Source organism: Triticum aestivum, chromosome 2B, assembly GCF_018294505.1.
Source record: "Triticum aestivum cultivar Chinese Spring chromosome 2B, IWGSC CS RefSeq v2.1, whole genome shotgun sequence".
Taxonomy (NCBI): Eukaryota; Viridiplantae; Streptophyta; class Magnoliopsida; order Poales; family Poaceae; genus Triticum; species Triticum aestivum.
Genome location: NC_057798.1, coordinates 110,558,950 through 110,631,038, shown reverse-complemented (window position 1 = coordinate 110,631,038; position 72,089 = coordinate 110,558,950). Strand labels below are relative to the sequence as shown.

General features: G+C 45.4%; 2 protein-coding genes across 3 annotated transcripts; both read right to left on the bottom strand.

Annotated features, from left to right (window-relative positions):
- Positions 1-35,176: 35,176 nt before the first annotated feature.
- LOC123043776 (nucleolar protein 56) lies at positions 35,177-37,961 on the bottom strand. Of its 2 annotated transcripts, XM_044466350.1 has the most exons (5): positions 37,770-37,961; positions 36,787-36,947; positions 36,080-36,219; positions 35,749-35,792; positions 35,177-35,587 (listed from the first exon to the last, which is right to left on the bottom strand). In XM_044466350.1, exons 1-4 carry the CDS (start codon positions 37,871-37,873, stop codon positions 35,766-35,768), a joined length of 432 nt encoding a protein of 143 aa, XP_044322285.1. In that variant the 5' UTR covers positions 37,874-37,961; the 3' UTR covers positions 35,177-35,587; positions 35,749-35,765. The 2 variants fall into 2 exon arrangements, with proteins under 2 accessions (XP_044322285.1, XP_044322284.1); XM_044466349.1 differs by lacking the exon at positions 35,749-35,792 and having other exon boundaries at positions 37,770-37,960.
- Positions 37,962-40,334: 2,373 nt separating this feature from the next.
- Positions 40,335-46,543, bottom strand: LOC123043775 (potassium transporter 7). The gene is made up of 9 exons (XM_044466348.1): positions 46,192-46,543; positions 45,302-45,539; positions 44,710-44,955; positions 44,551-44,604; positions 43,103-43,363; positions 42,962-43,014; positions 42,492-42,606; positions 42,147-42,401; positions 40,335-41,603 (listed from the first exon to the last, which is right to left on the bottom strand). Exons 1-9 carry the CDS (start codon positions 46,225-46,227, stop codon positions 40,525-40,527), a joined length of 2,337 nt encoding a protein of 778 aa, XP_044322283.1. The 5' UTR covers positions 46,228-46,543; the 3' UTR covers positions 40,335-40,524.
- Between the last annotated feature and the right edge of the window lie 25,546 nt (positions 46,544-72,089).

Below are 72,089 nucleotides of genomic sequence, written 5' to 3'. Positions count from 1 at the left end.
TTTCGGCTTTGAAGCCCTAGCAAATAGCCTTGCAGGAGATGAATGATACTCATGTGAATAAGCAGAAAAGTTCTTAGTTCTATGAACATAGCGGTTTGAAGACACATGCTCATATTCATGAGTCTGAGTATGATTTCCCTGCAAAACATTGGCGTTAGGGTGACTCAAGTGAGTCCTATGTTCGTATGAAGCCGTTGGACCATGTGACGCCTTTGGTCTGGGGTTTGTCTTCTTCCCTGGTGGTGTCATGACAACATTCACAGGAAGATTCTCAAGACAGCTTTTGGGAACCCAGATCTTCTTCATTGGCGGTCCATTCCTGCAGTTAGTACCAATATACCTGGCAAACACTTCACCATTCTGATTTTTGAACAGTTTATAGTTTGCATCAAAGGATTCATCAACGATAATAGGATTAGCATAGGTAAAGCCAGATAAAGTGGATGGATCCACTGAAGGTTCCTTTGCAGCAACCCATGTGGTTTTGGGATACTGCTCAGGCTTCCAGTAGGAACCATCAGCATTCATTTTCCTCTCGAACCCAACACCCTCTTTCCTAGGGTTTTAGTTCAGAATCTGCTTTTTGAGGACATCACAAAGTGTCTGATGCCCTTTCAGACTTTTATACATCCCTGTTTCAAGCAATGTCTTCAACCTAGCATTTTCATCAGCAATAGTAGTGGTATCCTCAGAAGAGGGGTTAGTTACCACATCAGTAGTTGAAGACAGAGCAACAGTAGCAGCAGTGGAACATTCAGCAACAAAGGCAGCGTTATCACGCTTAATGCATTTTAAGCATGGTGGTTCAAATCCATCCTGAGCGGGACTGATCTGTTGAGCGCGAAATGACTCATTCTCTTTTTGAAGATCTTCATGAGTCACTTTCAATTTCTCAAGCTCTTGCTTCCTTTGAAGATAATCATAGGAGAGCTTTTCATAAGTGGTTGAGAGCGTCTCATGAAGACTTTCAAGTTCTTGATACTTAGCATGAAGATTTTTTATGTCTTGAACTAAGGACTGTGAACGTGTCATTTCCGCGTCCAACGGGTCATTGCTTTTGTCTAGCAGTTTGTGAGTATGTTCCATAGCCCTTTGTTGTTCAGTAGCAACTTTAGCAAGTGTTTTGTAGCTGGGTTTAGATTCACAATCAGAGTCATCTTCACTTGATGTTTGAAAGTAAGCATCGCGCAATTTTACCTTGGCACCGCGTGCCATGAAGCAATAGGTGGGAGCAGGATCGTCCTTGTCATCGTCAGCATTGGTGTGGGAGTCATTGTCTTCAGTGTTGAAGATGGACTTTGCAACGTAGGCTGTGGCTAGAGCCAGACTTGCAACGCCAGAGTCGGACTTAGCTTCAGATTCCACCTCTGCCTCCTCAGACGCAGACTCCTCCTCTAAATCCATTTCCTTGCCAACAAAAGCATGAGCCTTGCCAGATGAGCTCTTCTTATGAGATGAAGACTTTGATGTGGACTTGGAAGAGGACTTTGATGATTTCTTCTTCTTCTTGTCATCAGAGTCATATTCCTTGCTCTTCTTCTTCTTCTCGTTGTCCCACTGAGGACACTCAGAGATGTAGTGCCTAGGCTTCTTACACTTGTGACATGTTCTCTTCTTGTTGTCTTGAGTGGAAGCTTCGTCATTTCTTGAACTGGATCGTGAAGACTTTCTGAAGCCCTTCTTCTTGGTGAATTTCTGGAACTTCTTCACAAGCATAGCAAGCTCCCTTCCAATGTCTTCAGGATCATCAGAACCGCAGTCAGATTCTTCTTCTTCAGATGAGGAAACAACTTTTGCCTTCAAAGCACGAGTTCGGCCATAGTTGGGGCCATAGATATCTCTTTTCTCAGAAAGTTGGAACTCATGTGTGTTGAGCCTCTCAAGTATATCACACGGATCGAGAGTCTTGAAGTCAGGACGTTCTTGTATCATGAGGGCAAGTGTGTCAAAGGAGCTGTCAAGGGATCTCAGCAGCTTCTTGACGATATCATGCTTGGTTACCTCAGTGGCGCCGAGAGCCTGAAGCTCATTTGTGATGTCAGTGAGGCAATCAAACGTGAGCTGGACATTTTCATTGTCGTTTCTCTTGAAGCGGTTGAAGAGATTGCGAAGAACACTGATCATCTGGTCTCTCTGTGTAGAGACGCATTCATTGACCTTGGATAGCCAGTCCCAGACTAGCTTTGACGTTTCCAGAGCACTCACATGGCCATACTGTCCTTTGGACAGATGACCACAGATGATGTTCTTTGCAGTAGAGTCCAGTTGAATGAACTTCTTGACATCAGTAGGGGTGACACCTTCACCAGTTTTGGGAACGCCATTCTTGACGACATACCAGAGATCGACATCAATGGCTTCAAGATGCATGTGCATCTTATTCTTCCAGTAGGGATATTCAGTTCCATCGAACACGGGGCAAGCAGCGGAGACTTTGATTATCCCTGCAGTCGGCATAGCTAAACTCTAGGTGGTTAAACCGAATCACACAAAACAAGGGAGTACCTTGCTCTGATACCAATTGAAAGTGCTAGTTATCGACTAGAGGGGGGGTGAATAGGCGATTTTTATCAAAGTCTTCAAAATGTGGAAGTTTCAAAGATAAACAATAGAAATGACCTAATTGATATGCAGCGGAAGACAAACTACACAAAGCAAGCCCTAGTCAAGTATGCAATAGTGGTAACATACGAAGACTAACAGCAGCTAGGTAGTAAGGATCAGGATGGAAGATAGTATGAAGCCAATCAACAATAGTAGTCAAGCAATGAAGTCAATCAGATAAGACAGATAAGCAATGACTTCACGAAGACAAACTCAAAGTAAAGGAGGGAAGAGATAGAACCAGTCACTTGTTGAAGACACAGGATTTGTTGGACCAGTTCCAGTTGCTGTGACAACTGTACGTCTGGTTAGGGAGGCTGACATTCAACTCAGAAGACCGTGTCTTCACCTTATTCCCCTTGAGCTAAGGACACTTAGTCCTCGCCCAATCACTCTGGTAAGTCTTCAAGGTAGACTTCCGAACCTTCACAGACTTTGTTCACCCGGCAATCCACAATGACTCTTGGATGCTTAGAACGCGACGCCTAACCGGCTGGAGGATACACAGTCCTCAAGTGTAATAAGTCTTCAGGTCACACAGACAGAAAGACTTAAGTGATGCCTAACACTCTTTGGCTCTGGGTGTTTCGGCTTTGTCCTTGCAAGGATTTCTCTCTCAAAGGCTTCGAGGTGGGTTGCTCTCAAACGACAAAAGCCGTGCACTAACTCTGAGCAGCCACCAATTTATGGTGTAGGGGGTGGGCTATTTATAGCCACAAGGCAACCCGACCTGATTTGTCCGAAATGACCCTGGGTTACTAAGGAACTGACACGTGTTCCAACGGTCAGATTTCAAACACACACGACAACTTTACTTGGGCTACAAGCAAAGCTGACTCATCCAGCTCTGGATAAGATTTGCTCACATTGTCTTCGCTCGAAGACATAGGATTTGGATGGAGCATCACTTCAGTCACTCTGACTTAGTTCACTTGGACCCCACTTAACAGTACGGGGGTTCCTATGACTCAACAAAGAAGAAAAGAAAACAACAAAACCACACAGTCTTCGCGCTCCATAGTCTTCACGCAATGTCTTCTCATGTCATAGTCTTCAATATGAATATCTTCTCATACCACCATTGTCTTCAATGTCTTCATAAGTTTTTAGGGGTCATCTCCGATAGGTAAACCGAATCAATGAGGGACACTACCTGCGTTATCCTGCAATTCTCACAAACACATTAGTCCCTCAACCAACTTTGTCGTCAATACTCCAAAACCAACTAGGGGTGGCACTAGATGCACTTACAACTACGAAATAAGAATTAATATAAATCTAACCATAGCATGAAACATATGGATCCAAATCAATCCCTTATGGAATGACGCATAAACTAGGGTTTAAGATTCTATCACTCTAGAAACCCATCATGTACTTATTAATCCACAATGCCTTCCCTTAGTCCCATGTATGGTGAAGTGTCATGTAGTCGACATTCACATGACACCACTAAAGGAAGCGACAACATACATATCATCAAAATATCGAACGAATATCAAATTCACATGATTACTTATAACAAGACTTCTCCCATGTCCTTAAGAACAAAAGTAATCTCACAAATGATATTCATGTTCAAGATCAGAAGGGTATTGAATATCATCAAGGATCTAAACATATAATCCTCCATCAAATAAACCAACTAGCATCAACTACGAGATGTAATCAACACTACTAGCAAACCACAGGTATCAATCTGAGGTTTTGAGACAAAGATTGAATACAAGAGATGAACTAGAGTTTGAGATGAGATGGTGTTGGTGAATATGTTGATGAACATTGGTCCTCCCACGATGAGAGGGTTGTTGGTGATGTCGATGGCTTCGATTCTCCCCTCCCGGAGGGAAGTATCCCCGGTGGAATCGCTCCGCCGGAGAGCTAAAGTGCTCTGGGATAGGTTCCACCTCAAGACGATGACGCTTCATCCCGAAAGTCCTCCCTTGATTCTTTTTCTAGGTCAAAACCCTTCACATAGGAGAAGATTGGGGCTAGAGGCCAGCTATGGGCCCCACAAGGCATCAGGGCGCGCCCAGGGGGTGGTTGCCCCTCTAGTACTTCTTTGCTCCAGTACTTTTTATATATTCCATAAAAATTCTCCATCAAATTTCAGGTCATTTGGAGTTTGCAGAATAGGTATCTTTGATGTAGCTTTTCCAGGTCCAGAATTCCAGCTGCAGGCAATTTCCCTCTCCATGTAAGTCATGCAAATTAAGAGAGACAAGGCATTAGAATTGCATCACAAAGTGTTATAATGATCAAAAACATAACAAATAATAGTAGGAAAACATGATGCAAAATTGGCGTATCAACTCCCCCAAGCTTAGACCTTGCTTGTCCTCAAGCGAAAGCCAAAATTGATAATCATGACAACATGTTTAGAGAGAGAGGTGTCGATAAAAACCAAATACAGACATAGTAGCATCATGATCATTGTCATAGCAGCAATGTATCATCATAAAACTTCTCATGAGCAAGTAACAAGTCATCAGAATAACAAAGTATAAAGCATAAACTTTCATGAAAACTAACAAATTATGTTCTTAGTCAAGGAAACAATTTCAATTCATCATATTCTCAGGAAGAATCTTATGTAAGAGCTTATGTTTAGCAAGTCCAGATACTCAACTATAATTTAGTCTTTTATGATTGTTGACACTCACAACATATATATGGAGCAAAAGTTTCAGCCGGACACAAAGAAAGATAGGGGCTTATAGTTTTGCCTCCCAACTTATTTACCTCAAGGGTAATGTCAACAATAATAACTCATGATTACTTATATCCAACTGGATTATGTGCCCAGATCTTTCCCCACCACATGATGCTTGAAAAGAGAAAAAATGAAACAGGAATAGAGAAGAACACTATTGACTCTTGCATAGAAAATAAATACAGAAAAAGTAAAAGATTGGCCCTTCGCAGAGGGAAGCAGAGGTTTTCATGCATGTTTTATTTTTGGAAGTGCAAGCTCTTAATGTAAAGGAACGTCACTTTATATTGCCCCTTGTGATAGCAACCTTTATTATGCAGTTAGTCGCTTTTATTTCTTTACCATCACAAGATCGTACAAAGCTTATTTTCCCTTACAATAAAATATCATACATATTTAGGAGCATTTTTTATTGGTTTATGCACAGATGACAACTTACTTAAAGGATCTTATTCAATCCATAGTTAGATATAGTGGACGCTCATGACACGAGACTAGGTTTAAGGGTTTTGGATGCACAAGTAGTATCTCTACTTCGTGCAGATTTTTGGCTAGCAAAGATATTGAGCAAGCACCACATGTTGGAGGATCCATGACAATATAACTTCTATGTGAATATGAGCAGATATAACTCATTACGTTGTCTTCCTTGTCCAACATCAACTAATTGATATAATGGGGTCTCACAATCATAAAAGAGTTCCAAGTATACCTATATGTGAATCTTCTCTTCCCTTATTAATCTTTCATGAACTGCATCACTAACCAATACTATGCTTATTAACTCCCAAAAAAATTTATCAATTATAGTTTTCTTTATGTAAAGTCATTAGTTTCCATGGGATTAGCATATGATCTTTTTATTATTTTCATTGCTAAGAGTGGAACATAAAAGCAAAGAGGCAAAATCCAAACTACTCTTTATTATATAACTCTCAACCTTGATTACATAGATAGATAGAGCACGGAACTAGCATTCAAAAATAGATCATACTAAGCTTTTATTCTTCTAAATGAAGAAATGATAACCCACAAGTATAGGGGATCGTTTGTAGCCCTTTTAGATAAATAAGAGTGTCAAACCCAATGAGGAACTAAAGGTAGAACAAATATTCCCTCAAGTTCTATCGACCACCAATACAACTCTACACACACTTAACATTTGCTTTACCTAGAACAAGTATGAAACTATTTTGCAAGAATAAAACTACGAATACTTTGCGATAATAAAACTATGAATAAAATACAAGACAATAAAAGTAGATAGCTTTTGTCAACAAGAAAGTCATTTTGTCCCTAGGCAATCGATAACTAGACCGGTAATCATTCTTGCAATTTTATATGAGGGAGAGGCATGAGCTAATATACTTTCTCAACTTGGACCATATGCACTTATGATTGGAACTCTATCAAGTATCCGCAACTACTAAAGATCATTAAGGTCGTAAAACCCAACCATAGCATTAGGTATCAAGTCCTCTTAACTCCCATACGCAACAACCCACTTATCTGTGTTTAGGCTTCTGTCACTCCCGCAACCGACAATAAGTGAATCATGAACATATTGCAACACCCTACAGCGAGGATCCCTCATGTTTGCGCGACACGGAGGGCACCGTAGGACAAGATCATAGATAAAATATACACTCATACCAACCAAGATCACGATTAGCCCACAAGAGAAAATGAATTTACTCAAACATCATAGGATAACCACATATCATTGGGAAATAATATATAGTGTTGAGCACCATGTTTAAGTAGACATTACAGCGGGGAAAAGAGGCGTTACACCGCTGTGTAGAGGGGGAGAAAATTGGTGTTGACAGTAGCAAGGTTGTTGTTGTAGATCACCGTCACGATCCTAGCCCCGGTGGCACTCCGATGCCACCGGGAGAGAGGGGGAGAGAGCCCCCCTCCTTCTTCTTCTTCCTTGGCCTCCACCTAGATGGGAGGAGAGTTCCCCCTCTGAGCCCCTCCAAGATTGGATCTGCCTCTTTGTTCTCTTATGTTTCGCGTTCCCCGGATCTAGCCAAAAAACGTTTCTTAAATATCTAGAGATCCGTAACTCTGATTGTGTTGAGATTTTAACACGATTTTTTCGGATATAAGCTTCCTTGCGCCCGAAGTAGAGCTCCAACCAACGTACGAGGTGATCACAACCCACCACCGTGCGCCTGGCCCCTGGGGCGCTCCCTGGTGTCTTGTGGGGTTGTCGGCCCCCATTTGCGTTGATTCCAAGTCCCAAAAATCACATATATTCCAAAATAATTCTCTGTAAATTTTTATCGTGTTTGAACTTCGTTTGATATCGGTATTCCGTGAAACAAAAAACATGCAAAAAAACATGAACTGGGACTAGGCAGTGGATCAATAGGTTAGTCCAATAAATCATATAAATTATTGCCAAAAGTATGTAAAAGTTGTATAATATTGGCATGGAACAATCAAAAATTATAGATACAACGGAGACGTATCACGAAATAACTAAGGATCGAACTAAGATAGGTAAAGATAACAAAAGTGATGGTGATACGATACCGTGGCACCTCCCCAAGCTTGGCACAAGCCTAGGGTGGTGCCCATACCCATGTACTCAAGTTTCTTTCTTCTGTGATGATGGTGATGATGGATTAGGCGTGTCCTTTAGCTTCATTAAGTACTCCAGATTTCTATTGATATACCAAAGGGCACGATTTTGTTCTTCCAAAAGAATAACTTCATGAGTGAGAGATGTATTATGAGCACAAATTGTTTCGAAAACCCTTAAGGTGTCAATTTTAAATGGAGAGAGATTATAATAAAGGGGGTGCAGTATATTACCCTTTTTCGTAGTCTCTCCCATAGACATGTCTTGATCTCCCTCTTGGATCTGGCTTCCCGTGGCCTCCCCAGCTTCATCCTTCTTGTTGGTATCCTCCTCTCCTGATGACCACTCGTAATAAACTTTGTTGTAAGGGCATTTTCCTGGCGAAGATTGCATGATCTGGTGCTTGGTATAGAGCCTTCGAGGAGCCATGGCGATCTAGATCTGTCAGAAAAACAGCACAAAACAAGAACAGAGGGGAATCTTATGATACGGTGGTCAAAACATCCGGGACTATATAAAAAGAATTTTTATCTTATGTAACCAGTATTCCAGAAGAAAATGGAGTCGGAAAGGCACATGAGGGGCCCACAAGGCAACTAGGTGCGCCCAAGGGGTAGGGCGCGCCCTGTTGCCAGGCAACCTCCTCGTGGGTCACCTTGAATGTTTTTTATTTTTTTTATTTTTTCTAATATTCCAAAATAGACAAAAAATATTTTTGTGGAATTTTTAGAGTCGATTTCCTTACCGTGTCACATACCTACTCTTTTTCAGGATTCTGGAGTGTTCCGGAAAGTCTCTCTTATGTGTTCCTCCGGTGTCATAGTTTGAAAAATATTAGTTTCAACATAAATAGGTGTACCTGAGATATAATGCTTAATTCTTTGTCCATTAACCACTCTCGAATTAGTGCCCTCTGTATTATTTATCTTGATAGCTCTAGAGCGATAAACTTCCTCGATCATATAGGGCCCTTCCCATTTGGAGAGAAGTTTCCCTACCAAAAACCTAAAACAAGAGTTTTACAATAGAACATGCTCACCCACCTTGAATTCCTGTTTTTAAATTCTTTTATCATGCTATCTTTTAACTTTTTCTTTAAACAACTTGGCATTTTCATAAGCTTGTGTTCCCCACTCATCCAGGGAGCTAATATCAAATAACCTCTTTTCAACGGCAAGTTTGAAATCATAATTAAGTTCTTTAATTGCCCAATTTGATTTATGTTCTAACTCAAGAGGCAAATGACATGCTTATACATAAACCATTTTATATGGAGACATACCCATAGGATTCTAATAAGCAGTTCTATAAGCCCGTAATGCATCATCAAATTTTTTAGACCAATTATTTCTAGATCTATTAATGGTCTTTTGAAAAATAATTTGATTTCTCTATTGCTCAATTCAACTTGACCAGTGGACTGAGGATGATAAGGAGATGAAATTATATGGTTAACATCATATTTAGCAAGAAGTTTATGGAAAGCACCACGAATAAAATGTGAACCACCATCAGTCATTAAATATCTAGGGACTCCAAACCTCGGGAAAATAATTTCTTTAAGCATTTTAATAGATGTGTTATGATCAGCGCTACTAGTTGGAATAGCTTCTACCCACTTAGTAATGTAATCAACAACAACTAGAATATGTGTATACCCATTAGAGGAAGGAAAAGGTCCCATATAATCAAATCCCCAAACATCAAATTCTTCAATAACAAGTGAATAATTCATAGGCATTTCCTGACATCTACCAATATTACCAACTCTTTGACATCCATCACAAGAAAGGACAAACTTATGTGCATCCTTCAAAAGGGTAGGCCGATAAAAACCAGAGTTTGTACCTTATGTGCAGTTCTATCTCCAGCATCGTATCCTCCATATGCCTTAGAGTGACAGTTCCGTAGGACAATTTGTTCCTGTTCATGCTCAGGTACACAACGTCTAATAACACCATCTACTCCTTTTTTATATAGATGTGGGATGTCCCAAAAGTAACATCTTAAATAAAAGAAAAACTTTTTCTTTTGTTCATATGTGAAACTAGGTGGTATATATTTAGCAACAATGTAATTAGCATAGTCTACATACCAAGGAATATTACGAGAAGTATTTATAAAAACTAATTGTTCATTAGGAAAACTATCGTCAATAGGTAGTGGGTCATCAAGAACATATTCCATTCTAGACAAATTATATGCTACGGGATTCTCAGCTCCCTTTCTATCAAGAATATGCAAGTCAAATTCTTGTAGCAAAAGGACCCACTTAATCAACCTAGGTTTAGTATATTTCTTTTCCATAAGATATTTAATAGCAACATGATCAGTGTGAAAAGTTACTTCAGAATCAACAATATAAGATCTGAATTTATCACATGCAAACAAAATTGCTAAAAATTCTTTCTCAGTAGTAGCATAATTTCTTTGAGCATTGTCTAGTGTTTTACTAGCATAATGGATAACATTCAATTTCTTATCAACTCTTTGTCCTTGAACAGCAGCAACAGCATAGTCACTAGCATCACACATAATTTCAAATGGTAAGTTCCAATCAGGTGGTTGAACAATTGGTACAGAGATTAAGGCTTTTTTAAGTATTTTAAAGGCTTATACGCAATCATCATCAAAAACAAATGGAACATCCGTTTGCAAAAGATTAGTATGTGGCCTAGAAATTTTAGAGAAGTCTTTAATGAATCTCCTATAAAACCAGCATGACCAAGGAAGCTTCTTATACCTTTAATATCTTTAGGACATGTCATTTTCTCAATTGCATCAACTTTAGCTTTATCTACCTCAGTATCTCTTTCAGAAATTTTATGCCCAAGTACTATACCTTCATTTACCATAGAGTGGCACTTCTCCCAATTAAAGACAAGATTAGTTTCTTCACATCTCTACAAAACTCGATCAAGATTGTTTAAGCTTAAGCAATCATCAAAATAAGCCCCGTAAATAAAAAAATCATCCACTCAACAATCTTTTCACAAAAATTAGAGAATATAGCAGTCATACATCTTTGAAAGGTAGCAGGTGCATTACATAAACCAAAAGGCATATGTCTATAAGCATAAGTTCCGAAAGGACAAGTAAAACTAGTTTTCTCTTAATCTTCTTTTGATACAGGTATTTGAGAGAAACCAAAGTATCCATCAAGGAAACAAAAGTGGGTATGCTTAGGCAATCTTTCTAATATTTGATCAGTAAAAGGCAAGGGGTAATGATCTTTTTTAGTAGTTTTGTTTAATTTCCTGAAATCAATTATCATCATACAACTAGTTAAAATTCTTTGTAGGATGAGTTCATTTTTATCATTAGGAACAACAATAATGCCTCCTTTCTTAGGAACACAATGAACAGGGCTTACCCATCTACTATCAGCTATGGGATAAATTATACATGCTTCCGGAAGCTTTAATATTTCAGTTCTTACCACATCCTTCATCTAGGATTTAATCGCCGTTGATGATCAACTGCTGGCTTAGCATCAGGCTCCATATTAATCTTGTGTTGACATAGAGTGGGACTAATGACCTTAAGATCATCAAGAGTATATCCAATAGCAGCACGGTGCATCCTCAGAGTTTTAAGTAATCTCTTTTCTTCATGCTCTGAAAGGTTAGCATTGATAATAACAGGATATATCTTATTTTCATCAAGATAAGCATATTTCATTATATTAGGTAATTTCTTTAGTCCAAGAGTTTCAACAGGCAAATTGTGTTTGAGGATAGGAGCTTGATTAAAGAATATCTCATCTATTTCATTTCTTTCTTTCATGTGCATATCATTTTCATGGTCTAGCAGATATTGTTCTAACGGACCAGTAGGAGGTATGGCAATAGAAGCAAGACCAATAATTTCATATTTGCTAGGCAATTCTTTATCATGAGGTTGTCTACAAAATTTAGAGAAATTAAACTCATGAGATACATTGCCAAAACTAAAACTGACGGTTTCCCTATTGCAATCAATCTTAGCATTAACTATATTCTAGAAAGGTCTACCAAATATAATGGGACAAAAATCATCTTCTGGACAACCAAGAACTGGAAAATCAGTAGGGTACTTGATTTTATCACACAAGACTTCAACATCTCTAACGATCCCAAGCAGTGAAATAGTATCTCTATTTGCATGTTTAATAATAACATCAATGTCCTCTATCTCAGCACGTGCAATATCATTCATAATATCTTGATATAAAGTAAAAGGAATAACACTCACACTAGCACGCAAATCACATAAACCATGATAACAATGATATCCTATTTTAACAGAAACAACGGACATGCCAACAATAGGTTTATTCTTATCTTTAGTATCAGGCTTAGCAATCCTAGTTGCTTCATCATAGAAGTAAATAACATGCCCTTCAATATTATCAACCAAGAGATCTTTAACCATAGCAATATTAGGTTCCACACTTATTTGTTCAGAGGGTCTAGGTGTTCTAATATTACTTTTATTAATCACAGTTGCAGCTTTAGCATGTTCCTTAATCCTAACCAGGAAAGGAGGTTTCTCAATATAAGAAATCGGTACAACTGGATAAACATTATAAATAATAGTTTCATCTTTAACTATAATAGGTTCCTTTAACAATTCTTTAATAGGTGGATGATATTTAAACCACTTCTCCTTAGGGAGATCAACATGAGAAGCAAATGATTCACAAACGTAGGCTACTATATCAGAGTCAAGTCCATATTTAGCACTAAACTTATGAAAAGCATCGATTTCCATAAAAGAGTTAACAATATCAAATTCAGGTTTTATACCTGACTCTTTACCTTTGTCGAGTCCCCAATCTTGGGAGTTACATTTAATTCTTTCCAGAAGACCCCATTTGAATTCAATAGTTTTCTTCATAAAGGAACAACAAAAGTAGAATCAACCATGGATTGATCATTATGAGAAAGCCGAGCATATATTTTTTGTATAATAATTTCTCTTGAGAGCTCATGATTGGGGCATGTGTACATCATGTAATTAGGCCTCCCCCGAGCTTGAGTGATACTTTCACCTTCATGAGGCCAAAAATTATATATATAATTCCGATCACGATGAACGAGATGCATAGGATAAAACTTCTGATGAAATTCCAATTTCAACCGGTTCCAATCCCATGTTCCAATATCATCCAATAGCCTATACCATGTCGATGTATTCCCTCCAAATATAAAGGGAATACCTTATTATTAATTCCATCCTCGGATAAACCTGCAAGCTTAAACAAATCCACAAATTTTTCCACATAGATTAAGTGCATATCAGGATGTACTATTCCATCTCCTGCATAAGGATTAGCTAGAAGTTTCTCTAACATACCTAAAGGAATCTCATAATAAACATTTTCAGTAGGTTCAGTAGGATGAGGGAAACTATTAGTGCTTCCGGTCGAGGTGATATACCCTGGACAAACCCCTCAAAGGATTGTTTTCCATAATGACAAGTGACAGTAAATTTTAGCACTCAATATAAATGTTTCCTTACCAAAGGCGCTTCACTCCCCGGCAATGGCACCAGAAAAGATTCTTGATGACCCACAAGTATAGGGGATCATCGTTGTCCTTTTGATAAGTAAGAGTGTTGAACCCAACGAGGAGCAGAAGGAAATGATAAGTGGTTTTCAGCAAGGTGTTCTCTGCAAGCACTAAAATTATCGGTAATAGATAGTTTCATAGCAAGGTAATTTGTAATGAGTGACAAGTAGCAATGATAACAAAGGTGCAGCAAGTGGCCAATCATTTTTATAGAAAAGCAAGCCTGAGTGGTCTCTTATAATAAGCAAAGCGTTCTCGAGGACACGTGGGTTATCATCTAGTTACTTTCATCATGTTTATTTGATTCATGTTTGCTACTTTGATAATTTGATATGTGGGTGGGACCTGTGCTTGGGTGATGTTCTTACTTGAACAAGACTCCCATTTATGATTACCCCCTCTCGCAAGCATCCACAACTACGAAAGAAGAATCTAAATCTAACCATAGCATGAAACATATGGATCCAAATCAACCCCTTATGGAATAACGCATAAATTAGGGTTTAAACTTCTGTCACTCTAGCAACCCATCATCTACTTATTACTCCACAATGCCTTCCCTTAGGCCCAAGCATTGTGAAGTTTCATGTAGTCAACGTTCACATGACACCACTAAAGGAAGCAACAACATGCATATCATCAAAATATCGAACAAATATCAAATTCACATGATTACTTATAACAAGACTTCTCCCATGTCCTCAAGAACAAAATTAACTACTCAAAAATCATATGCATGCTCAATATTAGGGGTGTATTGAATATCATCAAGGATCTGAACATATAATCTTCCACCAAATAAACCAACTAGCATCAACTATGAGATGTAATCAATAGTACTAGCCACCCACAGGTACCAATCTGAGGTTTTTAAACAAAGATTGAATACAAGAGATGAACCAGGGTTTGAGATGAGATGGTTCTGGTGAAGATGTTGATGAAGATTGGTCATCCCATGATGAGAGTGTTGTTGGTGATGTCGATGGCTTCGATTTCCCCCTCCCAAAGGGAAGTATCCCCGGCAGAATTGCTCCATCGGAGAGCTAAAGTGCTCCTGCCCAGGTTCTGTCTCGAGACGGTGGTGCTTCATCTCAAAAGTCCTCCCTTGATTTATTTTTTCTAGGCCAAAACCCTTCATATAACATAAGATGGGGAGCTAGAGGACAACTATGGGCCCCACAAGGCATCAGGGCGCGCCCAGGGGGTGGTCGCGCCTTGTTGCCTTGTGAGCAACTGGTGGGCCCCCTCTGGTACTTCATTGCTTCAATACTTTTTTTATATTCCATAAAATTTCTCTGTAAAATTTCAGGTCTTTTGGAGTTGTGCAAAATAGGTATCTCTGATGCAGCTTTTCCTGGTCCAGAATTCCAGCAGCCGTCAATTTCCCTCTCCATGTAAATCTTGCAAATTAAGAGAGAAAAAGCATTATAATTGCATCACAAAGTGTTATAATGATCAAAACATTATAAATAATAGTAGGAAAACATGATGCAAAATGGACGTATCATACTCATGGGGACCGATACGGACATCCACGATCCCGCTGCCAGTCATTGAACGAATAGTTTCATTCATGTCTATGAGTTACCGAACCTATGGGTCACAAGCTTAAGGCAATCAAGATCTACTGAGTGTTAGTAGGACAGGAGTCATGAGAATATATGTGTGGAATTGTGTTATGAATATTCAGAATAGTTCCAAGAGGATCCGGAAGCGTTTCGGGGTCACTAGAAGGGTTTCATAGAGTATCAGGTAACAACGGGTATTACCGATAAATTATATATAGGTGGAAAATATTTTTGAAGGTGTTAAAATATATATAATAGTCTAGAGGTATTTAGAACATTTTATATTTAATTCAAATATCAACGGGCCTAAAAGGGCCAAGAGGTGAAAGGCAACTTGGGCCACAAGGGCCCAGGTGGGAAGCCCCCCCCCCTTTCCTTGTGGGGGGCGAGGGCCAAAATGGACAAGGGGAGGGAGTCCAACTCCCTCTCCCATGGCCGGCGCCCCAAGGTGGACTTTCCCCCCTTGGTGGCTGCCCTCTCCTCCTCCTCCAACGTATATATACTAGGGGGTTTCGCTCTATTGTTTTATACAAGTTTTGGAGCCTCCTCTATTTCGTCTAGTTCTAGTTTGTCCTGGTTGACTAATTAAAGCTAGGCTAATCCTCTTGTCCTCATAATTAGAAGTCTAGTGTGGTTCTAATCGCCTCCCTCTAATTCTTTGGTGATTATTAGCTTTTTACGGTGAAGTGATGTTGGATCGTGAAGGCTGCACGATTGCAACCAAGTAGACAGGTTGTGATTTCGCTCTTTGGTTCGAGGGACTATTCGTGGGTGGTACACGGGATCGTTCATCGATGGTTCGAGGGACACCAAGTAAAATCTACACCTACACGTTCTTCTTCTGCTACAACTCGGTGACAGTAACAATCGTGATCCCAACCCGTTATGCATCTTCATATTGATCTTGGGTGATCGTAGGTGCAGATTTTTTTTTTGTTTTCTACTAGGTTTTGCAACACAAAAGAGGTTAGCTGAAATGTTCCCGCACGTCACATTGGGTCCTCCCTGGTAACATATGTCTAGTAGCAGCCAACATCCACGATCATCACAATTTACTTCATGGTAGTTGTTTGCCAATGTGGACAATGTGATGGCATCACTATTGCAGGATGCTGCTAACGCGACACTACGATCAAAGACCCTTTGACGAAACTGCGTGCGATGCATTAATCGCAAACGGTGATGTAAAAAACCACCAAAATAGATGCAAAATGTTTGCGATGGCGGAGCCATCAAACACGGTTCCGATTTTAGTTGCGTGTGCGATGCAGGGCATATGGTTCAGTTCAATTAACTGTTTGCGATGAGGAAGAGTAACAGAAACGGACAGCCAGATGAAGGTGTGTGCGATATACGGCATACAGTTCACTCAGATTAACTATTTGTGATGAGGTGGAGCAACAGAAACGGGCAGCTAGATAAAGGTGTGTGTGATTGAGGGCATACGCTTCAGAAGGATTAACTATTTCGATTAGGCAACAAAACAGAAATGGCCAGCCATATAAAACTGTCTACGATTGACGACATACACTTCACATGAATGAACTGTTTGCGATTAGCCACAACAAACAGAAACAGTTAGACAAATCAACGTGTGTGCGCTAGACAGGCACACATTCTAATTAAAAGAAGCGTGTGTGATGGTAATAACGAGCGTGCACGGTTGTTGGAACAAGATGTGTGCTGACATTGCCTATTGCGGTGCACCCTATGGTGCAAATGCCACGTACTCGGCCGAGAAAGTGTGCCCATGTTACACCGTCCAGGAATAGTGCCGCACTTAGAAGTTATAGAATCATCAATAAATTTTGAGGCTGCGTCCCGTCACATTCCAAATTACTACCATGCTATATTTAATTACAAACATGTTCACACCGATCAAAACCTAAACGGTTTCCCACTTAGGAGCGTATTAGTACTCGGTTATAAATACTACTACTCCAAGATGACTGCACATTCCTCCTCAACTCCTCATCCACAAAAACAAACAAGTCATTCATCATCCTTCCCCGGCGTTTGCCATGGCCAGCGTGAGTTCTGGGTCGAGAGATTACCACCAGGGAGAGGCGACCATGGAAGCGGAAGCACGAGAGATGTCCCGCCTCGCCGCAAAAGCAGCTGACATGTCCCGCCGCACGACCGTAGCAGCACAGAGGTCCCGCCGCGCCATCGATGCAGCAGACTGGTCGGGCCATGCCGCGGAAGCAACAGAGATGTTTTGCAGCATCGTGAATGCAGCAAAGATGTCCTCTCGCACCGTGGCAGCGTGGGAAAATGTCTCGCGGGCAGGCGAGGACTCTTACAGACGCATGCATGCGGTCTTCCATAGCCAGATGGATCAGATCTCCGGCTGGGCAAGGTTGCAGGAAGACATGAAATCCTCGTTTGAATAGGCTACCGGCATCATCCGGCAACTAAGTAAGGGCAATGAGAAGCTCCGGGCCAAGCGCGATCTACTAAGGGAGAAGATCGTTGGAAGTGTGGAGCAGCAGGAGGAGACCAGTGCCTTGTTTACTAGGACCGGCATCATCGTCAAGAAACTTGTGGACGAGAATGGCATGCTCCGCATCGAGCGCCAAAGGCTGGTGGAGGAATCCGCGGATGCTCTCAAGCAGCGTCTTGAGGACACGAAAGAGCTCATCACCTCTCACCGCGGACACTAGTTCCCGCGGCCTGCAGCAACGCATCAAGAAAGTAGAGATCAGCGAGCCAGATCATTGTCTTCCTTCTTCTTTTGCCCTTGTGTATTTCGGGCATTGCCGCATGTGGCTTTTTTACTTATCTTACTAAATATGTAAGACAATTGTTATCCACTGTCATCGTCCTTATATTCATCAGTCTTGCTATAAGTCGCAGTCGATGCTATATAGGTCCGTTGGATCTTACATCAAGATCCGTCCAAAACTTTATTTTCAGATTTTCTTTTTTCTCTCTTAAATCTTAGTCGAGTGAGACATGGCCACGCCGTGAAACAGGGGCTCGGGCGCCATTAATGGAGACATTGGGAGGGAGGTGGGCGGCTGATAGAAGTCAAAGGGCTCTCCTCCCAATGAGCACACGCAGGGTCTGATCGAACGCCTCCTGTACTCAAATAACTACCCCGCACGGCACCTCCTAGCCAATAAAAAAAGGGACGTGTGGCGGCACATAATTGGTAAGTAGAACGCCCATGGTTTCAATAAATACTTGTGTTTTCGATTTCTAATGTGACAACACTTGTTCCAAAATGACTTTGTTGATTGTTAATGTGTGCGCCTTTGCAAATCGGACAGAAAAATTACCATGGCGTGTTGGTGCCATGTCATGACACCATGCCAAGTTTCATGATTTTCAGGCGAGTTTTGGATGTACGGGAATTTTAAACCAAGTTTCTCGATGTTTCCGGCCGAGCCAAGACGCCCAGATGTTTGAATTCCATTCCCACATCTTCCATGGGACCTAGAAGTTTGCCCCAAGTACACATAACTGATTTTCCAACTAACTTTTGCACACTGGAGCATGCGCTTGTACTTCCAATTTGAATTATGTGCATTAAATGCCTGTAAAATCAATTAATGTATAAAAAGGCCAAACGAACCCGGAATAATTCCAAAATTTAGCACAAAACTCCTATTTGGTCTAAGCTTCCTGTGTAAAAAAATCAAGGCGGGAGAAGGCAGTGTATGTCGTTTCGCACATGGAGGTGACACATTCCCTCTCGGAACCATGAGCCTTCTTGATAGAAGCTCCGGTTTACAAGAAGCTTATATCAAAGTTTGTCCCAATTCAGCCAAAAAAATTACCATAGCATGTTGGTGCCATGTCAAGACACCATGCCAAGTTTCATGATTTTCAGGCGTGTTTTGGATTTACAGGAATTAAAAAATCAAGTTTCTCAATATTTCTAGCCAAGGCACGATGCCCAGATGTTTGAATTCCATTCCCATTTCTTGCATGGGACCTACAAATTCACCCAAGGACACACATGTGATTATTCAACCAACTTTGGTGCACTAGAGCATGTGCTTGTAGTTCAAATTTGAATTATGCACATTAAATGCCTAGAAATTCAATTAATGTATAAAAAAGGCCAAACGGACCCGGAATAATTCCAAAATTTAGCATGATACTTCTATTTGGTCTAATCAGCCTGTGTAAAAAAATTAAGGTGGGAGAAGGCATTGTATGTCGTTTCACACACGGAGGTGACATGTTCCCTCTCGGAACCACGAGCCTTCTTGAGAGAAGCTCCGGTTTGCAAGAAGCTTATACCAAAGCTTGTCCCAATTTGGCCAAAAAATTTACCACAACATGTTGGTGCCATGTCATGACACCATGCCAAGTTTCATGATTTTTAGGCGTGTTTTGGATTTACATGAATTAAAAAACCAAGTTTCTCAATCTTTCCGGCCGAGCCACGACGCCCAGATATTTGAATTCCATTCCCATTTCTTGCATGGGACCTAAAATTCACACAAGGACACACATGTGATTTTTCAACCATGGTGCACTTGAGCATGTGTTTGTAGTACAAATTTGAATTATGCACATTAAATGACTAGAAATTCAATTAATGTATAAAAAAGTCCAAACGAACCCGGAATAATTCCAGATTTTAACATGGCACTCATATAATTCTATGTTGCCTTTGTAAAAAATCAAGGGGGGAGGCAGCGTATATTGTTTCGCACAAAAAGGTGACACGTCCCCCTCGGGAACCACGAGTCTTCTCGAAAGAATCTCCGGTTTGCAAGAAGCTTATGCCAAAAACTTGTCCAATGTGGCCAATTATTTTACCACTGCATTTTGGTGCCATGAAATGACACCATGCCAAGTTTCATGATTTTCAGGCGAGTTTTGAATTTCCAGGAATTTAAAAACCAAGTTTCTCAATGTTCCCGGCCGAGCCACGACGCCCAGATGTTTGAATTTCATTCTCATTTCTTGCATGGGACCTATAAATTCACCCAAAGACACAGTGATTTTTCAACAAACTTTGGTGCACTGAAATATGTGCTTGTAGTTCAAATTTGAATTATGCACATTAAATGCCTAGAAACTCAATTAATGCATAAGAATGCAAAACGAACTCGGAATAATTCCAAATTTAAACACGACACTCATGTAGTTACATGTTCACTATACATAAATGTTCTAGCAAAACACCATCCTTTCCCTCTGTAACACCATTTTGTCTTTCAAAACATAATGAAAAAATCAGGTATACCACAAACAGTTTACTAGAAAGAATCGTGTGGGATGCGATATAAACTATCTTGGCGCACCATCTTGTCTGGCTTACGCGGGAAGCTTCGTCATCTACAGTCCACCGCCCCCGCTTGAGCCACACTTGCGCGCTAGTTTCTCGCGGCACCGAGCGAAATTTTTCTGCCACAGCGGAAATATCTATCTCCCCGCCCCCTCCCTCCCACCAAAAGCCACATTTCCACTATTCCTCCTTGCTTTCCAAGTTCAAAGCTTCACTACTGCTTACTGGCAGCTCAGCCTCCTCGCCAGAGACCCTTCTTCTTGTAGCGCCGCCTCCTTGCCGGCTACCTTTCTTCTTGCAATGCCGCCTCCTCGACGGCGACCCTTCTTCTTGCAGCGTCGCCTCCTCGTCTGCGACCCTTCTTCTTGCTACACGGCCTCATTGATATGGTCAGGTAATCCACACCCCACCCACGCCATCCTTCTCCTTCCCCGTCCCACATGCCCCGACCGATGATGTGACACCTTCCGCCGAAATCACTGTCCCCCTCCTCCAATTATGCGCTGCCCACAGCCATTTTGCACGCAGTATAAGGTGGAGCTTTGGGTAGAGCCGGATCTAAGTGTTGGCTAGGTAAACGCCCCGTAGTAAGAGGGGTAGTTATGAACCCTTTGGACCACCCCCATGGGGGCGGTAAAGGGAAAGCTCCCATTGGTAGAGAAAAACCCACAACCCCTTGGGGTTATCCTGCGCTTGGAAGAAGAACTAGGAAAAGGAAAAAATACAGTAGCATCTGGCAGCGGAGAAGCAAATCGTGGCCGCACGCGCGCATGAGGTCGCTATGGCTACCATGTGTGCCGACTGCCAGATCTTGGAGGAGTACCTTGTCTTCAAGGCCATCGTCGACACCGCCACGCGGTTGTCTACTTTAAAATACAGTTCGTGTTGTTTTCTCGAGGCCACCACTAGTGCATTCTAGTGATTTGTCCTCTATAATGTTAATATGCAATCTGATGTTCAGTTAACAGTTTGGTCCTCTGAAATGTAATGTCAGTTAACAGTTTGGTCCAACAATTGCTACATTTCCTAGTACTATTCTCAAGCATTCTTTGTTTTGTTAACTATCTTATCTTCTAATACATGTTTCTATTCTGCAATGTCGTGCTCAGTTAATTGTTTTGGTTCATTTGGTCTGCTATCCATTTAGCTGTTTGGTTCAATTCTGCAATTTGATTTTCATTTGCTATGGGTATAATTTTGTATTGTTATGCATGTGAAATAAATCGAATTTGGTTGTACTCAATACATATTCTACTAATAGTATGACAACTCTCAGTCAACCAGATCAGGATCTTCCTTCTGTGTGTTGCAGGGAAACAATGGGAGGCACTGCGATTTACCATCGAGGTTTGCTCATGCATGGTCCTTTCGCTAATAGCACATTATTGTGCAGTTGCAGGAATCATTCTAATATTTAGGTTTCTTACAATTTGGTCTTGCACATGTAGGTCCTCTTGTCAGAGGCTTAGACCCACTGTTCGAACCACTTGCATATGGGGAAATGAGATGTCCATGAATATCAGTCAAGTCAAGAAACTCGGAAAGATTGTTTGGATGAAGAAACTTGCAACGAATAACAGCAAGATCTTTGTTTGCACAATGAAGAAGACATCAGTCAATTATAGGATGGTACTAACTCTTTTACCTTGTTTTTACCCCTTGCGCCATTTCAAAATTTATAATGGCGATTTATGCATATCTTTGTTTTCAGTACTTTCCAAAGCAGCTCACCGATGATTACCTCTCAAACCACCTGCATGGTCAAGAGGCGAGGAAGGTATTCATTCAACACCCACGGTACAATATTGAAGTCTTCCTGAAGAGGGCGAAGGTTGGGCGGGCAATTATCCATAGCCACTGGCCTAAAGTTGCAAGGACATTCAACATCACTGAAGGCTCAATATTTGGTTTCCGCTTCTGCAGTTTCTTAGATGAGATTCATATGTCTATTTACCGTGTATGATGCTACTTTCCAAAGGTTTTCGATGTTGCATGTGAAACTTGGTGCTGTTGTGTAATGGCGTAACTAAGTGTCAAAGCTATCTGATGTAATTCGATTATGAAATCCTGGTTGTTGTTATACGGATATGAAATATCTGGTGTGTTTTATAAGAAATATCAATTTGACTACTACATGGATTATCAATAATAGGCTAATTACCCTGCTTATTGGGGTTTTCTATTGCAGACGATTACTCAGACAGCACCGTGGGCGATGAACTCAAACAACTCACATGGTTTCTAGAAAGTAGGCGTGTTTGATCAACTAACAATCACACACGGCTTCCGGCAGAGAACTGTTTGCATTAGGCCACCTTGCATGAATGTTTCCACACAAAAAACTGTGTGTAATATACATATGGAAATGTTTTTCTAGGATTCACCGTGTGGGATGTACATACGAACGGAAACGATTGGGTTTTGATGCCTCGCCACATCACACACGAGCTCATTTTGCCCCAGCCTGTGTGATAGGAGGGCCTATCCCCGACGGTTTCTGGGTCGTGTGGGAAGGACCCCCCCCTATCGCCCACACTCACTTGGCGACATTTACAAACACCATCGCGGAAAGGGGTTAAAAACCGTTTGTATAGCAGGTCTCTGCACCAATGCATGGATTACCAAGGGATAAGTCACCCCGTTTAACGATGGTACTAGAATGATGCTCCGATTGTCCTGCCACTTGACATGACGAGGGTGGAGGTGCTGGAGGTAAAGACAGGCTTTGAAGCATGGTCGTTGCATCACCCCCCTTGAAGAGGGCGTGATTACATTAGGACAAGTGACCCAGGGCCACCTGCTTAAGTGGTCGCTGAGTGATATAGAGGAGATTCCCCGCAGATTGTCCGCCAATGTCGCTGATCCCACCTTCGTGAACCTTGACACCCCCCCCCTATTCAACCTTGCCGGCGCCGCAGACATAGTCCAAGATATTCCACCATCAGCGGAGAAGGATCTACCTGCCAATTCGCCAGCACCAACGGAGCTTGATCAAGATCTTAAGACAAGGGGGAAATCGGGCTCTGGACTATCCGCGGACAAACCTCATGTGCCCATTATCTTCTCCAAAGGGCGCATATAGAATATGTATAAGCCCCATCAACCAATGCTATCGGGCACTATGTTGAGGACCCTCTCGATCGAACTTCACCTTCTACATGTTGTCGTGGTAGCTAGATCAAAAGAAGGTGACATGTGTTACAAGGCCAAGGTTATAGAGGGTGTTCATTTCGTCGACGAGTCACCCATGGATAAAATTTATCTGCACTTTAATGAGGTGAGCTATGCAAATATCTTCTATGTCAGTACAGTTTCCCCGTCCTTCATGAGACTTTGGGCACTTGATCAAGCTTCAGATTGCCAAGTCCGGCATAGTAATGTGGCCATAGTTGATCCTTATCACATGCACTGGCACAACATGGAATCCACATATGGCCAGAAACTCATCGCGGACTACCTCTTCCTGTGCATGATTGTGAATCGTACACAGAAGGACACCTATTCGTGCCATACTTCGAAACGTAAGTCACTCGCTCTGATATGCTAAAACATATACCTTACCTTGTGGTTTGATCTCATCCATGTGATTTCTTCAATTTTCTGCGCAAAAAATGGCACCGGATCATAATCGCACTATTGCCGACGCAGACCCTCAAAAGCCTTAGACCAAACTGAAGGAGGCTCTAAATGCTGCTCTACTCATGTATAAGAATTACAAAAAACATGGCACGCCATTTGGAATTCAAGTTCATCACCAGCTCTTCTTGTTACCAAGAACCAAATGTCCAAAACTCCCAAAGGTCTGGCTACTATGCTATGGCCATCATGGACGACTTTTTGCACATAAGCAAATTTTTGCAAAGTCATTACCAAATCACCAAATGGTGCAAGGAGAAGGAGAGGCACATGGAGATAGGGTTATCCTCCAGAGAGCATGAGCGCCTCGAGAAGGTGTGGGCAAGATCATCAATAGGGAGGTTGTCAGAAGGATAGGAAGTTCCACTACAAGTTAGATCCAGCTGACGATAAAACGGACTGTGAGCGTAAACATTTGAAGGACGTGGATGACTTGTTCTCATGAATTGCCGACGTCCCAAATCGGTTGCACTTCTTACTATGTTTGCTTCGCAAACACTCTTAATTATCGTGTTGACATTGAATGTTGAGACTACATTTTATATATGTAATGTGATGTGATGATCAAGTGCAAAATGTTGCAACCGCTTGATTAAAACGTTGCCGCGACAATGTTTCTTCTGTAGGCCTGGATTTCTACCCATGGCAGGTGTAAAATAGGGCTAGCCACTGCTACCCCACATGACTGTGACATGCATACACCGACGCCCGCCATTGCTACCTCGTGGACCCGTGGCGGGCTATAAGTCATGCTCGCCACTGAGAATGTTCTACCAGCAGCGGGCGTCTCGCCCGCCACTGATGCGGTGTTAGAAGTGGCGGACGCCTCTGAGAGCACCGCTCATCACTGACAGGCTTTTGGCGCCCGCCTCCGTTATGCATTTATGCAGTAGTGTAATGGCGGAAATCTATTTTGATTTTAAAAAATGGTGTACGAGGAATAGAGTTGGATGGCCTCCATCCGGTCAGATGTTTGCGAAAACGGTCCAAACGAGTTCACGAATATTTGAGGGTGTCCGTTGGACACGCCTAAGGTAGTATAGTGTCTATACGAAAGAAATGCTAGTCTTTTTCGGTGACATTACAAGCATGCAACAACGAGTGAGGGGTGGAGTGTGGGGTGGCTAGGTAGTAGGAGCGCGACAGATGTGGCAAGTACGAGAGTACATCCCCTTGCAAGAACGGGCCTCCTGACCATACATGACGGACCCGGTAGCCTGTCCCGCTCGCTCTACAGTACACTACCACACCACACGAGAAGAGAATATGCACCGATCGACATGCATGCACATGCACACATGCACACATGCACACATGCAAGGAAATCCACAGCACCCCAACCACTCCCCGGCCCCGCAGCTAGCCAGCCAGACACATACGTAGACGGACGCGCGCAGCAGCATAAAATAATGAGTTTCTTGGTCATGAGATGAGAGACATGGATGGGCCGGCAGAAGCTAGGGCCGGGGTGACAAGGTAGAGGAGGGAGAGGAGTGCGTATATGGGAACCGGGCGTAGGGTCGTGCGGGTGACAGTGGCGAGGGGCGACGTGTCGCGGTGGAGGGAGGGGCCCCGGTACGCCGGGTACGCCCCGCTTGCGCCAGCCACAGCGACATACGGCGCACGCACACGCGCGGACGTACCACGCCCCTGGCCTACGCGGTACGCACGGGCCAGCGAGAGACGACCAGCCGCTCCATCGCCCGCCCGCGCGCGTACGTACGCCGCGCGCCGCGAGCCGGGACGTGCCGGCCGCTGACTCTACGCCTTACCTCGTACCAGCCGCGCGTATGTATGTCGTCCTACGTAGCCGCTGGATTAGCCAGCCAGCCAGCCACCGCCGCGCGCCGGCCGGCACGGCGGGCGCCGCTCCCCGGGACGTGCCTGCCGGCGCTGATCACACCTTACCTCGTACCCCGCCGGCGCCATACTCAGTCGCGCAATGCAGCGGCATGGACGTGTATTTTGCGTCTGGTTTACCACGAGAATGGGAGATATTGCAAGAACTGTGCACCTGCATGCAAGAACTGTGCACATTCTTCTTCTTTTTTTGTACGTGTGTTTCTTGATGAACTGGCCTGGAACTGCAATGCCAACTTTGAATTTCTTTTCTTTTCTGGTGCCCATTCCTGCTACACATACACTTGGCGAAAACGTGTGCGATTCGGTTAAGTCACGAGTTTGCAGGGTCCGAGACAAGTGCATGTTTTCAGTGTACTTCATCAGCCCCGCAAGTACGCATGGGAAACGAGAATGTGAGCAAGATAGATAGGTCGTCCACGATCAATTCCTTCAGTCGTCACGCTCCAGCTTGCTTGTCATCACGTGAGAGGGTGGGATCGATCGATGGGCTTGTGGCCGGTCCATGTGTCGGGCGTGGTGTGGGTAAAGAAGAAGGGTGTACGTGCGTGGGACAAGTTGACGGCCAGATGGAACGGGAGGGTAGAAGGATAGCGGGGAGTTGCGCACTGTTCATGCAGCACACGATCGATCGTGATGGATGAGGGGAGGGCATGGGCCGGACGTGTCAGGCCGTGCGCCTCCGCCCAAAATGGCAATAAGGGAATCACTTTTTTTGAGAAATAATAAGGGCATCACTATTATAAAAAAAATTGTGAGGGGCATCACTATTGTAATTTACAGGAAGGATACAGCCGAGTATTCTTAAAGGACAAAGGAGTAAATTTTCTCCTCTAAAAAGTGTCATTTCTTTCTTTTTTGTGGTGGAGAAAAAGTGTCACTTCTAAGCAACCCAGGTGGGCCCCTGGTCGCGCCACCTGGCCGCGTGGAGGCCTAGGGTCAGCTCCTAGCCCCTCCCGGCACTTTCTGGAACATTCGTCTTTTGGAAAAAAAATCTCGTAAATCTCCACGGTATTTTGAGCTTCATAAATATGGATTTTCTGAAAAATAAGAAAACATGCAGAAAAAAGCAATTGACTCTGGTCACTGAATTAATAGGTTAGTCTGGAAAAAAATATTGCTATAAAAGTATTCAAATGTGATATTATAATAGCATGAAACAATCAAAAATTGTTGATTGTTTGAGACGTATCAACGGGCCGGAGCTCCACGAGCCTTGTCGTGCCATTAGGGACGGCTTAGACTGCCTAGCGCCGTGACTACACTCACCCTGCCGGGCGCGGAGCACGAAGAGCCGCCCTTGTCCATCCACGTCCAATGGCGAGCAAGATCCTCGTTGGATGCCGCGGAGCTCTAGTACTCTCGGGTGAGCGCATCCCAGTCAATGGGGTCTGCTTCGGATCCGCCAGCCATGGTAGCGCGGGGCAATAGGAACACGAAGTGCAGGGGCGAGGATGAAGAGGAGAGCAAAGCTGTCAATGATGGGGTTTATGTAGGGTCAGGGTGGGCCAACCTGGGCATGTCTTACATGGCAGGTGCGTCCAGACCGCCTCATATCCATCTCATATATGGATTGGATTTGAGGGGTGCCAGATAGTCCGTTTAAGGAAACATAGTAGAAAACAAAAAATCATCCTACGAATTAATCAAGGAACACTATGAAGATCCATTTGGGATTAGACTAGATCATTATCAACTAGAGTGCAATGGAAGTAGAGTTGGTGTAGATTGTTGATGCATATTCCCGCGGCTAGGATATACAACCTCCCAACCACGAGATTTTTCCCTCGAAGAAAGATCGAACGGACGACCTCTTTGCTGGTATCCACGCGTATGAAATCAATAATCCAACAGGGTTTCACAATCCAGTGCCAAGCGGTGTCGGAGTACAAAAACCGTGTGGAGAAAATTGTGGGAGAGAGGGGTGCAGCACAAAAAATTGTGTCTTGGGGGCAGGCTTCCCCTCCCCTCTATTTATTAATAGGGCGGGCGTGGCCGACTTGGCGAGGGGGTTGTTCCTCCCCTCTATTTATAATAGGCCATGGGGTGTCTGACTTGGGGAGGGGGGCATCCCAAAGGGGTGTGCCCGCATCTAGGGCCAGCTGCCCCCAAAGGGACGCAACCCCTCCCAAGCCTAGCCACACCAAGGGGGGCTTGCCCCAAAAGGCAAAGGGGGGCCCACTATTGAGCCCTAGTGGCCCATGTAGGGCTGCACCACTTGGGCATTGCCAAGTGGCAGCCCCACAACGCCCTCTAGAACATTCAGAGAGGTTCGGGAAACTTTTGAAATCTTCCCACTCCTTCTGGATGCTTTCTAAGGTTATACGGAACATTTTTGGTTTTTTGAAGAAAAAAATCCCGGTTTTGTTCCAAAACCTTCCGGCTCTCTCTCCGAAATTTTTTCTCTTTATTTGAAACTTTTCTAGTGAAAATTACATCAGCTCCTACACTTCTAATACTCAAGAGAAGGTGACCCTTAAGCGTTGACCCCGCGGGTTCGGTAAAGTATAGACATGACCGGAACTCCTTCCGTTCAATGGTCAACAACGGAATTGTGGACATCCATATTGATCCCTATACCCACATGAATGATTGTCGAGATGCTTTACAAGACCCAAGGTGAGATTTATCGGCATCCACGTGAATCAGCACTTGATCACTATGTCAATTATCCTCGTTATTGGTTTTGTTCACTTTTCTCGTCCCCATGTTTCGCCATCCCCGTGAAAAAATCACGTTGTGGCTAGCCAGACGATGATGGATATCTCCGCACCGAGAGGGTCCTAAGAATATCTCTTCATCACCGGAGGAGCAAATCTCAGTCTCGAGCTATCAAGTACATTGTCATACTTTTCTGACGCACCTGAAATTTGTCGTTATGATCACCCTCTTATGGTTGACGTTTGACGAACCCCAAAGTACATCATCCGGTATGCAAAACATGATACTCTCATGGTCAAAGGAATTATGCATACGTTAACATCTGTGTGCTTGTACTAATAACTTGTGACAGTATGATCTCGTAGTATGACAATAAATTGTGGTATGTTCAACACAAATGTTCTTCCAATAATGTGCTCTCGAAGTTGCCGGCATCCTTATTACTTTAATTATGTCTATGGTCAGAAAAACATAATCATCATACTAGTACAACACTTCAGCTAGTTTTAGAGGCGAGACTAGGAATCCATTTTCTGTTTGTTATTTCATATACATACGAGTTTTCCTCTGAGTCTCGTGGTTATTGCAGACTCGAGAACCATTGCAATTATAGCACATAAAAATATTAATTATAAACTTGAAAATAAATAATAACATTTATTATTGCCACTAAGTTTTTTTTTGAGCAATCCGCACCCTTTTATTGAAGGTTCAAACATAATGGGATACAGATGATATCGGGCATAATGCTAAGCCACACATGGCGCCCGGGACTAAGAGAAGCAGCTGCCCTTGCCAAGGCATGGGCCTCACCATTGTACTTTCTATTTTCATGAATAAAACTGAGGTCACTGAAAAGCCTACTTTGATACTTTATATCCTGTAAGATAGGGTAGTATCCGCATGGAGCTTCCTCCCGTAAGTTCGTTACAACCTCAAGGCAGTCAGTAGCAACACAAACGGACCGGAGATGAAGATCGGCAGCAAGTGAGAGAGCTTCGCTGCATGCTTCAGCTTCAAGGATTGTCGGATTGAGGCGGCCCTCATAGATGATCGCCGATGCTCCAATGTACTTGCCCCCCTTGTCCCTGCATACAGCAGCTGAGGCAGCCCGATCTCCTATCTTGGAAAAGCCGCCATCGACATTGATTTTGAAATCATGGCTCTCGGGTGGGAGCCATCCGATCCCTGCCGCCGGCGCCACTCGTAGTCCTGTATTTACATGCAGATCCCTGGCCTTCACATGCAGGTCCCTGGGGTGTGCAGCTCGCGCCTTTTGCTGCGTACCCTTCTTTGGCAACATCTCTAGCTCTGCCAGGTACTTGTTTACGAAGATATGAGTGGATAACGGGCTCTGAAACTGGTCATCATGTATGGCTCGGCGCCGCGCCCACCAGATGGCCCACATAGTAACAAGGGCACGGGCCAGATCATCGGTGTTTAAAGTATCTACCAGCCACAGCAGCCAGAGCTTTGGATCTTCCGTTCTGTTAGAGATGATTGTATCCGTGAGGTCCTCATCAGCAAGAGCCCACACACAACGCGCCATGCGGCAGTCAAAAAGAGAGTGGCGCCACGTATCCACCGCCGCATGACAGAGCGAGCACTCCGCCGAGACGGCCATGCTTCTATGCTGTCGAACCTCACCTGTAGGAATTGAGCATTTGGCCAGTCTCCAAGCGAAAACGCGAACTTTAGCAGGGACTGCAGCTCCCCAGAGTTTCGCCCAGGATCCACGTTCTGCTTCAATCTGCGAGTGTCCATCCTTGTGCTCGAGCCAGTCCGTGCGTTGCTGCTTGGTGGCGGACAGAAGTTTGTAAGCCGAACGCACTGTGAAAACACCCCTTCGTTCATAATGCCATGACCAGAAATCTTGGCGAACTCGAGAGCTAAGTGGGATATTGAGGATTGCCTCCTTGTCCATTGGGTACAGATGTTCATCCAAAGTCTCTATATCCCATGCAAAAGTGACCGGGTTAATGAGGTCCGAGACAAGTTGCGGTGGGTTCAAAGTTTTCGGGCACACCGGCCGCAGCTTAAAATCACGTGGTATCCAGTGATCCGTCCAAATATTTGTTTCCGCTCCGGATCCAATCCGTTTTATCAGCCCTAGCTTGAGCGTATCTCTGCCTTCAACCAAAGAGCGCCAGACCTGTGACGGGTTCTTCCCCAGCTCAGCGTCAAGGATCGAAACCGAAGGGTAGTACACAGCCTTGAGGATGCGTGCACTGAGAGAGTTTGGTTCCTGGAATAACCGCCAGGCCTGTCTGGCCAGCAAAGCAAGATTAAAAAGCTCGATATCACGAAACCCCATACCTCCCATAAACTTCGGCTGTGTCATCACATCCCAAGAAACCCACGCTGTCTTCCTCTCGCCCTTTTTGGATCCCCACCAGAATTTCCTCAAGAGGCCATTTATATGCTGACACAAGCCTCGTGGTAACTTGAAGCACGCCATTGAGTACGTCGGAATCGCTTGCGCAACTGACTTGATAAGCACCTCCTTCCCTCCCACAGAAAGTGCCTTCTCCATCCAACCCTGCACCTGCTTCCATATCCTGTCTTTAAGATACTTAAAGGATCCTTCCTTTGCTCTGCCAACGTCCGCCGGGAGGCCAAGGTACTTTTCAGACAATTTCTCATTCTGGACTGAAAGGATGAGTTTGATTTCGTGTCTGACTCCTTCCGAACAGCCTTTACTAAAAAATATTGAGGACTTCTCCTTGTTGATGCGTTGCCCTGAAGCTATGCAATACTTATGCAAAAGATTCTCAACTCTGTTGGCCATATCAGCTGTGGCATCAAAGAATAGCAGGCTATCGTCTGCAAAGAGAAGGTGGTTTACCTGTGGGGCACCCGGTGCCACTGTTATACCATTGATGCTCTCACCTGGCGTTGTGGATCTCAGAAGGCAAGAGAGACCTTCGGCGGCCAATAGAAAAAGATATGGCGATATGGGATCACCCTGCCTGAGTCCACGAGAGGGTCTAAACTCCTCTTGCTTACCACCATTAAAGATAACAGAGAAGGATACCGAGGATACACACCTCATTACTGTTTGCGTGAACTGTGGGCTGATGCCCAACTTGAGCATAACCTTCTCTAGATAGTTCCACTCGAGCCGATCGTAGGCTTTCATCATATCCAGCTTCAAGGCACAGAACCTGTTACTCTTGAGCTTCCTGGATTTCATATAGTGGAGACACTCATAAGCAGATATAAAATTGTCCGTAATGAGACGCCCTGGAATAAATGCTGACTGTTCCTCGGAGATGATATCGGGGAGAATAAGTTTGAGTCGATTAGCCAACACCTTTGATGCAATCTTAAAGATCACATTGCAGAGGCTTATCGGTCGAAACTGTGCCAAATTTTTCGGGCTAGCAATCTTGGGTATTAGAACGATGAACGTCTTGTTAATCTCCTCCGGAGAATCTTCTCCAGTAAGAACTCGAAGCACCATCTCAGTAACCTCATCACCACAGAGCTCCCAGTGTCTCTGAAAGAAATGTGTCGGGAAACCGTCTGGCCCTGGGGCCTTTGTCGGAAACATCTGGAACAAGGCCTCTTTCACCTCTATCTTACTATACTGTGCATCCAGAGTTATGTTCATAGGTGCATCTACCCTGGTCGGTATATGGGAAAGGACCTCCTCAATGCCAATCGTGGGTTCAGAGGCGTAAAGATTACTATAGAAAGAGGTAGCCATGCCAGCCATCTCATGTTCCTCCTTACACATGGTTCCATCGGGTCGCTGCAGCTCAACAATCCGGTTCTTTGCCTTCCGGGCGCTAGCTTTGCGATGAAAAAATTTTGTGTTACTGTCTCCTTCTGCTAACCACTGAATACGCGCCCTCTGACGCCACATAATCTCCTCCCGTAAACAGAGCTCGACCATACGGGCTTCGACCCTGTCTTCCTCAGCTGACGGCCCCACGCGGCCAGGTAGTAAACGCAGCTCCTCCAAATGTGTGCGGAGATGACGCAGTTCAGATCGCACCGCGCCAAAAGACGCTCGGCCCCAGCTCTGTAACTTCTCAGCCACCACAGTCAGCTTATGGGAGAGCGCAGGAACACTCTGGGCCCGCCCCGCATTATTCCAGGCATCGAGTACCACCCCTCCAAATCTTGGGTCTCTTTCCCACATGCATTCATAACGGAACTGTTTTTGTTTTGCGCGGATACTTGTATCAATCAGCTCGGTCTCCAGAAGAATTGGGCAATGATCCGACTTTGCAGCTGTGAGGTGCTCGACATATGCGAAGGGAAACAGAGCAGACCAACACGGTGAGGCCAGAGCTCTATCCAAGCGAACGCGACAGTAGCTCCCTCCGGCAACCTTCTTCTCCCACGTCCAATCCAGACCCCGATACCCCAGGTCGGCTAGGCCGCAGATATCAATGGCTTCTCTGAACGCATCAATCTGCGAGCTATCACGATCATTTGGTCCATGCTGCTCTTCGGGCCGCAATATCTCATTAAAGTCCCCAATGCACATCCATGGGAGTGTACTCTCTCCCCTCAACCGCTTCATGGTGTCCCAGGTTTTATACCGAAGGCTCCTGGTAGCTTCACCATAGAAACACGTCAATCTCCATTGTTCCTTACCCGGTTCAGTGACCCAGGCATCCACGTGATACTCCGAATAGTTCTTTATTGAAACATCCAAAGAGTTTTTCCAAAAAATACAAAGACCTCCACTACGACCACGACTACCGACACCAAAGCTGAAATCATACCCTAATGACGTACGTAAACCTTCGACACGACCCTTCTGTAACTGGGTTTCAACTAAACACAAGATAGAAGGCGAACTGATCTCCACGAGATCACGTAATTCACGAACTGTCGCGGGATCGCCTATCCCACGACAGTTCCAGCATAAAATTTTCATTGGGCCTGGCGGCGCCCCGAGTCGGAGCCCGCCAATAACGCCATCTTGTCTGGGTTTTGCTTCACTGGTGATGCTGATTTCTTCGCTTTCTTTGCATCTCGAGGGGACACATATGTTGGTGGTGGTGGGGGTACCGCCATGAATGCCAGGCCTAGGTCCGGGCCGACCCCGCATCCGGTTTCAGAGCCCTTAGTTGCACCCTTTTGCTGCAAGTGACTATCTAGGTTGTTACCAGCCAAAGCAAAATTCAGGTTTCTGCGAGCCCCCTGTCCTCCTACATACTCCGTCTCCGTAGTGGCAGCCGGCTTCAGTGGACTAGTCACCTCATCTTCCTCTCCATCTTCGGCTCTCGGATCCAGCCCAGCCTCCTGAGACGAGCGCTTGCGCACAGGTGAAGTTTGCCGAGGCGGTGGTGCACTCCTTCCTGATCTACCTCTTCCCCAGCCTCCAAAGCGACCACCCCGTGAGGCTCGGCCTCCTCCTTGCTGCTCCTGTATTATCTCCCGTCTCTGTGCCAGCATCCAGCTTCCCCATTGCTTGTCCTTGGCCTCCCAAACTCCATCTCCACACTCCTCATGATTATGACCCATGAGTCCACAAATTTGGCAGAAGTACGGTATCTTCTCGTACTTGACAGGGAGGAGTCTCCTGCCCTCGCCCACCACGTTTAATGGAATAACCCTCGTAAGTGGTTTGTCCACCAGAACCCTAGCTCGAATTCGGACGTAGTTACCTTCATAGAAGAGCCTTGGAGATAGTTGTGTTTCCTTCACCCGGCCAATCCGCCTAGCTAGCTGATCAACAATTTCAAGTTTCCGGTAGAGCTCCGGTATATTGTGTATTTGTGCCCAGACAAACAGGCCATCGAAGCTGACGGATTCCGGATCTTGCTTACCATCATAATCTTCAATCAGCATCCCCATCCCTCTGAACAACCACGGACCACCATGGACCACTTTCTTCCAATCTCCCAGGCAAAACATCTGAAAGATAAATAGGTTTTCCCCTGCCTCCCTATACTGCGGCACATGTGCTAGGCTCCAGATCGATTTCATGGTCTCAAACATAGCGGATGCGCTGAAGATCCGGGTCGTGTTTACCTTCGCGATCGCTAGCCATCTCGCGTCTGCTGCATACTTCTTAGATTCCTCCACCCCCACGATCACGTCGTCTAGTTCATCGTCCTTGAGATCCAAGTGTTGCAGCATCTCCTCCAACTTCTTCCCGGACCAGCCCTCCGAGGACGATCCTGCTCCTGTCGCCATGCTTCACACTCGCGCGCCGGTGCGAGGAAAGGCGTCCGGCGGTCGGCCGGAGGAAAAGCTCTAGACGGCGGCGCAGTCGCCGCCAGAGACGATAAACCCTAAACTAGAGGGTAGAAATCTCTTAATTGGTGATCCATTATTGCCACTAAGTTGGCCTCGGTTTAAGAAGTCTGATTGGATGACCTTTTTTTGGTCCGGGCCGTGTTCTGGTGGACCGCACAGACGTTTACAGGGAGAAATAGGGGTCTGGTTTTGAGATGCTCTAAAATCAATTGCAGGGGAAAATGGAGCATTTTGGCCCATCATTAACTAGGGCATATCATACAACTAGCACAGGCTATACCTATATAGACAGACATGTTGACTCCTCTGAAAATAAGAAGCCTGTCAGATTCATCGGGCCAGCAGGCCATGCCAATCACTAGCACCCAGGAAAAGACACATCAAGCAGGAGGAAGGGCCCAGGCAGAGCTTCCAATCCATCATCGTCCATGTGATCCAAAGAATATCCAGTAAAAACCGAAAAAGGACACAGCAGCATTGCATTTCTCAGTTCCCACAGCACCTCCTCAAGCAACCCCAAAAAACACCTCAAGCAGATCAGTGGCGAGCTGCATCATCACAAACTCAGAACAGCATTCAACAGCAGTAATAAAGTGCAGAATACATAGATGTTTCCAAGCAACTCTAATGGTATAGGGACCGTTAGACCAGAACCAACTACATTCGCCCTCAAAAACAAGAACCAACTACATTCAGTTTTGCACTCTGGGTTGTCAAGTGTTTTGTTCACTGTGACGGGTCACCTTGATGCCACTGCTAGGTTTACACTTTACAGTGTTGATTGAGGTTCAGATGAAAGCAAGAGTTCTAAGAAGTGCAAAAGTGTGGACGGCAGCCTTCTTTTAACTCCATGGTCCCATGGATATTCAAGAGTCATAGCGATAACTTCTTTTTCTTCTTTGATGTATTGTGGAGCTCGGAATCTTTAGCGGCCTGCACGAGGAAATCATCCATCAGAGACATAGGAAGGCTGATGACTTGAGAAAACACAGATAAGATACTGTTAGAGGGAACCATGAACATCATGAATGAATGTTCCATATAGGTGGTAGTTGCCAGACTGTGAAGTAAAATTCCAGTAACAGAATTATCACATCGATAAGGAACCGTTTCATATGGCACCATCCAAGGAGCAACACTGCAAGGAGACACTGTGGACTATAAATATCAGGCTCGTGCAGTGAACAGAGGTGACAGTGCCCAGAATCTATATTATGTATATCAAGTAGTTCTGACCAATGACAACTGCATAACGGCTTTAGTTTCCAAAACCCACTTTATGAACGAGCATTGTTGAAGACATTTCAGTTCATCACATTATCTAGTGTCTACCCAATGATTTCCTATTTTCCTTTAGATAAGGACAAACAGAATACCAAAACAGCCACTATATTATATTATGTTTCGGTCAAAAAATAGTATTACCTTTGTTTTTCTCTTTTTCTTTTTCTTTTTCTTTTTCTTCTTTTCCTGTCTCTGCTCCCCGTCATCTTGATTGGAAACCTCAGAGGAGTCCTCAAATGATGGAACATGCCGTACTACTCTCCCAGAAGTTGAGGCCTCACCTACATTAGCAGGTCAGTGTAGGTCGAATTTGGTCAGGTCTGGAAGGGGTGTAGGTCAAAATAGGTTTTGAGGGGATGTGGCCAACTGGTCATGTATGTCAAATTTGCTAGTGCAATACAAAAAGAGTAAAGTTGACAACATCAACAAAGCAAAAAACAGTGGCAGAGCTCAACCACATCTTCACAGCAGTCCAGAAATCAGGCAAAGTCTATAACTGGAGATCTAGTCTTAAAGTTATCGTTAGTGATTCAGGTGTTTCTCGCTCTATCTATAACTGGAGACTGCATGGTCCTAAAACAAATGGCATCCACTATTTTGAACTTCTGTGTCATGTTCTGCGGCAAAAATCACAAGAGATGTAGTAACAAGCAGTCTAAGCAGGCAAGACTTGGAAACAAAAGGCCTAAAATAAAATTTATTCATGCTCCTATTTCAATACTGCACTTAGAAGTAGCAAATGACACCTAAAATTGATGCATAAACCTTTATCATGATATAACTCATCCAGTACATGCAATTCAAGGGCTAGACATATGAATATAGGATAGGTGGAATGAAACCCGTACCCTTGCTTGCCTTTATGGTTTCCTTTGCATTTTTCACGGCCAAATTTACAAGATCGGGATTTAGAGAGTCCAAGCCATCAGGTTGCTGTAGTTTTCTCTCGAGGAATTTCGCTAAAGCAGCAGCCTTATTTGTAGTTAGTGGTCCTCCAGGATGGGCCATCCTATTTGAAAGGAGATGAAACAGTCATATCCGTAACCAAAGAGAAGTACTCATGCAAATTCTATGTTCTTTAGCAAGCCCATATAAACATCACAAGGAATTAACTCTGCTGGTTATTTGTGCATGAGACTAACTATATCATACCAAAGTAAAACCCTGCTTTATGTTCCATGAGATACCCATCGAGGAGCATGAATGTTCTATTTTTTAAATACAAAAGTAGGACTATACGGACGCAAGTATGCATAGAAGCAATAACCCCAACTTAATCCAAAATCCGATACATCACCAATCACTCATGAGAGCCACAAAATGTAAAGCATCCCGGTGATATGAAATTTTGATTCACGCAGTCCACTCGCTCATTCTTCACTTCATGTGCAAGCAGCAGACGCACCACTTAAAAAAACGAGTGTTGAAAGCACAATCTAAATCCGAGTCATTTTTCTCATCTAGCACTGCAAACCTCACAAATTTAATCAGCAGCACTGCAAGCAAAAGAAGCAAGCAGCGTTAAACTACTTGAAATCAGCTTATCGGAAGACTTCAATCACACAACCTGACTTCAACCACACGCACTCCGCTTCAAACGAAGCAATCAACGAGCAAAATGACGACGAAGTCCTAATCCACAGCCCCAAAACGCCCTTGAGCTCGACCAATTCCATCACCGAACCGAATTAAGCAAAATCTCACACTCGAATCGAGCCCCAACCCCGCCCACTACAACGGCGAAACCACACGACGCGCGTGGACCGTCAGACCGCAAGCTACATTAGTGCATCTGGAGGCGGCAGGCGCTAGTGAAGGCGTGACGCGGTACCTCGGGTTGGGGCGGGAGGACGGCGGTGGCGCCGGGAGGGGCGCGAACTTGCTCCCCCGCAGCGCTTTGCGCTCGTCCTCGGTCAGGTCGCCGCCCGCCGCCATGCCGCCGCCGCCGCGCGCTGGGCCGAGGAGGAGGAAGAAGGCGACTCGTCTGTTCGGGTTGGTTGGTTGCTCTCTTGGGTTCGATCGGACCAGATCGCCTGTCCCTCTATGCCGCGTGGGCCCGTGCGCACCGGTTTGGTGGGGTTCGGTCGGGCTAGGTTTGCAGCCTGGCCGGACCGTGCAATCGAGTCTAGTATGGCAGATGGGGCCATATGTACAGATGTGATTTTTTTTGCATGGTAATACGTGTCTCATTCGTATCATAAAGATCAAATTACAAGTCATGTAAAGACCGACATGACAAAACTAAAAAGATAGCAGAACATTGCTAAGCTTGACACCAACGTCCGTCACCTGCCTCCGGCACCACCACAACAGCCACCAAAGAACAAAATGACGGATCACCTCCTCACCCGAGCTCGACGCGGCTCCATCGCTGATATGCAGCTTTGTGGACCTCCAAGGTGGCTCACCAAAGATGAAGCCATTGCCGTTGAACGAATCAGACCGGGGCAACACCCCGGACACGCTATCGAACTCCAGATCTGAGACCCCACAACGACTACGACGCCGAAGTAGGAAATCATACCTGGCATCCATCAACCACGAACCCAGCACACGTTCTGTCTTCCAGATATCGTCGATGCAAATCACAATCTGCATCCGCTCCCGAACTACCTCCCAAGCTCCGCGCCAACACTGGAGCAGACGTCGTCGCAACGGCGGAGCCCGAGGACACAAGTCCACCACAAGGATACCGTCGCCGCCACGATATCACCGCTTGAACTGACTGGTTCTCAAATTCATCACCGAGCATAGAGACGATCGCCTCGCCGGAGAAGAACCTGGAGCTTCTTTATTCAGCATCGCCGCCACCGCCGTCGAAGCCAAGACGTCGGACGATCTAAAAACCTAAGCTATTAGGGCTCTAAACCTAAAGCAAAAACGATCCGCACGCACGGGATCTGGCGACCCCTCTCACGACCGACGACCAAGAGGTCGCCGGCGGAGGAGAGCCGCCGGAAAACGGCGCCGGAAAGATGGCGCTCTTGGCGGCGGCGGCTAGGTTTTGATCCGCACGCATGTGATTCTTTCCGAGGCTCTAAGGGCATGTACAATGGAGGCTGTACCATACTGCTGCCCCATGATTCACGTACTCAAACTTGTACGAAGCAGTTGCTAAAAATTTCATCCACCCAATGTATCCATTGCCTCACCGGACCCACACTTTTCCTCAATCCAATTTTTCTCCAATCTCCAGTACACACACCTCTCCTTGCTTTGCCCCACCTTTTGTGCTTTTGACAGGGAAGAACCCGGTTCCTCTACAAGATCCCACTTTGCTTTTGAAGCAACAGGTTGAGCTGATTTGGCGCATCAAAGATGACGTAAAGAGCTGGGGCAGCCGTCCAGGGTGGAGCATTGGCCATGCCCTTAAGCAGCCAAAAAGAAGATATGTTTTTTTTCATACGGACGCAGGCGCTCATACATATGCGCATACACTCATAAACATACACGCACACTTTATTTCGATGAGCATCATCAAAAAACTGAGTCGACCTATCATCTTGAAATTGACGAAGTCATGAAACACGCCTCGTATAAAGGAAGTGTCTTTTTTTCCAAGCAAAAGTTCAGTGCTGCCAAGCAAAATCTGCAAGGCTGTGATCATGTTACGTGATTATGTTGCATTAAAAAAATACTACTCTAACTTAATATAAGAAACACTAGTGTAATTTTGCTGTATATTTCCAAATATCCATTCCTGAGCCCGGGCTCATCTACACCTGGCAAAAAAATCACAAAAGTTACTAAAAAATATATATAAAAATATGTTTTTTTTTGCATGAAAGATAATTTGGTGCATGAGGTGCGCTTCAAATTTCAGATCATTTGGGCATGTGAGCAGCTATCAGCAAAAACAAAATGCATCAGAACAATACATGAATAGTAAACTTTTTCACATATTCTAAATTTGTCTTTTTAAGAGGTACCCAGATGTCTAAATGATATAAAGTTTAGAGCGCATCTCACGCGTAACTTTCATGCAAAAAGAAAGTCAGTTTTTTTTTTGAATTTTCTTTCATCACAGGTGCAACCAAGCCTGGGCACCGAACCGCCTCGTCCATATATTCCTGCTATCCGTTCTTTTATCTCATGTTGAGACCAGATCGCGCTCCGTCAAATAGGTGGAAGCTATCACCATGTTAAGCCATGCTGCAATTTTAGGTTTCTGCTGCATTACCAAGGAAGCTCATAATAAAGATCACAAGATATGGGGATAGATGTATACTGCATACTGTCCATAGTTCATCTCAAGCAGATAACACCCCGTGCTTGCTCAAATATGTGGCAATGAAGTTACTGACAGACACAGGCAAAGAATGTTCGAACTTTGTAGCTGTGGATCAAAGTAATGACGTTAACTATCATGAACTGAAAGCCTTTAACTTTGTAGCTGTGGATCAAAGTAATGACGTTAACTATCATGAACTGAAAGCCTGAAACGTCGTGTATTTACATGTTCACCGAAGCCCCGGAATTCAGAACGATGGCAGCTTAGCCTGTTCAGCCGGCCACCGCCCATCTTTACATCGCCTGAAAGCTCGGTGACACTGACAGGCATCCAAAAGACCAGACGAAAAATTACACTAGACGTAGTAGATCATGCCGACCTCGATGAGGCTGATGTGGGGTATGTGCAGCGTCACCGACGGGCCCCTGCAGTTCTTGCGGAGGAACGAGTAGGCATAGTCGATGGCGAACGACTTCAAGAAGTTGGAGTTCTTCCTCGCCTTGACGTAGGAGTGGCCGATGATGTACGCCACGCCGGCCTCCTTAGCCTCCAGGAGGTCCGACAGCTCATCCCTCACCTGTGCATTGATCTGCTCCTCCTCGGCGATCTGGAAACGGACCCTGCGGCGGCTCAGGCCGCCAGACTCCTGCTCGTAGATGGACTGCAGGCTCTGGAGGGTCTCGGACTTGCTGCTCCTGGTCAAGGAGGTGCCTTCGTTGGAGTCTCTCATGATCAGACCGGTTCCGGTTGTGTCGGTGGTGTGTATGACCGCCATTCTTCCTTCGTTCGATGACTCGTAGCTTCCAGAAGAGGCGGCTTCCTCGGCTTCCATTTGGATGAACTTGGCGATGCTCATCACCAGGTGGTTCTCGAAGTTCTCATCGTCTTTCTGGACATCCTTATAACCGTATCTCACAATGCACCTGTACATCCGGTACTGCCTGGGGCCGATGCGCCCGATGAGGTACCGCTCATCAGCTGGAACATAGGGCACTGGCACGGACTTCACGCAGACGAAGACCAAAATCTGGTGAAATGCAGGCAGGTTGGTCACGAAATGTGAGAAGATGGCAGGCACCCCAGTCACTAGCTCTGTGTAGATGAGGCCGATTCCAGGCACACGCACGATTCCAAGGCTCGGGCCAAGTGTAAGGATCCATTTCATTGAGACCTTGTTTTGGAGATCAAACAGGTACTTTCGCCGTGTGCCATAGTGCCACACGTACATGATGAACATGAACACGAAAGCAAGCGCAATCGGAGTCCATCCTCCCTGAGGAACCTTTATGAATGATGCAGACAGATACGCGCCCTCAATTAACCCGAAGAATATGAGGAACGACAAGGCAAGCAGGATATTCTTTTTCCACACAAATATGATGACCAGTGCCATCAGCCATGTCGTAACAAACATCACAGTGATGCACGCAAGACCTAAGATCATGCACAGGATGGGAGCAAAAGTTAGTCCAGGCTAACCAAAAATTAAAAAAATCATGAAAAAAAAGGGCAGGCCAGATACAATCTCATGACAAAACAAGGAAAGATGCTAGTAACCAACTAACTATACACACCTCCTAAGATATGAACATCAACTTACCCCCTCCTACCAAAGATAGACTATTCACCTCTAAAGGATATGAACATCACACTTACAGCCTATACAAGAAAAGTAGCAGCTGGTTGGCTGAATTTGCTAACATCAACGAGATAAGCGCGATACATAATTTAGACAATTATAATTTCTCAGCACAGAAATTAAAAATCGTAGCTATATTTTGGTGTAATCAAGAACAGTGACATTGAATGTGCATGACAGAAATGAATTGTCAACATAAGATGGTGAATTATGTTGCACAGAAAATAGCAGGTTCTGAATAAAATGAAGTATACGAGGAACCATCTGATTCAAGAGCAAAACTCAAGTGTACCATAGGATCTGCATAGTTTCTGCATTATTGAAGTGGTCGAACTTACCATAAGCATTTCCTATAATGTTTATGTCTCGGAAGCCAACTGTCACAGCTAAACAAAGGACCATCAGAATCCAATTTATCTCAGGTATGTAAATCTGGCCATAGATCCACCTTGATGTATGCACAACTTTCACCCGTGGAAAGCATCCCAAAGAAAGGCACTGCTTGACAATGGAGAAGGTTGCAGATATAATTGATTGGCTGCCCACAATTGCAGCAAGAGATGCCAGGACAAACATGGGCCAAAACACAGTACCTGCAAAAGTGATGTGATATGATTTAATACTATTTTCAGCAACATGTGAAGTGAGAATTCCCAAGCATGCTTTGGTCTTCTGAAACTTACATGGAATTGATAGGTAAAAACTGTCATGTACATCAGACATGTTCTTGGAAAGAAACGCAGCCTGCCCCATGTATTGCAGAACAAGACAGGGATATATGACACCAACAAAAGCCAGCTAAAAAAGGTGAAGAGTTGTAGTCAGTCAGCATGATATGTATTTTTTATCAGTCCAGCCTTAAAATATACTCCCCCCGTTCCAGAATATAAGGTGTATTGATTTCCGTGCAAGTCAACCATTTGAATGTTTGACGAAGATTATAAAAAATAACATCTGCAATACCTAATAGATAAAATATGAAACTACTTTGCACAATGGTTCAAATGATATAAATTTCATATTGTGGATGTTGATATATTTTTCTAAAATCTCGGTCAAACATGCACCCGTTTGACTTTTCAAAAAAACAAATACACCTTATATAAAGGAACAGGGGGAGTAGGTCACAACTCATATATGAAGTTCTGCATACCCTGATGGATGCAGCAGTGAAGTGGCCAAGATCGGCAAACATAGCTTCAGTGCCTGCATGTATCACAAATATTCATAAGACAAACTCTTCATTACAAATAATGGATAATCATAGCTAGATAGCACATCCATTTGAATTCACCTGTCACGGCAAGAAGTACTCCTCCTAGAGAAATCCAACCATCTCTTCCTGTTATCTTGAAGAACTTCACAATATAATGCGGGGAAAGGGCAAGACATACTCTGGGATTCCAGTGGATGATATTATAGAGACCAATGATACCAATGCTCAAGAGCCAAAGTACAACAATGGGGGCAAACACGAATGCCACCCTATGAGTACCTCGGTGTTGTAGCGCAAAGAGGCCAACAAGCACAACACATGCAATGAGTACTACCCAACCTGTAAAAGAACAAGTTAGACAATATAATGAGAGCCATTTACTAAAGGAAACTACAAGTAATGCAGATATGTTCCTCAAGGAAGAAATCAACGGCGACAGTAATATCTTTGATGCAAAAAAAAGGACTATGTACTCTTTCAAGATATACAGGTTACAAAGTCATAAAGGCAGCTCATTTAAATTCTACACCAGATCATCATGCAAACAGGGGTGCCTTGAAATTTATCTAATTTTCAGTCACATCATTCGCCATACTACAAATATAATTCAAACAAATAATTAGGTGTTCTGATTCTTTCAAATTTCAATGTTCCATCAGTTACCTATCAACTTTGTCGAATTCATGCAACCGATTCTTTCCAATTTCAATGTTCCATCTTTTTCCTATCAACTTTGTCGAACTCACGCAAATAAGCACACGAAGAAAATCTTAAAGTACATTAAATAATTGATTTCATTATCACAAAATGGGACGATTATTTTCCTCAACTAAAGATGAAGACGAGAAAACCTTTGATTACTTGCGGGTAATTTGAGCTACAGCTCCAATTTTACTATTCCACGCATGCCAGATAGATAACTAAACATTGAAATGCATTGGATTTTAGCATACAGATTAAGAACAACCAAGATTAGTATTATATCAGATAGCTTGACTGGCACTTGAAAAATAGGAAAACCTCTACATAGAATTTGACCATACTAATCAAGGGAAGACTGGAGATGCTTGTGTTGTTTAATTCCATTCTAACATATGGAAGTTCACTTACCCACTCTGAAGGTTTAAAGCAAAACTAGATGAAACGCCTTCTAAAGAGGGTTTTTTTAATAAATATGTAACAATTATAGCATATTACTGTCACAGGAACGGGTTGCTAAATATCTACTCCCTCCGGTCCTTTTTAGTCCGCATGTAAGGTTTGTACGAAGTCAAAATATCTCAACTTTGATCAAACTTATAGAACAAGAATATGAACATTCACAATGCCAAACTAATATTCTTAGATTCATTATGAAATGTAGTTTCATAGTATATATATTCGATATTGTGGATGTCGATATTTTTTAAAATAAATTTGGTCAAACTTTGCAAAGTTTGACTTGACACAAATCTAATACGCGGAGTAAAAAGGACCGGAGGAAGTATTATGCGGTTGGGGGAAAATAAAGAAGAAGCTACACATACCATTTCCTAATCCACCTGTGCCTCGGTCTTGTAATCCAGACAAGGCTGCCAAAACTGCAACAAGCACAGCATGAGATGTGACAACTGATAACAGCGAAAGTACGTGTCCATAATTAAAGAAAGAAAAAAAACAAAGAAACAAGGACATGTTGTGCATACCGGAGATGGTGGGTGTAAGGACGCCATCACCTATCACCATGCATGCTCCAAACAGAACAAAAAGAAGCAAACATGTCCGCAGCTTCTTGTGCTTCTCTAGAAACCTTTTGAATGGTGAGGACATAGCAGTCCGATCAACCCCAGGCTGATAATATGTTGACAGCTCTTCATCTGCCGCTTGCTGGTTTGGAAGCAGGCTCATCTTTGCATGCCTGCAGAGTAGTGAATACAAAGCAAACGTCCCACCTGGATAACACATTTACTTTATTCAGTAACCACATGCGGTGAAAATAAGTTGTTAAACAAAACAACTACCTCCTAGATAGCTCAGGTCACCACTCTACTGTAAAAGAGAAGGAACACAAGTTCATCCTTTGGAGAAAGAACAATAACGTCTGTTGCAGTTATGCTATCAGTCTTATTACAGAACTTCACCTTTCTATATTCCTCTCCGCCTACCAGAATTCATGTGTGCTCTACTAAGCTAGGCTAAAACTTCCAAAAGATTCAATGAACCAAACTTAGAACACAGGAGCATATGCGCTGCAATTAAGAAACCAGTAAAACAAACTAGTACAAAGAGATCACTCACCCTCGCCATTATCGTCAGCACCCAAGACAATTATGACGTACTTTAGCAACGGAATGAGCGTCAAGGTCCAAAATATCAGTGAAAGCAATCCAAAGACGGTCGCCTCATCACTGTACTTGTCCAGTCCAGACAGTGCGCTTTTGAAGACATACAGAGGCGACGTACTCAGGTCTCCGTACACCACACCAAAGCTCTGAAACGCTAGTAGGGAAAGAGCTTTGTGATATTTCCACTGGCCCTGCGAAATGACAACCATCAGCACAGCAAGACCACGAACAACAACCACAAGAAACTGGTCGCTGACTTGGTGAACGTCTCTACTAAATTAGTACACAAAACAGACGGTCAATGCAATTGCAGTGATATGTCGATTTCCAGTGACCTTGGCCAAAATTGGATAAACCAACAGCTGATGAAACAGCTTTTGTTGTATGAAAGAATTTCCAATACAGTTTACACCTCTAGGGTGATTCCAAATTTCGAAAGTGAAGCTGTATGAACAGAGAACTGTGATGAGGATGATCATGCCTGTAAGAAGCTGAAAACGAAAAGGTCTATTCATGGTCAGCCTGACTACTCCGCCAACGAAACAGTTGACCCGATTCGATCACATGATACTGATGAACCCAATGTTCGAGAACCAAGCAAAATTGAACTTGTAATAAAACAACTACCCAGCCAATTATTTACCCAGAATAATTGCACAGCCGCACCATCCCGCATCCGGCGGCAATTTTCTCACCCCCGCTCCGAAGAAGCGAGATCGAAATCTCGCCGCCACCATCAAGTAAAACCCGAGCACAGCCGCCTTCCAAATCACCCTCGTCGTAATCCGAACTCCCGACGTGGCACAGAGACGGGTGGAGAGGAGCAGCAGAGCGGTTCGTTACCTGCGGCGCGGCGGCGGCGCCGATCTCCTCGTCCATTGGGGGCGCCCGCCCGCCACTGGAATCTCGCGGCGGCGGCTACTCGAAGCAGCAGCAGCGGCAGCAGGGGAAGCTGATGCTAGCTCCCCCGGGGCTAGCGCGGCGAGGCGGGAGGGCCTGGGAGAGCGACGGGGGTGGGGGTGGGGTGGGGTGGGAGGAGGAGGAGAGAAGCTTCCCCTCTCCCTCGTCTAGTTTTGTAGGCGGACGACGACGAGAGAAGAGCAGAGCTATCGACCGGGGGGAGGGGAGGGGAGAGCCGCGAGCGCTTGGGCCTGGTGCCTGCCTGCTCACGTCGCCGTCTGGAGGACGACGCGTAGGAGCAGCGTGGGCGGGCGGCGGCGCCGTGGGGTTCGCGGGGCGGGAGGCCGCTGGCGGGTGGGCCCGTCAGGGGAGGCGGGCTGGCGTGTGGGTCAGTGGAGGCGGGCTCGCACGTGCGGCGGGCGTGCACGGCAGGTGGAAAGGGATGGGATCTACTACTGCTGCCAGCGGGCGTGTGGCGCGGTTGCTGTTATTCCGTGGGCGATTTGCTCGTGCTTTCTTATCTCAACAAGAAAAAAATCGTCCGTCTGCAATTTCTAAAACAAAGAAGGGTCGTCAGTTTCTCAAGAGAAGAGAACACCGTGCACAACACGCAGATGCGCGCAAACGTGCTCACGCGGAGTTTGTTTTGTTTTTCGACAGCACCACGCGGAGTTTGTTGAAAAGTGAAATAGAAACCAAGTCACTATGTTGAAATTGGAGTCAACTCAGCTCAATGTAATTTTGCGGAAGCAAATATACCATCTCGTCACGGAGGTAGTCGTCCCGCGCCCACTGTAGGGCGTCCTCGTCGGAGAAGCCACGCCGAGTTATCTCCTCGTACTCCGGCGGGAGGCCGGGCTTCGGCTTGGGATCGACGAGAACGAAGCGGCCGGAGGGGGGTGGAGTCGCCGATGCGGACGCCGGAGCTGCGGGTGCGCGCGCTGACAGGCGTGTCCTGGGGCTCCGGCTTGACGCGGCGGAGGCAGGGAGAGCCGGATGAACGGTCGGACGAGGAGGAGGATGCCCCGGGACGCTCCATGCGCCTCGGGTCCACGAGCTCCCACGCCGGCGAGAGAAGGACGGGGGAGCAGGGTACTCGAGGCGCGGCGTGTTGCCGCCCTCGATGTACTCGAGGACGGCCTCCAACGTGCGGCCGGGCACGCCCCACCACCGGCGCCGGCCCTCGGAGTTGAGCCTGCCGGAGGGCTCGACGCCGTTCGTCGCCTCGAGCTGTTCGGCGTGGCGGCGGCGGAAGTAGGGCTCCCAGAGCGGGCTGTCGGGGGTGTACCGCGGGCCTTCCCTCGCCACCCGCGGCAGGGACGCGCGGATACGTGCGATCTCTGCACGCCGCGCCACCCCGGTGGGCGGTGGTGGCACCGGCACGCCGCCGGCGCTGATCCTCCATGCCCCGGGCACCCGCATGTCCGGCGGGACCGGGTACTCGGCCTCGAAAAGGAGGCGAGCCTCGTCCTCGTGAAGATGGCGGCGGCCGAAGCCGTTCGCCGCCGCGCCGTCGCTTGGGAAGCGCTCGGCCATTCTTCTGAACTGGTGAAAGGATCGATATGGTTGACTAGAGGGGGGGGTGAATAGGCAACTAACAAATTTTAGACTTTTCTTTTACAATTTAAACCTTACAATGAAATAGGTTGTCTAGATGTGCAACTACGTGGACAACCTATATGATGCAAAGACAATTAGCACATTAGCAAGCAATAGATACAACTCAAGTAAGCTTGCAAAAGTAGAGGCACAAGATAACCAAGAGTGGAGCCGGTGTAGACGAGGATGTGTTACCGAAGTTCCTTCCTTTTAAGGGGAAGTACGTCTCCGTTAGAGCGGTGTGGAGGCACAATGCTCCCCAAGAAGCCACTAGGGCCACCGTAATCTCCTCACGCCCTCACACAATGCGAGATGCCGTGATTCCACTATTGGTGCCCTTGAAGGCGGCAACCGGACCTTTACAAACAAGATTGGGGCTATCTCCACAACACTTGGAGGCTCCCAACAACACCACGAAGCTTCACCATAATGGAGTATGGCTTCGAGGTGACCTCAACCGTCTAGGGTGCTCAACACCCAAGAGTAACAAGATCCGCTAGGGATAAGTGGGGGGAATCAAATTTCTCTTGGTGGAAGTATAGATCTGGGCCTTCTCAACCAATCCCGAGCAAATCAAAAAGTTTGATTGGCTAGGGAGAGAGATCGGGCGAAAATGGAGCTTGGAGCAACAATGGAGCTTTGGGGGAAAGAGGTAGGTCAATTTTGGGGAAGAAGACCCCTTTATATAGTGGGGGATTCAATCCAACCGTTATCCCACTGAGCAGCCCCGCACAGAGCGGTACTACCGCTAGGGAAGGGCGGTACTACCGCTCAGGGCGGTACTACCGCTCATACCCAGCGGTACTGCTGTGCTGACAGGGGCCCTGACCCCAGGGCGGTACTACCGTGGGGGTAGGCGCGGTACTACCGCTTGGAGCGGTACTACCGCCACTACTACCGCCCTTAGTACCGCAAAACCCAACACAAAAAACTTCGTTCTCGAATCGAGGCGGCAGTAGCCCGGAAGCACCGCGGTACTACGGCCGAAGACCCCAAGCGGTACTACCGTTCGGAGAGCGGTACTACCGCTTGGAGCGGTACTACCGCTTGGAGCGGTACTACCGCTGGGGAGCTTCGGCGGTACTACCGTTGTGGGTCGCGGTACTACCGCTGGGGCAGAACAAAGCATACTTAGGGGAAAAAGGCAGCTCCAATGAAGCGGAAAGAAAACAACGGGTGTGATACGGATGTGTACGTGTTGATTCCACCCTAGTCTTACCAAAGCGGATCCCCTCTTGATAGTACGGTGACTCCTACGAAACTAGTCCACCAACAACGAAACGAAGGAGCTACACCATCTTGAATAAAACACCGAGGGGAGATAATCGTCTCGTGTCAAAGGATGAATCTCTGAAAGAACTTAACGCACACGATTAGTCCGCACAAGCATTGTCATCAATCACCAAAACATCTTGGGGATAAAAATGCCCTTACAATCTCCCCCTTTTCGGTGGATTGATGACAATACGGGATTTGCACAATATGAGAGATATAGAACAAGCGCAAAACCCCAACGTCCTAAAATGTAGATGTGCTCCCCCTAGATGTATGCTATCTCGATAAGTGCTTTGGACTGCACGGCACACATAGTAGGATCAACGATCCCCCTACATTTTAGAGACCAACCACCTAAGTGGGGTAAAAGAGAGTAGCAAATATAACTTAACAGGATAAGCATGCAACTCATAAGTTAACTTAACAGGATAAGCATTGCAACTCATAAGCTAGATAGTGACATAGATAATGATACTGGAAAGATAAGGTAGCATATGTCTCACACCATATGACTCGAGCTTAGGTCACACTGACACAAACCAAACAAAGCAGAAGCGAGGAAAACACAAACACAGAAGACGGAAGACACAAAGCACAAATCCCTAAACTCTCTCCCCCTTTGGCATCGAGACACCAAAAAGGAGAGGGAGTGTTGCTATGGCTCCAGGTGAGAGCAAACGAGGGACACACTCATCAGAGCTCAGTGGGATCATCTGCGCCACCGTCGTCGGTCTGGAAGTGCTCGGCATCAGAATCGGTCCACGGGCAGTGCTGCTGAATCCACTCCTCCTCCTCAGTAAGCTGATCCTCAGATCCACTGATCACAGTAGCACCCATCTGTCGCATGAGCTCGTTATGGCGACCTCGGGCCTTCTTCTCAGCCACATGAGTCATGTACTGACCGTGAGACTCCATGCAGAACAACTTCTTCATCTTGAGCTTGAGCTTCTTTGCCCAAGAGGGCTCTGCCTCAGAAGGCACGTAGTCATCATCATCATCCTCAGCCCCAGTCTCCTCCTCGGTCTCCATGGCAGTAGCAGACGAAGGAACTCCAGTCCTAGGGGCCTGAGTGCCCCAGTTATCATTCTTCCTCAGACGCTTGACATCGTGAGTGACCAACTCTCTAGTCTCCAGTAACACCTGGGGATAGACACGATCCCAGGCCTTCTCAATGAGCAACATGATGAACGGACCATAAATCGGGCACTTGCGCTCGGAGATAGCAGATAGCAGCTCAGACCACATAACATGAGAGATATCCAAGGACTCTCCGGTGTTCTATCCCTTCTCACGCTGGCAGAAGAGAAGCATGTCCACGAGATAGGAGTGAACCTAGTCCAGATTCCCGATTCGAGGGAAAAGAGTCTCTCTGAAGATACGGTGAAGGATATCCAGATTGGCAGGCAACTCATAGGTTTCCTTCTTCGCCTCAGGGTTGATTCTCAAAGTGCAGTAGGGCCATAGAGCTTGCTTGTGAGTGGCATTGGTGCGGCGGTGGGGGCGAAAGCCGACAGAAGACTCAAGACCTAGATCTTGCACCCCAATCAACTCCATGAAAGCTTTCCACTTGACTGAAAGCAACTTTCCATTGGCCATCCAAGTCAGTGTCTCGTCCTCATCAGTCCCAAGGTGAACCGTGGCATAGAATTAGGCCACAATATCGGCATCATAGTCCTTGTTGAATTGCATGATCCCAAGAATGTTCAGTTGAGTGCACATCTGAAGAGCTTCACCAAAGTATTCAGGATCTTTCTCCATATGGTCGGTGTCGATGGAGTGCACATTGACATAGAGATTCTTCTTGGCTTTGAGAACATCAAAGAAGATGGCAAACTGGAACCTGTTCTAGAACGGACGGTTGACCAAAGTGGGATCTTGGTCGTCCTCATACGGGTTGCGGCGGCGCCTTGCCCAGAACTCCTTGGGCGGCATTTCTGGCACGGTTTTGCCTGGCTTTGGCTTGAACCCAGGCTTCTTCTGGAGTTGAGGTGGAGGTGGGGCACTAGAAGATCCTTCGGCAGGCTCAGTGGTGCGGTAGCTCTTGGACGAGGCATGACCGGGGTTGACATGACGAGCCTGATGCTCAGGAACCTCATCATCTGGAACCACACACACAAACACGCAAACAACCAGAAAGAACGAGCATAAGCCACAAAACACGAGCAAAAGGATCACTAAGAGGTAGGAGTGTGACGGAAACTGGTAGAGGGGCGGTAGTACCGTGACCCTTCCGCGGTAGTACCGCTCCAAGCGGTAGTATCGCTCTGGAGAGAGCGGTAGTACCGCTCCAAGCGGTAGTACCACTCTGGAGAGAGCGGTAGTACCGCTCGAGGCGGGGAAACAGCAGTTTCCTACTTCCGTGGTCAGATCCGGTACTACCGTCCTACCAAATTAAAAAATACTCCAATCAAACACTAATCCAAACTGTCTAGAAGCATTCTTCATCCTACTCAAGCCTAGATCTGGCCAAAAATCTAGAGATGCAACTGCTATTGCCCCTAAGAAGCTAGATTGGAAATCTAGACAAAAAGAAAAAGGGAACAGGGGCAATACCTGCATCCATGGCAAGAGGACAAGGTGGGGATCGACTCCACCGAAGGAAATGGAGAGGAGCACCCCGGAGAGGGAGATCCGCCAGAGCCCTCCCGCGGCGCCGGTTGCTGAAGAGAGAGGAACAGAGCGAGGGGGCGAGCGAATGGCTATGGGGGAGAAGAAACTCCCCTGCCCCCGAAATAACCCCCTGCCCGCGCCTCACAGCGGTAGTACCGCGCTGGAGGGCGGTAGTACCGCTAGGAGCAGTAGTACCGCTCGCCACCAGCGATAGTACCGCTTCAGCGACCACACGGCTTCTAAACCAACGGCTAACGCTCCAAAAAAAGAAAGCAAGGCCAAGAGAAGGAGAAGACCGACCAGGCAACACACACACAGACAACGGACCAGAAACCACTCAAACAAAAACAAACACACGAAATAGAGCGAGCTCTGGCCTCTCTCAGGAGAGGGCGGTGGCCGGAGCCACCTATGTTTGAGTCAATTGGTATGGCACCGCGAAGAATTATCCTTGGGCCTATGACCAAAACTCGTCTTTGAAGCACAAGTGCCATCAAAAATGGCTAATGTGAAAGAGTTGATCGATTTATGCATAATAGGGGGAGGGAGAGTTCATTGAGAGAACAACACTCCCCCTATGTCCATGCCTACATCTAAGCTAGACAACAAGTTGAGTGAGGTGGGGTGTGCAAGGGTTCACGTCACATTGCTCGAATCAATGATATTTAGCTCATGCCTTAACTCGCGAAATCTTGCTTCATCCAAGGGTTTCGTGAAAATATCTGCAAGGTTATCATGAGTGTTGACATATTTGAGCTCGGTCTCCCCTCGCCTAATGTGATCCCGGATGAAATGATACCGAATCTCAATATGCTTCGTCTTGAAGTGTTGCACTGGGTTGAGAGAAATCTTGATGGCACTTTCGTTGTCACACCAAAGAGGCACTTTGTCACAAATGACACCGTATTCCTTTAAAGTTTGCCTCATCCATAAAAGTTGTGCACAACAACTACCGGCCACCACATATTCAGCTTCGGTGGACGAGAGAGATACACAACTTTGCTTTTTGGAAGACCAACTCACCAAAGAGCACCCAAGAAACTGGCACCCTCCGGAAGTGGACTTCCTATCCACTTTGTCTCCCGCCTAATCGGAATCCGTAAATCCTTCAAGCTTGAAGTTTGCCCCTCTTGGGTACCATAAGCCAAAGTTTGGGGTATGAGCCAAATATCGAAAGATTCGCTTGACCGCCACATAGTGACTTTCCTTTGGTGCGGCTTGAAACCGTGCACACATCCCCACACTCAACATGATATCCGGTCTAGATGCACAAAGGTAAAGCAAGGAGCCAATCATGGAGTGATATACCTTTTGATCCACCGCTTTACCATTGAGATCAATGTCAAGTTGGCACTTGTGGGCATTGGAGTAGAGGCCGGCTTGACATCACTTGGCTTGAATCTCTTGAGCATGTCTTGAGTGTATTTGGCTTGGTTGATGAAGGTACCTTCTCTTCTTTGTTTGATATCAAAACCAAGGAAGAACTTCAACTCTCCCATTGAAGACATCTTGAACTTAGAGGTCATGAGAGCAACAAATTCTTCATTGAAAGCTTTGTTAGGGGAACCAAAGATAATGTCATCAACATATAGTTGGCATACAAACAACTCCCCTTTGACCTTCTTAGTAAAAAGAGTGGGATCGATTAGCCCTACTTCAAATCCACGATCTTGTAACAACTCGGTAAGGTGGTCATACCACGCACGTGGGGCTTGTTTAAGGCCATAGAGTGCCTTATCGAGTTGATATACATGATCCGGTAAGAAGGGATCCTCGAACCCAGGGGGTTGCTTGACATAGACCAACTCATTAATAGGACCATTAAGAAAAGCACTTTTCACATCCATTTGTTGCAACTTAAAGTTGTGATGGGAAGCATAAGCAATGAACAAACGAATGGATTCAAGGCGAGCAACGGGAGCAAAGGTTTCACCGTAGTCGATACCCTCGACTTGGGAGTAGCCTTGTGCTACCAATCTTGCCTTGTTGCGAATGATGTTCCCATGAGCATCTTGCTTGTTCTTGAAGATACACTTGGTTCCAATGATGTTATGGTTCCCGGAAGGCCTTGGCACCAACCTCCACACCTTATTGTACTCGAAGTTGTTGAGTTCTTCATGCATGGCATTGAGCCAATCCGAGTCTTCGAGCGCCTCATAGACCTTATGGGGTTCAACACAAGAGACAAATGCGTGATGTTCACAATAGTTTGCTAATTGTCTACGAGTGCTTACCCCCTTTCTTAGGCTTCCAACCACATTCTCCATGAGATGACCTTTGGTGGTGAGTTTGGAAGCAATCTTCGCGGCACGACGCTCCAATTCCTCCTCGGATGTCGAAGGAGGAGGGTTCACTTGATCATCTTGAGCGTCGTCATGAGCTTGTTCTTGATCTTGAGCTTGCTCATGATCTTGAACTTGCTCGAGGGGGAGAACTTGACCTTGGGCATCATGTGGAGGTTCACCACCATCTTGAGATTGATCTTGCCCTTGGTCTTGTTCCCGAGGTTGAGGACCTTCACTTTGTTCTTCGGAAGCGTGTGGGTCTTGAGTAGGTGAAGGCTCCACTGAAGTGGAGCATTGTCCTTCTCCTTCGGCCACAAGGGGTTCCTCAATGGGTAGGATATGACCAATACCCATTCTTATTATGGCTTGGGGAGGAATTTCATCACCTACATCACAAGTACCACTTTGCTCCACTTGGGAGCCGTTATTTTCGTCAAACTTCACGTTACACGTCTCCTCAATGAGTCCATTGGACTTGTTGAACACGGTAAGCATGAGAGTTTGTAGCATAACCAACAAATATGCCCTCATGAGCTCTAGCCTCGAATTTAGACAAACGAACACCTTTCTTGAGAATGAAACACTTACACCCGAACACCCGGAAGTACTTGAGATTGGGCTTGTTCCCGGTGAGTATCTCATACGGAGTCTTGTTCAAGCCTTTGCGGAGATAGAGCCGATTGGATGCATGACATGCAGTGTTGATGGCTTCGGCCCAAAAGTTGTATGGAGACTTGAACTCCGCCATCATGGTCCTTGCCGCATCCATCAACGTCCGGTTCTTCCTCTCTGCAACACCATTCTGTTGAGGGGTATATGGTGCAGAATATTGATGCTTGATCCCTTCATCACTAAGAAACTCATCCAAGGTGTAGTTCTTGAACTCGGTGCCATTGTCACTTCTTATTGTCAGGATCTTTGCATTATGTTGATGTTGAGCTTCATTTGCAAAGTCGATGACGGTTTGTTGAGTCTCACTCTTCCTCTTGAAGAAGTATACCCAAGTGTATCTTGAATAATCATCCACAATCACCAAGCAATACTTTCTACCCCCAAGACTATCAAAGGATGGAGGCCCGAAGAGGTCCATGTGCAGGAGCTCCAAGGGTCTCTTCGAGTAGATGATAGTCGTGGGAGGGTGAGCCGTCTCATGAAGCTTTCCTTCGATACAAGCACTGCAAACACGATCTTTGGAAAAACTAACATTCGTTAGTCCATGAACATGGTCCCCTTGCAAATATCTCATATTGACGTGGGCTAAATGATGATGCCAAAGCCATCCCACATCAACTTTAGCCATTAGGCATGTCGCGGTCTTAGTGGGTTGCTCCGAAAAGTTAATCACATAGAGATCGTTCTCGACATGCCCAACAAAGGCTACTTTAAGAGTCTTGCTCCACAAGAGGGCCATGGTATCAATATCAAAGAAGGTGGCAAAGCCCATGAGTGCGAGTTGACGAACGGAAAGTAAATTGAACGCAAGGGACTCAACAAGCATGACTTTCTCGATCGTTAGATCATGAGAAATGACAACCTTGCCAAGACCCAATACCTTAGAATGTGAGGCATCACCCCATTCGACATTGGTGGGCATAGATGGGATCTTGTGCACGTCCACCACCAAGTCCTTGCTCCCGGTCATATGATTTGTTGCTCCACTATCGAGCAACCATGATCCCCCACCGGAAGCAAACACCTACAAGATATCAATGCTTGGTTTTAGGTACCCATTGAGTAATGGGTCCTTTGATGTTAGTAACAAGGGTCTTAGGAACCCAAATAGACCATTCAATGTACTCATAAGAAGAACCAACAAATTTAGCATAAACATGCCCATCACTAGCACGACACAACACATAAGAGGGGTTAAAGTCGCCGGCTTTGTTGGGAGAGATGGCCTTGCGCTCTTTGGCATCACCACTCTTCACATTGTTATTCTTCTCCTTAGGAGCACCCTCTCCTTCCTTCACAAAGGTTTGCTTGAGCGGGGGAGGTCGACTGGTCTTGTTATTCTTCTCCTTGTTCTTCTTCTTGTTCTTGGACTTGGGCGTGAACCCAACTCCCTCCTTGCCCACAACTTCCTTTTGATTGCTCAAAAGGTCATTTAGGTTCTTCTCGCCTTGTATGCATGACACAAGACCTTTCTCGAGTTGTTCCTTCAACTTGGCATTCTCCTCCACAAGATGCACATGCTCACAACATGGGTTAGTAGCATTTGCATTATCAATTAAGACCATGTGAGGAAATGTGGCCTTTCCCTTGGTAAGCTTAACTTGGAGTTGTGCATGAGACTCCTTGAGGTTTGCATGAGCACCTTTCAAGACCTTATGGGCCTTGTCAAGTACATCAAACTCCTCCTTGAGTCTAGCATTATCAACCCCAAGTTTAGTCTTCTCGGAAGTTAGAACACGAGACACAACAAGAGCATGATCAAGATCTTTCTTTAATTTGGCATGGTCATTGTTGTGTGACTCCTCAAGAGCCAAACGATGCCCACACTCTTTCTCAAGATCATTAGATAGATCCGATATCTCATCGGTGTAATCATGACTATGACCTTCCATCTTAGATATGGTTTCTTCGTGAGCCTCTATCATGTCATTGGCTTCACCAAGTTGTTCCAAGAGAGCAACGAAGTGCTTCTTGGATTTGCCCTTGAGTTTACTCATGAAGGACTCAAATTCATTAACCTCCTCATTAGACCTCTTACCATTATCAAAGTCATCCGTTGAAGGAGGATTAGGAATAACGGTGGTTTTGATATTGGGGGTTACCTTGTTGGTGGCCTTAGCCATGAGGCACTTGGCGGTGATGTTCTCGTTAGGTGCATCGAAGAGAGACACCCGGGGAGTTGTGACAATGGCAACGGATGCCATGGTCATTGTTTCACCATCTTTATCATCATCGTCATCCTCACGGTATTCTTCTTGGACCACCAACCCGCGATTAGGAGTCTTCTTGGTGAAGTTGTTCTTGTTGGGGAAGGACTTGGCTTTGTATTTTCGGATGAACTTGCCACCATTGTCTTCCCGCTTCTTGTAAGGACAATCTGCAACGAAATGGCTCACATTGCCACAGTTGAAACAAGTTCTAACTCGTTGCTTGCCCTTGAGGCCACTTGAGTTGTTCTTGTTGAAGTTGGGTCTTGTATTCTTCTTACTCCAAAATTGTCTTGAGGCAAGAGCCATGTGCTCATGATAATCATACTTCGTGTCCTCGGGGTTGCTCTCCTCATCTTCCTCTTCTTCTTCTTCTTCTTCCACACTAACCTTGGCCTTCAAGGCAAGATTGGGCTTCTTTGCCCTTTGAGAACGGAGCACCGCATTGTCGGCGGTCTTGTCCAAGATGCTCATTGCAACAAACTCATCCAACACTTCACCTGAGGTCATGGAGTGGAAGTCCGGTCTTTGGCGAATGGCGGAGGACATGGCCTTGTTGTAGGGCATCATGGCCTTGAGGAACTTGCGCTTGATCCAATTGTCATCCGTGTCCTTGCTCCCATGATCTCGGAGTGCGACCGCGAGTTTGGTCACTCTTCGAAAGAGTCACGAGGTTCTTCATCCTCTTTCATTGCAAACTCATCGGCTTCATCTTGCACTACTTCATAGTTGGAGTGTTGAATGCTAGCACTTCCTCGATAGAGAGACTCAACACATTTCCATGCTTCTTTAGCCATGACATGAGGTCGAAGATGAGGGATATCTTCGGGAAGGATTGCATCTTGGATGATGAAGAGAGCACTCTCATTGAATTGATTGTCCACTTCTTCTCGAGGGGTGAAGTTGCTTGGATCATGATGATAGAAACCTTCTTCAATGATTCTCCAAAGGTTAGTGTTCACATGTTTTAAATGACGCTTGAAGCGATAAACCCAAGAGTCAAAATCTTCATTTTTCACATATTTAGGAGGAGGACCGGCATGATTCAAATGAGTAGAGGGGATCAGTCCTCTATACACCGGGGGTTCCACATTGGCAAAGATGCCGCTACCATTTCTACCACTAGTAGACAGACTCTTTTCACTGTTAGCTTCCTCCTTGTCGGAGGTAGCATCCGTCACCTTGTTAGTGGGATCACCCACTTTCATCGGTGAGGTAGATAGTTTAAGTCCGTCTAGGAAATCAGAAAACATGTTTTTAACCTCGGCCGTCATGGAGGTTTTCAATGTGTCTAAAGCCACATTGAATTCCTCACGTGAGACCGAGGTTCCCCCTTCGGCCGAAGACGAGATGGGATTCACACCGGAGTGCTCCTCTGCACCGTCGTGGGTGTCAACCATACTCTTCGGACGGCAAAGTCCTTAATAAAGAGACGAGGCTCTGATACCAATTGAAAGGATTGATATGGTTGACTAGAGGGGGGGGGGTGAATAGGCAACTAACAAATTTTAGACTTTTCTTTTACAATTTAAACCTTGCAATGAAATAGGTTGTCTAGATGTGCAACTACGTGGACAACCTATATGATGCAAAGACAATTAGCACACTAGCAAGCAATAGATACAACTCAAGTAAGCTTGCAAAAGTGAAGGCACAAGATAACCAAGAGTGGAGCCGGTGGAGACGAGGATGTGTTACCGAAGTTCCTTCCTTTTAAGGGGAAGTACGTCTCCGTTAGAGCGGTGTGGAGGCATAATGCTCCCCAAGAAGCCACTAGGGCCACCGTAATCTCCTCACGCCCTCACACAATGCGAGATGCTGTGATTCCACTATTGGTGCCCTTGAAGGCGGCAACCGGACCTTTACAAACAAGATTGGGGCTATCTCCACAACACTTGAAGGCTCCCAACAACACCACGAAGCTTCACCACAATGGAGTATGGCTTCGAGGTGACCTCAACCATCTAGGGTGCTCAACACCCAAGAGTAACAAGATCCGCTAGGGATAAGTGGGGGGAATCAAATTGTTGGGCACGTAGCAGAAATTCAAAATTTTCCTACGTGTCACCACGATCTATCTATGGAGAAACCAGCAACGAGGGGAAGGAGAGTGCATCTACATACCCTTGTAGATCTCTAAGCGGAAGCGTTCAAGTGAACGGGGTTGAAGGAGTCATTCTCGTCGTAATTCAAATCACCGATGATCAAGTGCCGAACGCACGGCACCTCCGCGTTCAACACACGTACAGCCCGGTGACGTCTCCCACGCCTTGATCCAGCAAGGAGAGAGGGAGAGGTTGAGGAAGACTCCATCCAGCAGCAGCACAACGGCGTGGTGGTGGTGGAGGAGCGTGGTAATCCCGCAGGGCTTCGCCAAGCACTATGGGAGAGGAGGAGTAGGGAGAGAGGTAGGGCTGCACCAAGAGGGAGAGAACTCATGTGTATGGCAGCCCCAAACCTCAACTATATATAGGGGGAAGGGGGGGCTGCGCCCCCTTTAGGGTTTCCCACCCCCAAGGGGTGCGGCCAGCCCTAGATGGCAAAGGGGGTGGCGGCCAAGAGGGGAGAGGAGAGGGAGGCGCACCAATATGGGCCTTAAGGCCCATCTGGACTAGGGTTTGCCCCCTCCCACTCTCCCTTGCGCCTTGCACCCTTGTGGGGGGCGCACCAGCCCTCCTAGGGGCTGGTCCCCTCCCACACTTGGCCCACGCAACTTGCTGGGGCAGGTGGCCCCACTTGGTGGACCCCCGGGACCCTCCCGGTGGTCCCATTACAATACCGATATCGCCCGAAACTTTTCCGGTGACCAAAACAGGACTTCCCATATATAAATCTTTACCTCCGGACCATTCCGGAACTCCTCGTGACGTCCGGGATCTCATCCGGGACTCCGAACAACATTCGGTAACCACATACAAACTTCCTTTATAACCCTAGCGTCATCGAACCTTAAGTGTGTAGACCCTACGGGTTCGGGAGACACGCAGACATGACCGAGACGTTCTTCGGTCAATAACCAACAGCGGGATCTGGATACCCATGTTGGCTCCCACATGTTCCACGATGATCTCATCGGATGAACCACGATATCAAGGACTTAATCAATCCCGTATTCAATCCCCTTTGTCTAGCGGTATTTTACTTGCCCGAGATTCGATCGTCGGTATACCGATACCTTGTTCAATCTCGTTACCGGCAAGTCTCTTTACTCATTCCATAACACATCATCCCGTGATCAACCCCTTGGTCACATTGTGCACATAATGATGATGTCCTACCGAGTGGGCCCAGAGATACCTCTCCGTTTACACGGAGTGACAAATCCCAGTCTCGATTCGTGCCAACCCAACAGACACTTTCGGAGATACCTGTAATGCACCTTTATAGCCACCCAGTTACGTTGTGACGTTTGGTACACCCAAAGCATTCCTACGGTATCCGGGAGTTGCACAATCTCATGGTCTAAGGAAAAGATACTTGACATTAGAAAAGCTTTAGCATACGAACTACACGATCTTTGTGCTAGGCTTAGGATTGGGTCTTGTCCATCACATCATTCTCCTAATGATGTGATCCCGTTATCAACGACATCCAATGTCCATAGCCAGGAAACCATGACTATCTGTTGATCACAACGAGCTAGTCAACTAGAGGCTCACTAGGGACATATTGTGGTCTATGTATTCACACGTGTATTACGATTTCCGGATAATATAGTTATAGCATGAATAAAAGACTATTATCATGAACAAAGAAATATAATAATAACACTTTTATTATTGCCTCTAGGGCATATTTCCAACAGTCTCCCACTTGCACTAGAGTCAATAATCTAGTTCACATCACCATGTGATTAACACTGACAGGTCACATCACCATGTGACCAACATCCAAAGAGTTTACTAGTGTCACTAAACTAGTTCACATCATCATGTGATCAAGACTCAATGAGATCTGGGGTTTGGTCATGTTCTGCTTGTGAGAGAGGTTTTAGTCAACGGGTCTGAACCTTTCAGATCCCTGTGTGCTTTACAAATCTCTATGTCATCTCCTAGATGTAGCTCCCACGTTCTATTTGGAGCTATTCCAAATAACTGTTCTACTTGGAGCTATTCTAAATTGTTGCTCCATTATACGTATCCGGTATCTCTACTCAGAGCTATCCGGATAGGTGTTAAGCTTGCATCGACGTAACCCTTTACGACGAACTCTTTTACCACCTCCATAATCGAGAAAATTCCTTAGTCCACTAGTTACTAAGGATAACTTTGACCGCTGTCCTGTGAGCCATTCTTGGATCACTCTTGTACCCCTTGACTGACTCATGGCAAGGCACACTTCAGGTGCGGTACACAACATAGCATACTAAAGAGCCTACGTTTTAAGCATAGGGGACGACCTTCGTCCTTTCTCTCTATTCTGCCGTGGTTGAGCTTTAGGTCTTAACTTCGTACCTTACAACTCAGGCAAGAACTCCTTCTTTGACTGGTCCATCTTGAACACCTTCAAGATCATGTCAAGGTATGTGCTCATTTGAAAGTACTATTAAGCGTTTTGATCCATCCTTATAGATCTTGATGCTCAATGTTCAAGTAGCTTAATCCAGGTTTTCTATTGAAAAACACCTTTCAAATAACCCTATATGCTTTCTAGAAATTCTACATCATTTCTGATCAACATATACTCATCAGAAATTCTATAGTGCTCCCACTCACTTCTTTGGAAATACAAGTTTTTCATAAAACTTTGTACAAACCCAAAATCTTTGATCATCTCATCAAAGTGTACATTCCAACTCCGAGATGCTTACTCCAGTCCTTAGAAGGATCGCTGGTGCTAGCATACCTTTTAGCATCCTTAGGATCGACAAAACCTTTCTGATTGTATTGCATACAACCTTTCCATACGAAGACTGGTAAGGAAACTCGTTTTGTCATCCATCTGCCAGATTTCATAAATGCAGCTAATGCTAACATGAATCCGACGGACTTTAAGCATCGCTACGGATGAGAAAATCTCATCGTAGTCAACTCCTTGAACTTGTGAAAAAACTCTTCGCCACAGGTCGAGCTTCATAGATGGTGACATTACCATCCACGTCCGTCTTCTTCTTAAAGATCCATTTATCTCAATGGCTTGCCGATCATCGGGCAAGTCCACCAAAGTCCATGCTTTGTTCTGATACATGGATCCTATCTCGGATTTCATGGCTTCTAACCATTTGTCGGAATTTGGGCCCACAATCGCTTCTCCATAGCTCGTAGGTTCATTGTTGTGTAGCAACATGACCTTCAAGACAAGATTACTGTACCACTCTGAAGTAGTACGTATCCTTGTCACCCTACGAGGTTTGGGAGTGACTTGATCTGAAGATTCATGATCACTATCATAAGCTTCTACTTCAATTGGTGTAGGTGCCATAGGAACAACTTCCTGTGCCCTGCTACACACTGGTTGAAGTGATGGTTCAGTAACCTCATCAAGTCTCCACCATCCTCCCACTCAATTCTTTCAAGAGAAACCTTTCCTCGAGAAAGAACCCGATTCTAGAAACAATTCATATTGCTTTTGGATCTGAATTAGGAGGTATACCCAACTGTTTTCGGTGTCCTATGAAGATGTACTTTATCCGCTTTGGGTTCGAGCTTAATCCTGAAACTTTTTCACATAAGCGTCGCAGCCCCAAACCTTTAAGAAATGACAACTTAGGTTTCTCTAAACCATAATTCATACGGTGTCATCTCATCGGAATTACGTGGTGCCCTATTTAAAGTGAATGTGGTTGTCTCTAATGCCTAACCCATGAACAATAGTGGTAATTCGATAAGAGACATCATGGTACGCACCATATCCAATAGGGTGCAACTATGATGTTCGGACACACCATCACACTATGGTGTTCCAGGCGGTATTAATTGCGAAACAATTTCCACAATGTCTTAATTGTGTGCCAAAACTCGTAACTCAGATATTCATCTCTATGATCATATCATAGACATTATATCCTCTTGTCACAATGATCTTCTACTTCACTCTGAAATTACTTGAACCATTCAATAATTCAGACTTGTGTTTCATCAAGTAAATATTCTCAACATCTACTCAAATCATCTGTGAAGTAAGAACATAACGATATTCACTGCATGCCTCAGCACTCATTGGACTGTACACATCAAAATGTGTTACTTCCAACAAGTTGCTATCTTGTTCCATCTTACTGAAAACGAGGCTTTTCAGTCATCTTGCCCATGTGGTATGATTTGCATATCAAGTGATTCAAAATCAAGTGAGTCCAAATGATCCATCTGCATGGAGTTTCTTCATGCATATACACCAATAGACATGGTTCGCATGTCTCAAACCTTTCAAAAACGAGTGAGTCCAAAGATCCATCAACATGGAGCTTCTTCATGCGTTTTATACCATTATGACTTACATGGCAGTGCCACAAGTAAGTGGTACTATCATTACTATCTTATATCTTTTGGCATGAAAATGTGTATCACTACGATCGAGATTCAATAAACCATTCCTTTAGGTGCAAGAGCACTTTATTCAGGTTTAATACTAATCTTGATGGTAGAGGGAGCGTGCGATGTTTGATCACATCAAACTTGGAAACACTTCCAACACATATCGTCAGCTCTCCTTTAGCTAGTCTCCGTTTATTTCGTAGCCTTTTATTTCGAGTTACTAACACTTAGCAACCGAACCGGTATCTAATACCCTGGTGCTACTAGGAGTACTAGTAAAGTACACATTAACATAATGTATATCCAATATACTTCTATCGACTTTGCCAGCCTTCTCATCTACCAAGTATCTAGGGTAATTCTGCTCCAGTGGCTGTTCCCCTTATTACAGAAGCACTTAGTCTCGGGTTTGGGTTCAACCTTGGGTCTCTTCACTAGAGCAGCAGCTGAATTGCCGTTTCATGAAGTATCCCTTTGTTCCCTTGCCCTTCTTGAAACTAGTGGTTTCACCAACCATCAACAATTGATGCTCCTTCTTGATTTCTACTTTCACGGTGTCAAACATCGCGAATACCTCAAGGATCATCATATCTATCACTGATATGTTATAGTTCATCACGAAGCTCTAGCAGCTTGGTGGCAATGACTTTGGAGAAACATCACTATCTCATTTGGAAGATTAACTCCCACTCGATTCAAGTGATTGTTGCACTCAGACAATCTGAGCACAAGCTCAACGATTGAGCCTTTCTCCCTTAGTTTGTAGGCTAAGAAAATCGTCGGAGGTCTTATACCTCTTGACGTGGGCACGAGCCTGAAATCCCAATTTCAGCCCTCGAAACATCTCATATGTTCCGCGACGTTTCGAAAACATCTTTGGTGCCTCAACTCTAAACCGTTTAACTGAACTATCAGTAGTTATCAAAATGTGTATGTTCGATGTTCGAAACATCCACAAACGACGTTTGGGGTTCAGCACACTTAGCAGTGCATTAAGGACATAAGCTTTCTACTGTTCGCATAATTGCTACTACCAACTTTCAACTATATTTTCTCTAGGAACATATCTAAAACAGTAGAACTAAAGCGCGAGCTACGACATAATTTGCAAAAGGTCTTTTGACTATGTTCAGGATAATTAAGTTCATCTTATGAACTCCCACTTAGATAGACATCCCTCTGGTCATCTAAGTGATCACATGATCCGAGTCAACTAGGCCGTGTCCGATCATCACGTGAGACGGACTAGTCATCATCGGTGAACATCTTCATGTTGATCGTATCTACTATACGACTCATGCTCGACCTTTCGGTCTCCGTGTTCCGAGGCCATGTCTGCACATGCTAGGCTCGTCAAGTTAACCCTAAGTGTTTTCGCTGTGTAAAACTGTCTTACACCCGTTGTATGTGAACGTAAGAATCCATCACACCCGATCATCACGTGGTGCTTAGAAGCGACGAACTGTAGCAACGGTGCACAGTTAGGGGAGAACACTTCTTGAAATTTTGTAAGGGATCATCTTATTTACTACCGTCGTCCTAAGTAAACAAGATGCATAAACATGATAAACATCACATGCAATCAAATAGTGACATGATATGGCCAATATCATTTTGCTCCTTTTGATCTTCATCTTCGGGGCTCCATGATCATCATCGTCACCGGCATGACACCATGATCTCCATCATCATGATCTCCATCATCGTGTCTTCATGAAGTTGTCACGCCAACGACTACTTCTACTTCTATGGCTAACGCGTTTAGCAATAAAGTAAAGTAGTTTACATGGCGTTCTTCAATGACACGCAGGTCATACAAAAAATAAAGACAACTCCTATGGCTCCTGCCGGTTGTCATACTCATCGACATGCAAGTCGTGAATCCTATTACAAGAACATGATCAATCTCATACATCACATATCATTCATCACATCCTTTTGGCCATATCACATCACATAGCATACCCTGCAAAAACAAGTTAGACGTCCTCTAATTGTTGTTTCCATGTTTTACGTGGCTGCTATGGGTTTCTAGCAAGAACGTTTCTTACCTACGCAAAACCACAACGTGATATGCCAATTGCTATTTACCCTTCATAAGGACCCTTTTCATCGAATCCGTTCCGACTAAAGTGGGAGAGACTGGCACCCGCTAGCCACCTTATGCACCAAGTGCATGTCAATCGGTGGAACCTGTCTCACGTAAGAGTACGTGTAAGGTCGGTCCGGGCCGCTTCATCCCACAATACCGTCGAAACAAGATTGGACTAGTAACGGTAAGCATATTGAACAACATCAACGCCCACAACTACTTTGTGTTCTACTCGTGCAAAGAATCTACGCAATAGACCTAGCTCATGATGCCACTGTTGGGAACGTAGCAGAAATTCAAAATTTTCCTACGTGTCACCAAGATCTATCTATGGAGAAACCAGCAACGAGTAGAAGGAGAGTGCATCTACATACCCTTGTAGATCGCTAAGCGGAAGCGTTCAAGTGAACGGGGTTGATGGAGTCGTACTCGTCGTGATTCAAATCACCGATGATCAAGTGCCGAACGCACGGCACCTCCGCGTTCAACACACGTACAGCCCGGTGACGTCTCCCACGCCTTGATCCAGCAAGGAGAGAGGGAGAGGTTGAGGAAGACTCCATCCAACAGCAGCACAACAGCGTGGTGGTGGTGGAGGAGCATGGCAATCCCGCAGGGCTTCGCCAAGCACCATGGGAGAGGAGGAGTAGGGAGAGAGGTAGGGCTGCACCAAGAGGGAGAGAACTCATGTGTATGGCAGCCCCAAACCTCAACTATATATAGGGGGAAGGGGGGGCTGCGCCCCCTTTAGAGTTTCCCACCCCCAAGGGGTGCGGCCAGCCCTAGATGGCAAAGGGGGTGGCGGCCAAGAGGGGAGAGGAGAGGGAGGCGCACCAATATGGGCCTTAAGGCCCATCTGGACTAGGGTTTGCCCCCTCCCACTCTCCCTTGCGCCTTGCACCCTTGTGGGGGGCGCACCAGCCCTCCTAGGGGCTGGTCCCCTCCCACACTTGGCCCACGCAACCTGCTGGGGCAGGTGGCCCCACTTGGTGGACCCCCGGGACCCTCCCGGTGGTCCCGGTACAATACCGATATCGCCCGAAACTTTTCCGGTGACCAAAACAGGACTTCCCATATATAAATCTTTACCTCCGGACCATTCCGGAACTCCTCGTGACGTCCGGGATCTCATCCGGGACTCCGAACAACATTCGGTAACCACATACAAACTTCCTTTATAACCCTAGCGTCATCGAACCTTAAGTGTGTAGACCCTACGGGTTCGGGAGACACGCAGACATGACCGAGACGTTCTCCGGTCAATAACCAACAGCGGGATCTGGATACCCATGTTGGCTCCCACATGTTCCACGATGATCTCATCGGATGAACCACGATATCAAGGACTTAATCAATCCCGTATTCAATCCCCTTTGTCTAGCGGTATTTTACTTGCCCGAGATTCGATCGTCGGTATACCGATACCTTGTTCAATCTCGTTACAGGCAAGTCTCTTTACTCGTTCCATAACACATCATCCCGTGATCAACCCCTTGGTCACATTGTGCACATAATGATGATGTCCTACCGAGTGGGCCCAGAGATACCTCTCCGTTTACACGGAGTGACAAATCCCAGTCTCGATTCGTGCCAACCCAACAGACACTTTCGGAGATACCTGTAATGCACCTTTATAGCCACCCAGTTACGTTGTGACGTTTGGTACACCCAAAGCATTCCTACGGTATCCGGGAGTTGCACAATCTCATGGTCTAAGGAAAAGATACTTGACATTAGAAAAGCTTTAGCATACGAACTACACGATCTTTGTGCTAGGCTTAGGATTGGGTCTTGTCCATCACATCATTCTCCTAATGATGTGATCCCGTTATCAACGACATCCAATGTCCATAGCCAGGAAACCATGACTATCTGTTGATCACAACGAGCTAGTCAACTAGAGGCTCACTAGGGACATATTGTGGTCTATGTATTCACACGTGTATTACGATTTCCGGATAATACAGTTATAGCATGAATAAAAGACTATTATCATGAACAAAGAAATATAATAATAACACTTTTATTATTGCCTCTAGGGCATATTTCCAACACAAATTTCTCTTGGTGGAAGTGTAGATCTGGGCCTTCTCAACCAATCCCGAGCAAATCAACAAGTTTGATTGGCTAGGGAGAGAGATCGGGCGAAAATGGAGCTTGGAGCAACAATGGAGCTTTGGGAGAAAGAGGTAGGTCAACTTTGGGGAAGAAGACCCCTTTATATAGTGGGGGATTCAATCCAACCGTTATCCCACTGAGCAGCCCCGCACAGAGCGGTACTACCGCTAGGGAAGGGCGGTACTACCGCTCATACCCAGCGGTACTGCCGTGCTGACAGGGGCCCTGACCCCAGGGCGGTACTACCGTGGGGGTAGGCGCGGTACTACCGCTTGGAGCGGTACTACCGCCACTACTACCGCCCTTAGTACCGCAAAACCCGACACGAAAAACTTCGTTCTTGAATCGAGGCGGCAGTAGCCCGGAAGCACTGCGGTACTACGGCCGAAGACCCCAAGCGGTACTACCGTTCGGAGAGCGGTACTACCGCTTGGAGCGGTACTACCGCTCTGGGAGCGGTACTACCGCTGGGGAGCTTCGGCGGTACTACCGTTGTGGGTCGCGGTACTACCGCTGGGGCAGAACAAAGCATACTTAGGGGAAAAAGGCAGCTCCAATGAAGCGGAAAGAAAACGACGGGTGTGATACGGATGTGTACGTGTTGATTCCACCCTAGTCTTACCAAAGCGGATCCCCTCTTGATAGTACGGTGACTCCTACGAAACTAGTCCACCAACAACGAAACGAAGGAGCTACACCGTCTTGAATAAAACACCGAGGGGAGATAATCGTCTCGTGCCAAAGGATGAATCTGTGAAAGAAGTTAACGCACACGATTAGTCCGCACAAGCATTGTCATCAATCACCTAAACATCTTGGGGATAAAAATGCCCTTACAACTGGAGACGGCGAGATGAGGAGAGGGAGGAAGGGGGGAGAAATGGGCGCGTCGGTGGTGGAGGCTCTGTGCGTGTCTCGGGCGCGCTCAGGTCGGCTTATATAGGCCGAGGCGTCGCGTGGCCGTCGCGTTACGTGTGGCGGGCGAGGGGACGCGCGTCGCCCGGCCTTCACTGCGCCGCTCGTGAGGCATCAATGGAGGCTGACCGGCGCGGCAGCGCGTGCAACTTTGGCATTGATTCGCCGCGGGAAACGAGGCGACGAGGACGACGAAGCGGCGAGTCGCTGGCAAGGGGGGCCCGCGGCTCTTCGCACCAAAAACGATTCGCCTGGCGCCCCCGAGCGCCCCCCAGCACGCCGGGTTCGGGTTGGGTCCGCCGGCGCCAATTTCGGCCCGAGCAGGCAAAAAGTGGGCCCTTGGGGCGCGACTAGGCTGATTTTTTGGCGCCGGCGGCCGAAAAATCGCCTGGGGGGCCTTATTGGGGGCGCGGCTGGAGATGCTCTAAAAATGGGTTGTTTTATACATTGTCTGAGTTATCTTCAAGACCTTATACACCTTACATAAAGGAACGGAGGGAGTATAAGGCTAAAAGATTATCAATTGTAGACATGTTGTTTTGTCATCTTTAAATTATATGAAAGACTTTTCTTATCAACCGCTCGTATAACCATCCGAGCTACGCTCACGTATTTTAATTTGTTTTTGTTTCTCTGCTCGACTAATAGCTGTTTGTCTGTTCGGCCGTTTGTCCTCTGATGAAAAGTTTGCAAACGCCATGCGTGGATCGAGCGGCCGCATCCAATCTCACACCAACACCCGTGTATATGAAAAAAAAATGAATATGATTCGTGTCGCATCAGTGCAATAAACAAACCCTAATCATTGGCCATCCTCTTGATATTTTAGGAGGAATCATTCGCGATCACAACCGATTTTAAATTGGACATACACGTATTCCTGTACGGAACCTGTCGTGGTCAACGTACCATTATTTTGTCTACGGTAAACAACAGGTTGCATTACTTGTACGTAATTATTGCTGGCTTGTTGCTTCTGATGGCTCCACGTCACCGTTTTCAGTCGATCTGACGGCCAAGGATCGTTCAGGGTGCCTTTGGCCGCTTGTGCAAGTCAAAAGGGAGTACGGTCGTACTCTCACTAGGATGGGTTTAAGTTGAGCTGTACCTCGAAACTTATTGTTTGGTTTCATAGTCAGACTGAATAATGATCAGTAGATAGTCAGATGACATCACATGATTTGATAACCACCATGCAAAATATTCATGGCTGCATAATGGTCCGACGATGATGCGCTGCATAATTGCCATTTCTTTAAGGCTGGTCACAGTGGGGAGGAACTTAGGAGTAACATCACACACTCCAATACAACTTTGCTTATGTGGCACGTATTTAATGAAGAAAGATGTGCTTGTGGTAACTAGTTAAGTTACCGGAACATCACACACTTCAAAAAACAATGAGTCTATAACCTAATAAATACATCGTTGCATGACACTACATAGATGTTCCTACCCACTATGGAGGTAGTAACATAGTCTAGGGAAGTGTGAACTTACTAGCTTATGTTCCTACCCAGCCTAAGGAGTACTCCCTCTATACCATAATATATGTTGCTAGAGTAGCTGAACTTTAGCTACTCCAGCCACATACATTACGGTACAGAGGGAGTAGTACATAATTGTCATTTTGTAATGAGGACACAAGGATTTTTATGAATTTTTTAAGAAAATGCCTTCATCATTAGCTTCATTAGTTATACCACACTTACATCGTCCACGGGCATCGAAATGGTAGAAGTAGGGTGCCATCCGGATGCGGACGAAGAGCACACGGCGACGCACACCCATTGAATCAAAGCCACTAGTTGGTCGTTTGGGGATCGGTGCAGGTTTTAGTTTAATTGGCAGGGAGAGCGCAATACAGCGTGCTTGTGTATATGGCAGCAGTAGATGCTCTCTATAGTCATTCAATTCGAGGTACTGTGTCTGACAAACATAACAAAGATTTCAACCAAGCAATGAATGGCAAAGACTTTTGGTACACGTCCATTTAATAAAAAGAACCGTGATGAAGCACTGTAAAAATGTAAAGAAAGAAACTTTCTCTTCCACCGATGGCCTGTACCAATTTCGTTTGTGTGTATCTGATGTGATATATTTGTTTTGATTTTGACGACTAATTGCACCTTTCTAGGAATTTTATTATTAAATCCTCAGCTTTCTAGAAGAGAATAATTCCTCGGATTTTCAAAAAAAAAGGAGATTATTATGAATAAGTTTCTAGAACTATTACCATGAAGTTCTCAGTTTTTTACTTAAGATAAAAAACAATATGAAATGTGTCGAAAAATCTCTCGAATTTACCTACACAATTGTCTAGGAATTAGCATTGAAAGAAATTTCCTACGAACTTGGTACTCCACAAGCTGCATTTATTAGATGTGTTTATATGATTCAAAACGTAGGGCTCTTAAAATTTACATGCATGTGGGGCATTGTCAGATGTCCAGTCCAAGTGTCCAACTATTCACACGTAGATGCATTTATTCTTTGTCAGGGATAAGACTATAGAAAAATACCTCTCCTAAAAAAAGCATACGTCCAATTAAATCTGAGAAATACATGCAGACTAATATAGCGGTACAGATCTCTATGCTTACTCAATGGTGAGATATAGGGAGGGTGAGCCCGCAGGTGCTCCTATGCATTTTCGGGTGCCATCCACACATGTGTAACTCCCAAGATCACACTTTTGCCAATGTATGTGCAACAGAGTTGGCTTCTCTCTGATGGAAAGAATACAAAATGTTGGTAAAACGCTAGCCTGAATGCAAATTTCTTGTTTCTATGAAGTATTGATCGCCTCTATGCAGTCAGATTGCCCAAAAAATAACTGGAGTATAGATAGGGGCTGCCACCATTGCCCAAAAATCTTCATCCTATGGTGTATTGATCACATCTTTGGTGGAGTATACGAAGACTGGGGCACATACGCCGAGATCAAAGCTAAACAGTTACCCTGCCCCCGCAAAAAAAGGTCACCCTGATTTCGGTGACGTGACCGGGGCACGTACGTAATACAATAGGCCAAGAAATCGAACGAAGATAGGAGGATAAACTTGTCGGCTTGTTGCGAGCCGTCCTGCTGGTCTAGGGCATACGATGTCACGCATGGGCGGTAAGGCATGTACAATGGTTCTATCTTAAGAGTGATACGTAGGATAAATAATGAGGTGAAGGAGAGAGAAATCGTAAGATGAGGCTTGTCTTCTCTTATTTAAGAGAAAACAAAAGATGATCTCTTAGTACAATTTGTCTCATCATATTTTTAGAAATAACTAATTATTGAAGATAAGGCTAAGAAATGATCCATTGTAGACATGTTTTTTTGTCATCTCTAATTTACATGCAAGACTTAAGATAAGACTATCTTATCAACTATTCTACATGCCCTAAGGGCATCAACAGCCAGCCTCTCCTCAAACGACATGTCCGAGCACTTACATCTTGGGTTGTCCGTGGACCCTCATGTTAATACCAAATCTGATGAGAATATAAGGGCATACGGACCCGCTCGGTCAGTCCGCCACGTAGGATGCAGCCCACCCCGAACCACCTTTTCTCTTACTTTTGTTTTTTTATTTTCTTTCTC

Coding starts and splice junctions, on each gene's coding strand:
- LOC123043776 (XM_044466349.1), bottom strand. CDS start 37,873: ATGGCGGCGGGCGGCGACCTGACCGAGGACGAGCGCAAAGCGCTGCGG. Junction 36,948..37,769: donor TCCTCCCGCCCCAACCCGAG/GTACCGCGTCAC, acceptor CCTTTCAAATAG/GATGGCCCATCCTGGAGGAC. Junction 35,588..36,079: donor AGAAAAAGAGAAAAACAAAG/GTAATACTATTT, acceptor TTCCTCGTGCAG/GCCGCTAAAGATTCCGAGCT.
- LOC123043775 (XM_044466348.1), bottom strand. CDS start 46,227: ATGGACGAGGAGATCGGCGCCGCCGCCGCGCCGCAG. Junction 44,605..44,709: donor CCTTACACCCACCATCTCCG/GTATGCACAACA, acceptor TGCTTGTTGCAG/TTTTGGCAGCCTTGTCTGGA. Junction 41,604..42,146: donor CATTATAGGAAATGCTTATG/GTAAGTTCGACC, acceptor GCATGATCTTAG/GTCTTGCGTGCATCACTGTG.